The sequence below is a fragment of the Oncorhynchus masou genome, chromosome 8 (genome assembly GCF_036934945.1).
Source record: "Oncorhynchus masou masou isolate Uvic2021 chromosome 8, UVic_Omas_1.1, whole genome shotgun sequence".
NCBI lineage: Eukaryota > Metazoa > Chordata > Actinopteri > Salmoniformes > Salmonidae > Oncorhynchus > Oncorhynchus masou.
The window spans coordinates 17,974,218-18,031,053 of NC_088219.1; the positions used below are offsets into that span (position 1 = coordinate 17,974,218).

General features: G+C 44.3%; 1 protein-coding gene across 10 annotated transcripts; it reads right to left on the reverse strand.

Annotated features, from left to right (window-relative positions):
- Positions 1-2,366: 2,366 nt before the first annotated feature.
- On the reverse strand, positions 2,367-42,398 carry LOC135544272 (signal-induced proliferation-associated 1-like protein 2). 10 transcript variants are annotated; one of them, XR_010456320.1, is made up of 17 exons: positions 42,122-42,398; positions 18,820-20,608; positions 18,570-18,694; positions 18,198-18,386; positions 16,567-16,741; positions 15,738-15,841; positions 14,544-14,701; positions 13,662-14,271; positions 13,276-13,550; positions 12,195-12,584; positions 11,761-11,905; positions 11,537-11,669; positions 10,347-10,445; positions 10,049-10,112; positions 7,242-7,320; positions 3,377-4,358; positions 2,367-2,688 (listed from the first exon to the last, which is right to left on the reverse strand). XR_010456320.1 is itself a non-coding variant. In XM_064971759.1 (16 exons), the coding sequence occupies exons 2-16, from the start codon at positions 19,934-19,936 to the stop codon at positions 2,677-2,679; spliced, it is 3,675 nt and encodes a 1,224-aa protein (XP_064827831.1). In that variant the 5' UTR covers positions 19,937-20,608; positions 42,122-42,398; the 3' UTR covers positions 2,367-2,676. The 10 variants fall into 10 exon arrangements, 7 of the variants coding, with proteins under 7 accessions (XP_064827831.1, XP_064827829.1, XP_064827825.1 ...); XR_010456319.1 differs by having other exon boundaries at positions 2,367-3,265; XR_010456321.1 differs by lacking the exon at positions 2,367-2,688 and adding an exon at positions 6,466-6,942 and having other exon boundaries at positions 4,231-4,313.
- Positions 42,399-56,836: the final 14,438 nt, after the last annotated feature.

Consider the following 56,836-nt stretch of genomic DNA (forward strand, 5'->3'; position numbering starts at 1 on the left):
TCTCAACCTGGGGCTGGAAGCAGTGCAACCAAGAGGAAAGCTATGAAATGAAGAGTATAACTCTTACTCTGGGGAATCATTTAATACATATTTGTGGGAAATGTTTAGGCCAGCAGAGAAGGCCTTGCTGGCCCTGACGGCCCACCACTGAGTAAAACTAATGATGCCCACAAATCAGGACTTGTAATCTTGTTGTTACATTGTTATCAATATGTAGCTTTTTATTACACTGAATAGCATCAAAAGAACAATCCCCAATGATATATTGAACAAAGTGATATCAGCTTCCCAACACTGCCCTTTGTCATGTCTCAGAAAGAAAGAAACATTGAGAATCACAACATGGACACACCAACCACTTCTAAAGGATTCTTTATTGCCATGTCCCCCAGTTCACAGTACATGAACAACATTTAGTCAGCTGACTTCCTGTGAGGGAATGAACAGGTTTAGAGGTGGCATCATACTGAAAACATGTTTTTGTGTTTTCCAATACATTCCCTCAGTGTGCCACTGCCTGGTTATGGTAACGTCGGCTCTTTAACTGGCTGAGCTGAGTGCATAATGTGTGCTACCGTTCTGACCTGATGTGTGGCCCAGGCCTGCCGTAAACCTACACCAGGATATGACTTCATGTGTAGTTCTACTGGTAATCATGTCCTGTATTCTATCTTGACATTCCAGCTCTGTGTGGTAAGTAGGGCATATGCTGATGCCATGGTTTCCTGTAAGGATGGTGCCATGACATAAAAGGCAAACCAATAAGGGGATAACAGGAAAACACTGTTCATTTATCTGTGCTCTTACAGCATGGAGGGGAGGAGGGAACAGCCACATGTCTCTACCAGGGATCTTTCTCACAGGTTTCCTATTGGCTGGTTGGAGATCATTTGCCAGCTGAAGTAGCCTACAGCAGGTGAGAGCCTATTGAATTGTTACTATCTGTAATGTGTTGTTAGGTGTCAGGCATATGTTCTGTGTTGGGTGTCAGACATACGTTCTGTGTTGGGTGTCAGACATACGTTCTGTGTTGGGTGTCAGACATACGTTCTGTGTTAGGTGTCAGACATATGTTCTGTGATGCATAAATGGGTCTTCAAAGTGCACTCAAGAGTGTGATTTGGAGGATGGTTTATACTTGTCCAAATTATTGTGGAAAGTTGTGTTTTTCTGCATCAAATGATTATATTTTGATAGGGTTGGAGATACTGGTCTTTAACCAGTGCTATACAGAATAATTCCCATTAACCTAACAAAACACAAACTTCATATCGTCTTCATATAACCCATTTGACAATTTCCTGGGGTCCCTAAACCCATCTTATTGTAGGTCTTCTTTTAGATTTAATTAGGGCTGCAGAGCGGACCCTGGAGAGACCCCATACCAACCAACCGTACATCTGCGTCTGTCATGTGGCAGACACACCTGTCTATTCTCGAGAGGACAGGACAACCTGTCACTGTCTGCTACCATAAAGAACTGAAATGAAGACACCAAGCTGAGTTACCGTTCATTACACTTTCAGGTAGGCAGAATGTCTGAGAGAGAAGCCTTCACATGAACCAGTCTGATCATGTTGTCTGTCCGGTCCTCTGTGGACAGTCTGAGTCACTCTTTAACATGTACCTAGTGGCTTTAGAGACCTTATTGAATGTGAACGTAGGAGCTCTGAATTAATAGCTCAATAGTAATATGACAATGATAACCAATATTATTTCCCCAAGAAATACTAGAACATTGCAGAAATATATTTCCTGCTGTCTTCTTATGTTTTAATTTCTACCAAAAAAAGATTATTCCTTAAAACCAACCCCCACCATACCAGTTTAACTTTTTAGCACATGTAATTGCTTCCTCCCTCCCCACCCGTGTATTAAAACATCCAACAAGGAATTCCACATTTGCAAGATTAATAAGTTATTACATTTTTATACATACATACACACACACACACACACACACACACACACACACACACACACACACACACACACACACACACACACACACACACACACACACACACACACACACACACACACACACACACACACACACACACACACACAGAGAGAGAGGGGAGCTAGGAAGTTGCCTGGTGCAGTATCATGCTTCAACAACCTCCTGGAATCTAAAGAACTATACAGAAGAACACAGTAAAACATCAGATATTCTTCCACCTCTCAACTCTACTAATCATTTCCAACAAGGCATCACCATTTCAAACAGCATGGATCAAACAGCCTGTTCGGCCACATTTACACTGGTCTGCATATTAAACCATCCTGCAATGGACAGCATACACAACCGAATGCGCTAAGTAACATTGACCACTTCAGCTGTACATGTCATCTTCACATATAGATCAAGTTTAGATGTTTTATTTAATTAGAATATATGGTAATCTGCTGGTACCGGGCAATCACAGTGACTCTAAAATAAAATCACAAGAGGAAGTAAAAGGGTAGGTCTTTAAAAAGTAGCATTGAGACAGTGTGATTGACGATTGTTTGGCATCCCTTCCAAATTTTAAGTCTAGTTATTTTGGGCGTGTCACAGCTGGGTCCAGTGGTCTGAGTGGGGTGTAGGAGATCTGCCCTGGCGTCTTTTGGCAGAACAGTCTTGGAGGAGGAATAATCCCGTCCTCCTCTGATCTCATATTGTTATTGGCGTCATCAGCAGTGGACCTGAAGATGAGGTGGGGTGAGATCAAATCCACTTTCATTTTTCAAGCAAGGCATAAACCTGGGCAGGAGGTTAAATAGTGCCCTGGCCCATGCCCATATAGGTTATGCTAAAAGTGCAAAAACAACGCAGAAACACATACAGTAGTTACACACACAGAAAGATGAAATGAGGGAATCCCTCACCCACAGTCAACCACTCTAGAACCTTTCCGAATAAATTTCAAATACACTGAAGTATCATTGTAGCCAGCAAACAAACAAACACAAAATATAATTGAACACAGATGGCTGTGTTCACTAAAGGAATCCTGTTCAGTTTACATTAAATCTCTACAATGTTTTTTTCTTTGAAAGGAGAGCTGCCGTGTGGCAATGCATGGCTCAGTCCAGCAGGAGGCGTACTTTCTACAGTGTAGCTTCTACAGCCATTCTTTAAGGGATAAAGTTCCATTGTTTCATCCTCATCCAAGGTATTATCCACTTCCATATCCATCTCAAGTACTTGCACGGAACACCACCAACTCTCTGAGTGCATTCGGTGAGTCAATTCCCTTATAACTAAATTGCATCTCATTCCCTGAAAGCAGATGTGAAATACTGTTACTTGCCGACTCAAGTCCATAACCCTTCAAATGAAGCTGAGGCGGTAGGGAGGGGAGAGAATAGTGTCTCTACACAATGAACTAACCATTCTGTGAGCAGGTTGGCAGAGAGAGGCAGGGTCAGTATGCATCAGACCGTCTTTTCAAGCAGGCTGCCTGCATGCATGTCATTTCCCCTATGTAGCTCCAAGGCCATCCCCTCTAATGGTGCACAGCTGAGCTGTTTGTTCTCAGTCCGAGACGTTGCATATCATGGAGAGGGTTGAGCAGAGAGGAGAGAGACTACTGTTTACATACTGTACACACACTTTGGGTCAATTGAAATAAACAGCCATCAAACATGCTGCACATGTGTCTCTTCATCTAAATCAATTGGGTAGCTTTACGCAATTGCTATTCTGCCCAACTTGTCAAGTATGTGAAGCAAGATAAAATAACCATGGTGATGCACGCGCACACTCACGGTACAAAGAAACACACTATTGGGTAAAGAGCAACCCTGGATGTGCCGCTCAACTGGTTAAGCTATTGAGAAGACCATCAGATGGTGAGAAATGACTCAGGGTTGTTTTTCAGTTGGTTTGACACTCATGGGCTGGTCCAGAGTTCAAATATCATTCTACAGAATGCAGAGTATTATGTGTGTGTGTGTGCGTGTGTGTGTGTGTCATTAATATACAGTGAGCAACAGTAATAGAGTATGTTGATGTATTGTGCATGGGTGTTTGTATACAATATTGAATGTGGTGTGTCCGGAATGTGTTTATGATCTTGATTGTCTGCGTTTGTTTGTGTGTGTGTTTGTTTGTGTGCGTTTGTTTGTGTGTGATCTTGTGTGTTTGTGTGTCTTGTGTACACATAGTGTGTACTGTGACAGAGCTAGCAGGGCTTGTTGACATTGCACAGCAGCTCGGTGACTTTGATGAGGCGGGACACGGTGCTCTGGGATTCCTCCTGCAGCCGCTGGTTATTCTGCCTGAGGCTCTGCACCTCGGCCTGCAGCACCGCCTTGTCCTCCTTCTCCTGCCAGGGAGCGGCACACAACAACCGCCTGTCAGACCACCATGGCTGGGATGGATGGAGGGGTGAGAGGGATCTGGGTGTGGGTGGAGGTGGGTGAGGGCTGGCTTGGACTGGGCTGGACAGCAGGCACGCGCAGACAGACAGGTTCACAAACATACACATACATGCCTTGTGGTAGCAGTGCAAGCAAGACAGGGTACTAGAGAAGTATACACACACACACACCAGATACACGCACGCACTCACACACGCAAATACAAACCGATTTCCTTCTATAAAAGCACTCCCATAGGGAGAAGTGGAGTATGGAGGAAATGTTTAGACAGATTTACTATGGCAACCACTTGTTCCAGACCAAACAACCAATTAATAAATCAATCTCTCATTAAACGAGAGCAGAGGAATTGGCATAACATTTTATTTCCAATGTAGCTGATTGTTATACAAGTGAGATTTCCATAAAGACCCAAGCTCCAAAATGTCTTGCATTCCTCATCAACCAAACAGCAGGGGTCACCCTAATCTCTCACTACTTGGAATTCAGTTTGAAATCAGCTATTGCAATTTTTAGAGCGGTGATTTGCCATAGTAAATGCTTCCTGTTTGCTATTTCACAAACTGTATCAAGAGTTGTGACAGAGACAGGAAATCGGAGGCTTAGGGGAGACAAACAGACAGGGGCCACTACCAGCACAACCAGTGTTACTTTAATGACGTTGGTAAAGTTTATAATAGCAACAAGGCACCTCAGGGATTTGTGGTTTATGGCCAATATACCACTGCCAAGGGGTGTAGCCAGGCACTGCGTCATGCATAAGAACAGCCTTATGCAGTGGTATATTGGCTATTTACCACACCCCCACGTACCTTATTGCTTAATTATATTGCCTCCCCACACCTCTGCCTTATGTAATGGTGTTGATATGTTTTACTATCTACACAGAGAGGGGGTTCTATCCAGACTGACCCCTGTCAATCTGTCTCGTCTGTCTGTCTGTCTCGTCTGTCTGTCCGTCTCTGTCCATCTGTCTGTCTGGTGTGATGTGATGTCAGTGAGTCGTGGGATGAGGAGGAGACAGGTTACAGATAGTTGACAATAACAATTCATGATAGATGAGACCAGTTATCATCAATCTGGGTCAATAGGAATTATCTTTGGTAGCAGCAGTACTGTATGGCTTTGCTGGTTCAACTCCCTAGTGGACCATAATGCAACTGTGCCCTGGAGCAAGTCAATACACCTGAAATAACAAGTACTCAGCTTCAGAATTGGAAAATGAATAAATGTAAAGATGAGAGTCCACCAGAAAGCAAAGTAACCAATGATCATCACCACATCAGGTGGGTGTTCATTGGGCCATACTACACTAGCTCCAGTACCGTCAACCCTCCCGCCTTGGCAGTCAGACAGAAACCAAAGACTAACCAAAAGTAGTCCATGTTTCACATCACACTTCTGAATGGAACCTAACCAGCTACTCTGAGGTAACACAATTCCCACAGTCTCAGCTAATTCCTACTTGTTTCTGCTGGACATACTATGGGACTGGGACAGCCCATAACCAACCATGCTCACTCACTCTACCAGGGCAGAAGGTAAACAGCAGAGAAAATGGATCATCTGATGTGGCATGTCCCTGTTAGGTCATCTTCCTTCCTTGTTCATTGTCCCTGACTGTTAATGTCTGTGTGTTGTCTAGATTGATGATAACACTGTGTTAATGGTGAGTGTTCAGAGGAAGAGTAGGGAGTCAGGAAAACAGAGGGTAAGACTTTGTTTATGTTGGTGTTATAGCCACAGGATTGTGACCATAATATCTGCAGAGTTTGATTCGTGTGTGTGCTTCATGTCTCACATGTTTCAAGAAGTTGAGCGAATAGCATTTGCACTAAAATCCTTAGAATGTCATTCACTTAGTTGGATGGCAGTTTTAAACACTGGCAGTGTGGCGTCTCTTTGATATTTGAGTGGTGAAAAGGACTACGTTGGAGATATAGCACACTGCATACCATAGGGTTTCAGTTGACCTCAGAGATTAAACACCTCCGTTACTGTAACAAAGGAATCATGTCTCACCCAAATGTGTTTAAGGATACTTGGGAGGCTTCCAAACCCTCTTCATTTCTCTCTCCTTCTTTCACTCTTTCTCACCCTTTCTCCTATTTGCTTCAGTCTTCCTTTCCTCTCCAGATGCTCTACATTGTGTAACCAACACTACGAGAGCAGCTAGTCATTCAGTAGTTCTGAAGGCTTCAAAGGTCATCCATCCCCAAGTCCCCATGTTTCCCAGAGAAGAGCCTGTGAATGGAGAAATGGTGCTGAGGTCCTGAGGCTGCACACAGGGATGACTGACAGCCTGTCAGACCTTCAGGGTTGCGAGGAGGAACTTTGCTTACATCGTTCACATCCATGAAGGACCCCACAGGTCGTTTTGGGTTATTGGGTTAATTAACTCAGGTCTGTTTTTTAGTAGTTCCATTTCCAATTGTTATTTTGTTCTCAACGCAACAACAGAGGAAAAATCTCATGCTGTACTTGCCTCTACTGCCATTGGCCACTTAGTGTTGAGAGAGTGAGCATGGTTGCCCAAAGTCCCTCCAGCCAATCTTCTCACCTCCTCTGTTCACCCTGCCCAATGACAAGACAGGTTTCTTTTGCTTGGCCCACCCTACTTCTACATTCCGTCTGTCTGTCTGTCTGTCTGTCTGTCTGTCTGTCTGTCTGTCTCTGTCTGTCTGTCTGTCTGTCTGTCTGTCTTTCTGCAGTAGGAATCAGGGGGTTGGGTGAGGAGAAGGGAGGGTGGGGTACAAGGTAGGGTGGGGGGTAAGTGGACGGGATGGGGGAGTCGTGGGGTCACTGTGTGGGCAGGATGCTGTGGGGGGGGGGTCTGGGGAGGGGCTGTGGTAGGCCATCTGCATGGGGAGTACCTTTTGCAAGTCGTCCTGCAGCCTCTTCAGCATGTCCTCCAGCTGGGACACCTTCTCCTCCAGGTGGCCTGGTGAGTCACTGGCGAAACGGGACAGAGACACACACTAAGTATAATGCACATAGTTTGGTGCTGTCTGTATGTTTCCTGTATCCAGGTTCGGCCCTAGCCTTTTGGGGACCTTGAGCAAAATTTTGTTGGGGGGCCACACCACCTCGCAGGCAAAACATTTTAGTGGCCCTGTCGATAATTCAACCATGATTCCTACAAGTTTAGATAGCTGGCTATTTTTTATTTTGTACTTTTTCTATTTTTTTTAACCCTTTTTCATGGTATCCAATTGGTAGTTACAGTCTTGTCACATCGCTGCAATTCCCGTACGGACTCGAGAGGCAAAGGTCAAGAGCCACGCGTCCTCTAAAACACGACCCCGCTTCTTGACACACTGCTCGCTTAACCCGGAAGCCAGCCACCCCAATGTGTCAGAGGAAACACCGTACACCTGTCGACCAAAGTCAGTGTGTATGCGCCCGGCCTGGACATCCCCGGACAAGGACATCCCAGCTGGCCAAACCCTCCCCTAACCCAGACATTGCTGGTCCAATTGTGCGCTGCCTCACTGGTCTCCTGGTCGCGGACGGCTGCGACACAGCCTGGGATTGAACCCAGGTCCGTAGTGATGCCTCTAGCACTGCGATGCGCGATGCAATGCCTTAGACCACTGCGCCACTCGGGAGGCCCCGGCTAGACTAAATGACCAATCAAAAAAATTGTTAGCTGATTGAGTAACTGTTAGTAACTGACATGACAAGAAAAAAACTTCTGAGGGTCAACCAAATTTCGAAAATGCACTTGATGTATTCAACTAACTCTCAACAGATTGAGTTCCAAAAAAATACACTACCATTAAAAAATTTGGGGTCACTTAGAAATGTCCTTGTTTTTGAAAGAAAAGCATTTTTTTGTCCATTAAAATAACATCGAATTGATCAGCAATATATTGATCTACACTGTTAATGTTGTAAATGACTATTGTAGCTGGAAATGACAGTTTTTTAATGGAATATCTACATAGGCGTACAGAGGCCCATTATCAGCAACCATCACTCCTGTGTTCCAATGACACGTTGTGTTAGCTAATACAAGTTTATCATTTTAAAAGGCTAATTGATCATTAAAAAAAACTTCTGCAATTATGTTTTTTATTTTTTCACCCCAATTGGTAGTTAGTCTTGTCTCCTCGCTGCAACTCCCGTACGGACTCGGGAGAGGCAAAGGTCGAGAGCTACGCGTTCTCCGAAACACAACCCAACCAAGCCGCACTGCTACTTGACACAATGCCCATCCAACCAGGAAGCCAGCCGCACCAATGTGACGAAGGAAACACCGTACACCTGGCGACCTGGTCAGCATGCACTGCGCCCGGACCGCCACAGGAGTCACTAGTGCGCGATGAGACAAGGACATCCCTGCCGGCCAAACCCTCCCTAACCCAGACGACGCTGGGCCAATTGTGCGCCGCCCCATGGGCCTCCCGGTCGGCTGCGACAGAGCCTGGACTCAAACCCAGAATCTCTGGTGGCACAGCTAGCGACGCAGTGCCTTCGACCACTGTGCCACCCGGGAGGCCGTCTTTTGCAATTATGTTAGCACAGCTGAAAACTGTTGTGCTAATTAAAGAAGCAATAAAACTGGCCTTCTTTAGACTAGTTGAGTATCTGGTGCATCAGCATTTGTGGGTTCGATTACAGGCTCAAAATGTTCAGAAACAAAGAACTTTCTCCCACTCCTCTTTCTATTCTGGTTAGAGCCAGTTTGCGCTGTTCTGTGAAGGAAGTAGTACACAGCGTTGTATGAGATCTTCAGTTTCTTGGCAATTTCTCGCATGGAATAGCCTTCATTTCTCAGAACAAGAATAGACTGACGAGTTTCAGTAGAAAGTTACTTTTGAACGGTAGGAGACAGCTTATGTCGCTTATGCCTGGGGCCGGCGCTGCCTGTATCCTCTCTGTTTTGTGTTTGTGTGAAAAGACAGTGAGTAAAATAGATGTATGTTTGTGAGCTAGAGAGACTTTGAGTCAGAATGGGAGACACAATAAAGGGGGGAATGGGGTAAAAGAGGAGCATGCCATCACACTGAGTCAAACAGAGAGGAGGCTGAGGTACTGGCTGTGACCCCATTCTCTCTGGGGGGTCTTAGGGGGAGTTGGGATATGCACAAAAATACATGTCCAGTTAACACGTATGAAATAGGACAAATATAAGCAACCACCAAATGATTATTAATCAGAGAGAAAGAAGGAGAGTACATAACAGCAGGAGAGAGAGAGTTGGAGAGTTAAAGAAAGAGAGTGTGAGAGATGATGAGGGGAGATCTAAGGACAGGCAATATGCCAAAGAGCAAGTATCATGATGAGCAACAGAGAGGCTGAAATATGCACACTGTTCAAAAGTCCATGTCTGATTTACAACCTCCCACAGGAAGATCCACACAAAGGACAATGAGTCCGACACCATTTGGAGTTCACATACACAGAGAGACATGCATAGAGGTCTACAGTGATCCAATCTCAGTGTGTGCATGTATTTTTTTTTCATTTGATATTTAACTAGGCAATTCAGTTAAGAACAAATTCTTATTTTCATTGACAGCCCACCGGTGAACCGGTTAACTGCCTTGTTCATGGGTAGAAAGTCAAGAGTTTTACCTTGTCAGCTCGGGGATTCAATCCAGCAACCTTTCGGTTACTGGCCCAACGCTTTAACCACTAGGCTACCAGCCGTGTATAGCTAGAGACCCAAACCCACCTGTCCTTCATGTCCTTTAGCTTGCCATCTGTCAGGGAGTCTGCTCCTTGGGTCCCATCTCCTGCTTTACGTTGTGAAATATGACACATCACTTACCCATGTTAGTCACTGAGCCCAACCACACAGAGCCAGTCATACACAGCCAGCCATATACACTCCATAGAAAATACAGTATTTTGTTTTCAACAGTGCTAATTTGACAATTTCCTGTGGTAATGTATCAAATATGACAGCTGTAGATGCATTTAGTAAAATAACATAATCTGTTGTCATCCCATGCAGATAGATGTCTTCTTACCTTCACGTGACAAGGCTTCTAGGATGCTGCGGCATGCTGTGGCTAGATCAGCTATAGACTGCCACTCCTCCTCTGAGGAATCTGTGGTCTCCGACAGGACTGGAAGAGAGAAACAGAGTTTCAATGGGCTTTCATAACAAAGGCATATCAACAAGGTGAGCAGCTGACCATGTCAATACAGCATGACAACACAACAGAATTGTGGGATTTATGAGCAGGCAAATTCCTTCCGTGGTTCAACAAGGACAAAGAGCTACCACCAGGGGGTGCTACCACTATGCTTTGCTGCCTCGGTGGCGCTGCAATCTCTGTGTGTGACGGCCTTCTGGAGTGTGGGAAGGGAAACAGAGACCATCTCCTCCAAGAAAGCTGAAGTATCTGCTGAGAAGATGAGTGTGTGAGCTCTTACAGAAACACTGTGATGAGTCCCATAGCCTCACGGCAGAGAAAGAGAGAGAGCAGATGGTTCAAAAGGGATCCTTGATTTGAGGCAGCCTAAAGCCCACCCCCCATCTGGCCCTCCTTTGGTGTGTAGCTGGTAGGGGATGGTAGAGGGGCGGGGGCATATTGGGTTATGGGGATAGGGGGCAGCCTAGATGAAAGAAGAGGGACAAAGGGGATGGAAGGAAGGGCTAAAGGAGGATAATGAGGAGAGGGGTTTAGGGGAGAAAGGGGCTGGGGGCTAAAAAGGGATTTGAGTCTCAATTACAGCAGAGAGCATTTTTGAACAGTTGTAATTGTTCCATTTCATCACCATTCGGCATGGCCTCATCAGCTGGGACAGGGTCTGCAGAGGCCTTCAGACGGCCTGGCCTTCATAGACCTTCTCTTATCATAGCTACTCCTCTCTCTCTTTACAGTTAGCCTTCTTTTGTTTTACCGCTCTCACTCTCAAGCTGTTGTGGCAGTGGAACTGTCTGTTTGCCATCACTAGGAGGGCGATCAACATCGCTGAGCAGTCTCTAATAAACGCTATTGTGTTAAAGTGCTGTTTAATAAACAGGAGAAATACATGGGAAATGGGATTCATAACACACATCACCATCCTCACCTAAAACGAGGACGTCTACCTAGGGGTAGTTGATATGTGGTGATGGTAATGAGGTGTGTAAGGACATTGGAGAGGAATTGATTGGAGAGGAATTGGGATGTTATGCAGGACAGAGTGAGTGGTGTGGTGGAACACCCACTCTTGGTGATGGAGTTGTGTAGGCTCAGGGCTCGGGAGTTTCTCTCAGCTCTGTTCAGACATGACAACCGGGTGGAGGACAAGGAGGGGTCACTCGCTGATGGCCTCTCCTCACCCAACTCAGCCCCCACAAACTAGAGGGAAAGAGAGCGAGATAGAAACAGTCAGACTAGGGGGTGGGGACCTTCATCAGATTATTATCCAGATTGTCATTTGTCTCCATGCCTGTGTGTGTCTCTGTGCCTGCTCCTCGTCCAGGGGCATCTTGGGTTTGACAGCCAGGATGAGGTCAGGCGTGGCGTCTCTCAGCTCCCCTGGGTTCTCATAGATGTGATGTTTCAACTTCACACCCACGTTGTCATACACATGCCTGTCACAGAGAGACACAAAGATTGAGACATATACAGATTATAAAATCCGCTGCTTACACTAATGACTTTCCAATCCAATCTGGAGGGCCAACTAGTTAATCTAGTCATCTTCAGGATAGCTGAGATTTGGGCCAAAATTTGAGTTAATTCGATGAAACCATAAACATACACAATAATACCTAGTGAAAAGCATGATGTTTGAACTCGTGATGACAAGGATGTCAGAGAATCCTCTGAGGAATAAATAACCTGAGGTTTCTGATGGGGCTGAGGGTGGACGTCACAAACCTGTCACATACGTCTCGGCAGGACGGGTGCCTCTCTAGGGAGTAGCTGCGTGTTAGCTGGGAGGGGGTGATCTCCACGGTCTGGTTGAGTGGGTGGTCCTGCAGGGAGGTGGCCCGTAACAGAGGCAGGCTGGGTGGGGAGAGGAGGGAGCCCTGGTCCCCCTGGTCCTCCTCACCCTGTCCAGTCTCTGACAGCCTGTCCTCAGCTTCTCCTCCCTCTGCTGGTCCCTCCATTGTCTCCGCCTCCTTCCCCTCTCCCTGTTCCCGCTCCTCTTCCTCCATCTCTTCCTCCTCCTCCCTCTCGTCCAGCACCCAGGCCTCTCCAGACTGGCCCTCCCCAGGCTTACGCTCTGCATCCTGGATGGCTTTCTGGTATAACTCTGAGAAACTCCTGGAGCCATTAGAGACAGCAGGAGAGCAAGAAAAGTTTCACTAACAAGATGGTATTACTGAATAAATATTACATAAATGTATACATCCCTTTCAATACACTCCGTTTATTCATGAATGGTACAGTATTCTAGAGCAGTACCTCTGAGGATTTTGCACAACAATAAAAACATATATTTACCTATGAAAAAACATGGCATCTCTTTGAAATCCAAGAGGTGTCCTTCCCTATTATAAGATGTAACAACATTCTGACAGTGGCCACACTTTTGGGGTTGTTCTTAAACACGACTCTCAAAACCATATCTACTAATGAGGGGTTCTCTCTCTGTAGATAGCTCCACCAGCCAGTTTGACATGTACATGGCGAAACCTGTTAATAGTGTTGCCTTTCCTCTGTCTGAGAAGTTCCTCCTTTACCAGGCTGCAGTAACACTGTCCATCTGGCTGACATTAGAAGAATGTAGAAGTCTTTGCTAACTGCCACTACCTGGGTCACTATCATTAGAGGCCATTAGAGACATTTATTGGTGGTTAACCAGCTGGTGGGACACTGACTACAACACGCCATAAACAACAGAGTGAGCTGTGACCCTGGAATGGTGTGTCTCTGACCACCTGAATTCATCTGTTCATCTGTATCCCCATCCATCTTTCACTACCCCTGACCCCCCTTCACCCCCCTCTCTGACCTGCGGGGCTTGCCGTTCTCATCTGGAGGGATGACGGTGATGTGGATCTTGTGGGCGGTGCGGAGCAGTCTGGTTCTTTCCTCTGGTCCTAGGTGCACCAGGGCGTGGCCACACAGACGCACCACCCGTGCCCCCAGCTGCAGACCCCCGCTCTCCGCATAGCCGAACCGCTGCAGATCCGTCACAAAGCCCTCCTCGCTCATCAGGAAGCCTGGCTGGCCGACCCCGTCACGCAGGGGGGTCACCTCCCGTGCCTCGCACCCCCGCGTCACCAACTGGACACAGAAACAGGACACAGTGAGTATCCAGTAATGTATCATCAGAACAGAAACAATGATTCACTAACTTAATAGTATATGAGCAGCGGTGTTTGAAAGACTTCCCACCTCCAGTCTCTGCACCATCTCCCGTATCTCCTCCGCCTGGCTGTCCATCACACTGATTGACACAGCCTCCCCCCTCTCATAGAAGATATCCAGGCAAGGCCCGCCTATGGCCCTGCTGTCTATCACCGCCTTCCAGCCAATCACGTCGCGGCAGCAGCAGTTGAACACCACCCTCCGTGTGTATCTCTCGATCAGCACCACTGATTCAGCTGAGACCCCCAGTAGACAGGGCAGCTTGTGTCCTCCTGTCTCCCCCTCATTCCCACTGGTGGCCATCACAGCCCAGACCAATGCCCCAGCACTGTGCAGCTCTGCCCCCTTGGCCCCCTTCAGTTTGTCTTTGCGTTTGCTCCCCAGGGACAGCAGGGGGAACTTGGTGGAGGAGTCGATTGGCGTGGTGGTCACGTAGTTCTCTGCCAGGTCCTTCAGGTACTCCTGTCGTGTCCGGGTGGCCATGGAGCGGAACTTCTCCGCCTTCTCGGCAGCGTTCTCAGCATTCACCGCCTTGGCCAGCAGGAAGTCTCTGAAGGCAGGGGAACGGGGGAATCGAGCACCCTTAGGGAACAGAGGCCCAAATAACGGGATGTCTTTGGAGCGTGTCACCGCCACCCTGAGATGGAGGGAGGGAGAGAGAGAGAGAGAGGAGGTGGAAAAGGATAGTCAACAACAACAGCAGAGGGGGAAGGAGAGAGAGAGTGTGTTTCGGGTATAAACCTCATAGAAAAATGAATCCAGCCTCATAATCATAGTCTTGCTAAACAGTCATCGTTTTGATACCCAACATGTTGTTGATTGATAATGCTGAAAGAAAATAAACCAACTGAGGCAGTTGTGGAGCAGCCAGGTACAGTGGTAGAGCAGGAGAGAAGGTTATTTTCTCACTTGTAGTAGGTATGGTCAGAGCAGGACTGTTCCACCTGGACGATGATGAAGACATGTTGGAAATGGGAGCGGATGGCCTTAGGAGTGAAGGGCAGAGCCCCTGGCTCCTGGAACACTATGGTCACTATGTCATTCCCAATGTGCCTCTTTCTCAGCAACTACCAAACAGAGAGATGGGGTAGCAGGAAAGGGAGAGAGAGATAGAGAGGGACAGAGGTAGAGAGAGAGGAAGAGAGCAAGAGAGAGGAAGAGAGCAAGAGAGAGAGAGGAAGAGAGAGAGAGGAAGAGAGCAAGAGGAAGAGAGAGAGAGAGAGAGAGAGAGAAGAGAGACAGAGAGAGAGAGACAGAGAGAGAGACAGAAAGAGAGGGAGAGAGAGAGAGAAAGAGAGAGGGAGGGAGAGAGGGAGAGAGAGAGGGAGAGAGAGATAGGGTTAGCGAGGTAGTCAAGAGAGTGGGGAAGCTGTTTTGTTTTGGTTATTTGATCCACTAATGATCATGTGCAGTTAGTTATTTGGTGTTAGTTATTTGCATGGTGTCATGTTTCCAAATGACTCCACCAGAAGAGCTGACATGTGAGAGGCTCCCCAGCCTGACTGCCAGCCAAATAGACAGAGAGGCAGTATATCAGTAGCTATAGGCAGACACAGCATGCTTTTAGAGTGGGTGTTGGACATAGAAACGCAGAAGAACAAAGAATTTGTCTGTCATGCTTGCTGTGCGACATTACTCAAGCGTGAAAGCCGTCATTTCAATATATTACTATGGGGAAATGTGTAGCTTTTACCACCAAAGAATAACCATGACATAAACACAGAATCAAGAAGATTATTTTTTAAATTGTGATTTAGTACAGGAATGCTGCTTGTGAAAGTTGATTATTCTCTTCAACATAAAAAGACTGTGCTTGAATAAAAGATCAGGACCTCTGCTTCCGATCGCATTAAGGCTCAAACACACCGATCGCATTAAGGCTCAAACACACCAATTGCGTTTGCTGGCTAAGAGTACTTAGTATCTCTGAAAGTCATTTGTAGAATCTCGTGAAAAACATCGTCAGTCAGACGTCTACAGTGGGTGGTCCCTAAAACACACCATCATTGCTATAGCTGATCATTTATTTATTTAACTAGGCAAGTCAGTTAAGAACACATTTTTCTTTAGATGGTCTACCTGTAAAGCAGTGTGTATTGTTACCTGTTGTGTGTTGTTGGCCGTATAGGGCAGCATGGTGGACACATGGAACATCACCTCATAGTCCTGGTAGTGTGTGTAGAGGGACTGGGTCCCTGTGGAGTCCGCTGTACACACACACACACACACACGCAGAGAGAAAGGTTTACACGTCGCTCTCAGCCTAGTAGTTAACAGAGTGAGAGACAGTCTCCAGATAGTTAATCACAGACTAAACTGTCAGTACACTGTGGTCTGACTCTAGGGTGCTGAGATTACACAGTGATGGACAGTATTAAGATGGAGGACAAACACAGACCTCCCCCAATACTGCTACGATTACACAGTGTTAGATAGTGTTCATCTTATGCGTTCCCTGGCAAATAATGGCCCCTAGATAGTGTGTGTCTCCAGACAGGGTGAGCTATATCCAGCCTATAGATAATGTCTTGATAGTACACTTGTACAGTCATTATCACACTATCTTAATTTGTCCAGTTTCTCACAGCAGGAAAATTAATCCTGCAGAAACAGGAAATGTGAATTATTATGTGGATTATAATTAATGGAAAAATATTTTGGGGGTTGGTAAATTTTACATTTACATTTACATTTAAGTCATTTAGCAGACGCTCTTATCCAGAGCGACTTACAAATTGGAATTATATTAAATTTTGTTGCTAGGGCTAATCAAGTCCAACATTTATAAGTTCAAAATAAGTTCAAAATTACAAACGTTAGAAGCCTTGTTAAACCTTGAATACACTACAAGTGTGCATCCTGCTGTGCAGGAGAATTCCCTGCAACACCAGTGATCAAATTAAGAGAGCAGATCTGTATGTGCAGTGCTCACTCTTGGTGTCCAACTGAGCTCGGTACTTCTCCCAGCCTTTCAGATTCACCCGCTCCCCCAGCAGATCCAGGAACTGCTCGAAGGCCGGCCCCGAGCTCTCGTTGTTATACATGTCCTCCTCAGAGCTCTGGCCTGCACGGCAGTACATCACCCCCACCTTCCTCTGGAAGTTCAGCTGGGGGGGGGGAGAGGGAGAGGGAGAGGGAGAGAGGGGGAGAGAGAGAGAGAGAATTTGTCATTAAATCTTACCTGTTCATCAAACCGTAGGAGGTTTACATCTAACAGAGTATCCTGAGCAATGGAGGCTGCTGAGGGGAGGACAGCTCATAATAATGTCTGGAATGGAGTAAATGGAATGGTATCAAACACATGGAAACCATGTGGTTGACTCCATTCTAGCCATTATTATGAGCTGTCCTCCCCTCAGCAGTCTCCACTGATCCTGATGGATCTGACCTTTTTTGGGCCAGGCCATGCAGAGTGACAGAACACTGAGTGGTCAACCCAGCACAGTTAGCGTTACTAACCATTAACATTTCATCCAGTATGTTTAGGATGAATCTCTGAATGACAAATAATAGACCATTAATTGAAATTGCAATGTCCTTATCCATTTCTATTAAATATATATATATACAACTTATTATTATTTTTACCCAATAGCCTAGTGGTTGGAGCGTTGGGCCAGTAACCGAAAGGTTGCTGGATCGACTCCCCGAGCTGACAAGGTAAGGATCTGTCGTTCTGCCCCTGAGCAAGGCAGTTAACCCAGTGTTCCCCGGGCGCCAAAGACATGGGTTCGATTATGGAAAGGAAAGAAGGGAATACCTAGTAGGTTGTACAACTGAATGCATTCAACCCAACCCCTCTGAATCAGAGAGGTGAGGGGGGCTGCCTTAATCCACATCCACCTCTCCGGCGCCCCGGGAACAGCAGGTTAACTGCCTTGCTCAGGGGCAGAACAACAGATTTGATCCAGCAACCTTTTGGTTACTGGCCCAACACGCTAACCACTAGGCTACCTGCAGTCAACCCCCTGCACTGCTCTGTTTCAGAGGGGTTGGGTTAAATGCAGAGGACAAATTTCAGTTGAATGCATTCAGTTGTACAACTGACTAGGTATCCACCTTTCCCAATTTAAAAAAAATCTTATCTCATTGATGCAACTCCCCATCTGGCTCGGGAGAGGCGAAGGTGGAGTCACGTCCTCACGAAACATGCCAGCATAACCACGCTCCTTAACACCCTCCAGCCTAACCCGGAAGCCAGCCGCACCAATGTGTCGGAGGAAACACCGATCAATTGGCAACCGGAGTCAGCCTGCAGGGACCCAACCCACCATAAGAGTCGCTAGAGTGCGATGAGCCAAGTAAAGCCTCACCGGCCAAACCCTCTCCTAACCTGGACGATACTGGGCCATCCCATCCTATGGGACTCCCGGCCATGGACGGTTGTGGCACAGCCCGGGTCTGTTGTAACGCCTCGAGCGATGCAGTGCCTTAGACCGCTGAGCCACTCGGGAGGCCCATTTCTATTAATTCTAATAATCTATCTATATATTCAATTTCTATGCCACTGGCAGTATGGCTGTGGCAGTGTAAGCAGCAGCACCATGGGTGGGACCTACTCACCCCTTGTTCGTCCAGCTTGAGCAGGGTGTCTCGGACCTTGGGTGAGGTGGAGGCCAGACGCAAGCAGTGGAGGTTGAGCTCTGGGATGATGAACTCCAGGAGCCTCTTGGGAGACAGGCCTCGGGGGGTGGTGTGGCGGGCCGCTGAGGGCACGGACTCCTCCAGGATGGAGCCTCGCAGAGTCTTCAGCTGGGAGGAAGAGAAAGGCAAGAGGGGTGTGAGTGACTGAAATGGATGAGTGACTTCGTAATGCCATAATGTGTCAGTCTGGGTTTGTGTATGAGTGAATGCCAGTATGTTTTCATAAAAGGACCTGTAAGTCTGTCAATACTGTCTACTCTTTTTGACCACGAGTCTGCGGTGTAGACTGACCTCAGTGGTTCTGAAGATGATCCTGTAGTTATACTGAGCTCCACTAGACCCCTCCTTCTCCTCTCTACGGAAGCTGATGGCCACTGGACCAAGGCGGTCATCCATGCCAAAGAAGTTCTGATGATCTGAGGAGTGAAAAGAGTGTTTTTACACTTCTATAACAGGTTTCCTTATAACACTGTTGTTGACTAACACTATTAATTCAAGAAAAGCAAACAACCTCTCTCACACACACCTACACAGCACTCACCTTTCATGTAGAAGTATTTGCGGTAGTAGTGGGCTCCCAGGTCTGCGTGTTCTATGAAGTAGTTGCTCTTGCCCTGCTGTTGGACGTGGCTCTCTCTGGGTTCCTCCAGTACTGAGACAGCATCGTTGGGGTTCCTCAGGCTTAGCCACAGACCCCCTCTGCCCTGCGTATGCCCCAGGCCCGCCCGCTCCTCACCCCCCATCTCATTACGGAAGTGGGGGCAGCTGAGCAGCAGCTCGTTGTCGATGCCATCTCCCTCGTCCAGGGAGGGGTCCTCCACAGCCCCCCCAACACCGCCCCCGCTCTGCGAGGGCGTGGCCTGGGTGAGGGGACGCATCGTCGAGGCAGCCGATGCCCCTGAGGTGATGTTCTTTTTGCGGCCGATGCTATCTCGGTTGCTGGCCGCCTCTGTGAGGTCAAACAAAATGCTCTGGACATCATAGTGGGCAACATTCCTGACCCAGGCTCCTCCACCCAGGTTGTCATAAGGACCTGGTTGGGGGATCTGTGGAGGAGAGGGCTTGGCCTTCTTGCTCAGCCCCTCAGGCTTTGGGGGCTTGGCTGGTTTTGGGGTGTCTCCTGCGGGGGTGGACAGAGCCCTGAAGAAGCCGTCAGGCTCTGGGGGGGTTCCCTGCAGGCCCAGCAGCAGAAAGGGGTCTTTGAAGCGGAGGGCATTGGGGCTCAGAACGCCTTGGTCCTCTGCACTCGGCTCCTGGGTTCCTGACAGACCTATCTGTCTCTCCAGTGAGGAGAGGCTGCCATACTCCCTGTGCAGCACCACCCCTGAGTCCTCCTGGGCCCCGGCACCTGCCTTCTCCCCCACCGCCCGTGTTGCCTTCCCTCCCGCCTTACCAGAGGAGTCCAGGTCTCCCAGCGTCACGTCACTGTTGCTTCTCTGCATGATGTGTCCTCGGCCCACTGACCTCAGGTTCAGACCCACACAGCTCGGAGTAGTAAGACTCTCCCCATCTGTTCCATCTCTCCTCGGGGGCCACTCCCCTGCCACCACCCGCGCCCTTACCCCACCCTCCCGCTTAGAGTCAAAGTTGACCGTTGTTAGAGGGGGTCGTGGCCTCTGCCGGCAAAACTTGCGTAGGAAGAGGTCGTCAGACTGCATGGTGCCTCAGACTCTGACTCCAACTATCTCTCCTCACTGTGTCAAGCCTGATGAGTAAGAGGACTACACGTGGTCTTCATCCACATTCAATAACAAAATGCAAAGGACTATTAGATGACTGTATCAGATACAATAATATGTTTTAGGTCTGGAAAACGTACACCCATTCCAAGTTCCTTGAGGACGTCCTCCAGCTTTGGCTTTGCTGATGACTACTATTCTGGTGTGGTCCAGTTGTAGTGAGGTCCAGTTGTGGTGTGGTCCAGTTGTGGTGTGGTCCAGTTGTGGTGGGGTCCAGTTGTGGTGGGGTCCAGTTGTGGTGTGGTCCAGTTGTGGTGGGGTCCAGTTGTGGTGGGGTCCAGTCGTGGTGTGGTCCAGTTGTGGTGGGGTCCAGTTGTGGTGGGGTCCAGTCGTGGTGTGGTCCAGTTGTGGTGTGGTCCAGTTGTGGTGGGGTCCAGTCGTGGTGGGGTCCAGTTGTGGTGGGGTCCAGTCGTGGTGTGGTCCAGTTGTGGTGTGATCCACTTGTGGTGTGGTCCAGTTGTGGTGTGGTCCAGCTCTCTGTCCTCTGGGTTGGGGAGGATTTGCGTGTGTGTTGGCCTCTCTGATCTGTCATCCATCAGCTCCCACCCCTCAGCACCTGCTTGCTTCTCTTTGGTCTCTTCCACTGGACACCTGTACACAGCGACAAAGCAACGGTCATTTTTAAGTTTGGTTGACCGCAGACACCCATCTTGGCTTGACACTGCTATTATGCTTCCTGATACTAAAAGATTTCATTCAACGGTTGCAAAGCTAACCGTAGACCAGTGTTTTAGCCCCTGTGGCCAAAATATTACCATGCATTTATTTTCAACAATGAAGTGTAGAAACGTGAATAGGAAAACCAGAAGCTCTGACATGTGTTGTATGTTTCAGTAGCGTTTCACCTCTGAATACTTGCATTATCATTTTTTTCCTTTCCAAAAATAGCTGCCAAGCAAGTCATATGGCCCACCTCATCCACCCTACAGACAATCAATAGAACCCTGTGGGCTGGAGGAGGGGGCTTTCCTGTCCAAAGACAATTTAAGAATACAATCAGAACATGTAGAGAAGCATGTTTAGTTAAAAAAATATATAATAATAAACACGCGTCAGGTCTCAAGAGGTATTCTTCAATATGCAGAAAAATAAACATGTTGTTGTTGTTCTTTTTTTTACATAGAATTATGCATAATGACTATGGCTCTAGGTTGCAGGAAAAAGCTGTTTCAGAATTTACTCTGGACCACCCCCCAGCCATCCTCGTACTTTGTGCCCCCTCAAATTCTTGCGGTGCATGACGCCCTGAATACAATAGTCATAAACCTAACCATGCTGGCCAGCCTGCCAACAGAATAAGATCTCTTACTCTCTCTCTCTCTGTCTGTCTGTCTGTCTGTCTGTCTGTCTGTCTATCCCCCTTTCATGCTCTCAGTCTGTCCTCTATGCCTCTCTGTCTCTCACCTTCTCTCTCTGTCTGTCAAATGTACCGGCTCGTAAATAAAGCATCCTCCATTCAAGGCTGCAAAGGCAAGATCTTCGAATAGCGAGCCGCCGCAAAAGAAACGGGGAAAATATGTGCACTATGTGTCTCTCAATATGTGTCTCTTCATAAAACACAATTTTCACCACCATTTTCGGATTTTCGGACAATTTAGGATGTTGCACACCGCGTTCAGCCAAGGGAGGGGGATAGCCTAGCCGTTGGGCCAGTAACTGAAAGCTTGCTCCCAGAACCAATTCGAATTGGTGAAACATCTGTCGATGTGCCCTTGAGCAAGGCGCACAAGAGCGTCTGCTAAATGACTAAAATGTAATGTAAATGTAATTATAGCGAGTTAAGGCGGGAAATTATGCATTTTCAGCCTGAATAGTGGATGGGGGGACACCAGTGTATTACTGGGAATGCACATCGTTCCTAGACGATTGTGCAAATCCAGCCAATACTATCGGCTGCCTAGGCTACATTGATACCAGATCTTGGCAACTCATTCATTATTTCTGTCAACATTTGGGTTGGGCCAGACTTTTCCAGACCCCGCGACAAACACATTGATTGATATTTGTACAGTACAAGTGAGAGTTCCCTAGGTGTCAAGGCCAGCCTATTGCTAAAATATGCGTAATTTCATCATCTAGTTAGGCCTAATCTAAACATCCTTATTCGTTTTCATTACAGACCATTGATGTTATTTTATGTTTAGATTTACTCACCGGCGAAAATAGGTTGTTTGCAAATGAATTGCTTCGGTTCCTGACATCCCCCTTCTCTTTTCCCTTGTCTATGACAAAATTGACGTCAATCACACGATATCGGAAACCCGTTTGGCGTTAATACGAAGATGAGATAGGGCATTCTTCTACGGTCTTTGCTATCTGGAATCCTTGGTACATCCCTTCCCATTGAAGTTAACATTTAAAATGGTTAAGGTAAGGGTTACGTTTAGGGTTCTCAAAGTTGCTTACTGTCTCGCTATTTATCATGCAACTCCTGTCTCCAGATGATATGCAGTCTTGAGAGCAGGTGCAGTGATGCAGCTCAGCTCAGCTTCCCGGCGCGCCACCACACAGCACAGAATGCTGCAGAGACGTGTAGCTGATTGGTGAGAGAGGAAGTAATATCTGTCTCGGTCTCTCTCGTTCTTTATTTTTATCTCGACTCTTTCTCTCTCTCTGTGCCTCTGTAAAAGTGAATGTAAATAGCCATTCCGTTTATTGACTGAATATTGGAGATGGCAATTCCCTGTATGTCCACATAAGGAATAATACACCTGTAACCGGTGGAATAAATACAGTATTGTAGGCCTAGACCTAGACCATGATGACATGAGAAACATGATAACATTTTGGACAAGCATACTGAAATTAAGCCTCCATCTATGAATTGCACTATCTACTAGATACCTTTAACCACAGTAATTCACTCTGATATATTGTCTGGATAATATCAATTTCTTCTGCAGCAAATCAGGTTTGACTTGTTCAAGGACAGAGCAGCAGCATCCATCTCCCTGCTGGTACCAAGCCCAGCCACTTAGTTTCCATCCAAGGATTATGAATCCCCCAGCCTATAGTCTCCTGACATGCTGTGTCAGTCAAATGTTTGGTACAGTCTGAGAACAGGAATAGAATTTTCTGAAATGTGAGCATTACTGTAATTCCAAACAGGACCAAGGGATCTGTATGTGTTCATCAAGAACACTCAGAGTATTTTTTTGTGGTCTATAGTTCAAGCAGGTATATCCACTGTATAGCCACTCCTGCGCCCCTCATAGAGATAGTTCCCTGGTGTTTTTAGTGAACCAATGGCAGATTGTAAGCAAGCAATCAACAATCTCAAAATCTGCACGCACCCACAACAATTACCCATAAATGTAGGTCGTCTCTTTTAACAACACGATAACACATGCTAAATATTTGATTAATCCAGTCTAATTTTTTCAGTCTCATGCATTATAAATTGATTGCCAGTTTAAAACTGGAAATCCAGTGGGTTTGTTGCCTTGTTCATTACAACCACATAAAGGGCTGCAGAGGAGGCTGCCCTGCAGGCAAGTCATTATACTCCCATGTTCTGTGGATTGACTTAGAGGCATACTGTACATATTTAAGTTATGAGTCAGATTGATGAAGGGAAACTCGAACCAGTCTAGTGCTGTACAGATGTAGGATCTTACTTTGAGCCAGTGAGCTACAGCAAGACAATAATCCTGCAGCAACAGGACATTTGAATTATTATGTGGATTATAATTAATGGACATTTTTGTAGGGGTTGATCCATTTTTCTTAAGGGAAAATCAAATCAGAATTTTCAAAGTGGAAATCACGAACTTCAAGAAGACTTTTTCAAGCTGAGATATATCACACAAGTTTAACATTTCCTACATTGCAGGGATGTTCTCCTGCAACAGGATGATCCGATTAAGATCTTATATTTGTATGTGATGTTCTGTTTCTAACTGCTCACCCCAAAAGAGGGGCTTGAGATCGCTAGTTTAAACTATGCAACAGGGGACCATGGTGACCACAGGTTCCTGCTCATTTCACTTCTGTGCGGAGCTGCAAGGTTAATTTCTACATCCCTCACAGACTACTAACCAGCACGTCTGGTGGTTTCTGTGTCAAACACGGAAGTGACTTTGTTGAATGTATCAACGTTATAGCGTGAAAGGTTTCCTCACCCAAAAGGTCATGTGAACCTATTTCTGTCACATCTGTCCCTTCCTTTAACCAAATTCAATATCTATTTAGATCTGCATGCTGGCCTTTCATTCAAACAAAAGGTAGAGGGCGGGATTTTAGTGTTGAAACTTTGTAGAAAATGGGTTAATGTTTTCACGTGAAATCATTATATGACGGAGAGTTTAATAGATCAATATGCATTCTCCACTTCATTGTATGCAGTTCATATTACAGTAAATCACAATAACCTACAAACTGCAGTGTATTTCCTCCTCTAGCAAAGGATTAAGCAAAGAGGGATTACCAAAGACATGCAGCCAAGGGATTAGAGTGTTCTCCAGGACTTTCTGAAGATTGGGTGCGTTTATCGTGACCGTTCAGTGGTCCCACTCCACAGTCAACAGATCCTCTCATGAAACCAGAAAGCAGAGCAGTCTCACTGCCTCAGAAGCCCAAACAGGAACGCACTGCCTCGCTACATCATTAAGACTCAACATTGGTGTTTGATGCACTGTCTAACTACGCTGATAAAACATTGCTAGCAGTGAGTGGCTGCTAATGATCTCAGATCTCAGTCACTATACTGAGTATCTTTGCTCTCTGTGTGACCTGTGTTGATCCAGTCTTTATAGCAGGACTTTGCCTTGGTACTCCAGCAGACTTCCCCTCTACAGGTACTACAGTATGTCTGTGTTGGGCTCATGTTTTCTAGTGTTGTCTATCTTTCACCAGCTCTGCTGGGACCTTAGTGGTTTGGAGGCCATGAGTGCTCAGCGCAGTGGGGTCTCCATCCTGTTTGGTGTACATGTAAAGCCCAGGACAAGACTACAGGGCTGCTGGTGTGTGCTGTCCGGATGTGGCCATGGTGACTGTACACCCACTTTAGGGAAGCCATGTTTCCTGGACACTTTTCTTTTTGTGCCATCTCTGACCCCTACTCCCTTCTAGGCTTCGCCCTGTGCAGCAGGAAGTGATGTCACATGCATCCTGACCTTTTAACCGTCAGAGGATGGGTGTCGTCATCATATCCCTACTCTGCTCTCCCCCTCCCATCACGGCTAACTGGACTACCACAGAGAGACCTGGCAGCCTTCAGCCTGCCAACCACAAATCTCTGTTTAACTCCTGACCTCCATCTCACATGCCTTCATCAAGATTAAATCTGATGCATTTTTAAGCCCCTTCTTATCAGCAAATCATTTTGAGGGGGAAAACAGCAACAACAAAAGTATTTGTCGATAATTATAAATTGTATTTGCTGTAGCCTACAGTAGGGTACATTCATTAAATGTAGTGTATAAATGTATTTACTTCAGGCCCAGCTCTGTGAAAATCAGCTTAAAAGCTCACCACAGGCAGCCGTTAAATGTGATCAATGACCAGGGTAGGTATCCACCCCACGGCCATATCCACTCTCTCACGTGATAAACTGGTTCTCTATGTCAGGTTTCAGTGGCTGTCTAGGCTTACAGATCCCTTATGGACTCATTGATTTATTCTACTGTATGTTACGGTGTCTGTTGAATATTCAAGCTGGTTCCTGTGTTATAAAACAGCTATGCCGTCAATGACGATGTAACCTGCCGTTGAAAATATCCGACTCCCCTGACCTGTTTCTGTTTTTGGCTCATGGTTACCTACGCACATGTGGGATTGAAATGATCTGATGAAATGGGGAACAGGCCAGGTTACTGTGATAGATCAAACCAAAGGCCATTAAGAGTATATATTTCTGTACTTCTGGCATGATTTCTAAAACCCTCATTAGAACTGCAGAGAAGTGTGAAACTTTCACAAGGATTCCAAGCATACATGTTAGATGAAAAACAAAGTATTTGTGTTTAATAGGAGTATCTTTTATTAAGTATAGAAGTGTAATGAAATGATTCTCTCTCCCTCTTAAATACTATCACTAGACTTGAGAGCATCGGGTTTCCCACAATTTTCCTCATTGCATACTAGTATTTTTATGCTGAATCACAGTACTGCCACCAGCTACACAACCTCAGTCCTCCAAATCACAGTGATTGGTGCTTACGGTACAATGGGGCCTAAATTGACCATTAAGGATAATTGATTTAGGTTTAGCCAACTAACCTCGTATTCTCACTATGCCCGGCAGCCAATCCCAGGGCCCGTTATTGATCCCAGCTCTGTCTGTTACATTTGGACTGACACTGCACGACTACCGTGTCATTAGAAACACGAAACTGGTTGAAAAGACTAAAAACAGCCAGTGGGTGTATTATTGCGCACAAAATTGGTTTCAGGAAATAAAGTAATCCTAATGCTACTTCTCCCTCGCATCACTTCACCCCTCCTTTCTTCTGCTGCCCGCTGAGTAGAGCCTGTGCCAGGTCCAGAGAATGCTAAGTGATTGGTTCTGGCGCACTCTCTCATTTTGTCCTGCATTTTATCTCAGTTTTTTTTTTCATATAGTTAGCAGACGTCCGTCTGGTTTATTGGTCTCCAAAGTCACATAGCTCCTTTACTCAATAGATTGCCTCGGAAAAGAGGTTCGCTGTCAAAGTGGCAGAGGGGAGAGTGGAAAGCTTCAGGACTTTTTGTTCATTTATGAACTCATCACCCCTCCCAGAGCTTTGGTCAGCTCACTCAGTACCAGTGGAGGCTGCTGAGGGGAGGACGGCTCATAATAATGGCTGGAATGGAGCGAATGGAATGGCATCAAACACATGGAAACCATGTGTTTGGATGTATTTGATACCATTCAACCTATTCCGCTCCAGCCACTACCACGAACCTGTCCTTCCCAATTAAGGTGCCACCAACCTCTTGTGCTCAGTACAGTATCACATCATTAAGTCTCAGAGATCAGATGTTGATTTAAGGAGTGGTGATTGACATGTGATAGCATGATAGCAACAGGGAGAGCAGTTCGTCTCCCTGGCTTCTGGCAGGTCACCAGGCTGAGTCACTGCAGCATGTGGGAGTGTACAGATATGACCCTCCCTGCCATCCACACATGCTTTTTTTTTATCACTTCCCACCCTTCTACCTTCCTACCCTGGTGATTTTAAAATATGCATCACATTGGACGAACAAAGGAAGTTGGATCATTATTTGGGGCACCTTTCACATTTCCAATGTAATTTTGCTCAGTCTATTTAATGTCACCTTACAGAGTGTGTTGCCTGCTGTCTGCCTGTGTGTCCTCCAGTGGGGGACATAGTGAACTGGGTGTCTCTCACTACTGTCGATTGGTGTGTGCAGGTCTAGCCCACCTTTAGGCTTAGGCTAGACTGAAACAAGGCAACAGTAAACATGTCCCCCACCAAGAATGCACCACAAATGATCCATTATATTGACCAGATACTCAACTGGCTGCTTTAACAATGAAAGTTAGCCTGGGTACCAGTCTCTTTAGTTGATCCACTCCCTGTAGTCCATATCATGTGCCAAAGACTCTTTGGCAGCGACAATGAGTGGCAAGTGGAATATTAGCTAAAGAGACCTCTACTCAGACTAGAAGGCAGTCGGGAGGAGGCAAGATCAGGTGGGTCCATTCTAGCCAATGAGAGGGCAGATACAAGTGTGAACAATAGGCACAACTCCGAAATAAAGTTTTTTTTTCTCAAAGTTGTCAGGATGTCATGTGTCCTACTTATCAGTGCACTTGTAACAACCTAAGCTCTACAAAACTTCTATTCGATCAAATAAGACACACGTAGCAAACTAGAAATTCCATTTTTTGTTAGCCGAATCCGACAGATTCGGCAGTCTCGTCCAGATCATCATGGCATTTGTACAATACAGGCTACACGATTATCAGAACATTACGCTAGAGTAAGCCTACACAAAATACAGCGCTTATTTTAAGTCTTACTAACATCCCATATGGGAAAAATTTATGGTGGAAAAATGATTGGAACCAAGTGTCTGTTTGACCGCTAGGTTTTCTGAGTATTATACTGTGGTACTCTATAGCCTATAGATCAGATCTAGGAACCAAGCAACAACACTGCCCTCTAGGCTGCGGATGGAATGATACCGTGAGACTCAATTATCAGGTAGTAAAAAAGTATGTTGAATGCCAGAAGGTATTACAAAGAGCAGTGATGAAAAACAACATTGCAACACTCCGGATCTAGCGTCTGCAAAGACCTTGTAGGAAGCTTTAATTGTGCATCCATCATCCCACCACAACACTCTAGCAAGTCCCCAGACTACTAGAATGTAATAGGCACTAACATTGCCCCTAGTGGATGGTATAGCTTCCACATTTCGCCAGATCCAAGCGTAATATGGTACCTGCAGAATTCGGCACCTCTTGTCGTGTTCCATAAGAGGCCCTCATACCATCGTGGTCACCTAATCCTCTCCAGCTTCCAATTGGCTCATTCAACCCCCCTCCTCTCCCCTGTAACTATTCCCCAGGTTGTTTCTGTAAATGAGAACATGTTCTCAGTCAATTTACTTGATAAAATAAGGGTTAATAATTCATAAATAAGAGAATGGGCTGGTGTGTTTGTGTACATAAGTGCATGTTTGTGTGTTCACTCGTGTATGAAAAAGAAACCAAAGTATTTTTCTATTTTTCAGTTATTCTGATCATTGATAAAACGGACTGTGTGTTTTAACATGCTTATTGAAACATATACAGTACCAGTCAAGGGTTTGGACACACCTACTCATTCCAGGGTTTTTCTTTATCATTACTATTTTCTACATTGTAGAATAATAGTGAAGACATCAAAACTATAAAATAACACATATGGAATCATGTAGTAACCAAAAAAGTGAGATTATTTTTGATTATTCAAGGTAGCTACCCTTTGCCTTGATGACAGCTTTGCACACTCTTGGCATTCTCTCAACCAGCTTCATGAGGAAGTCACCTGGAATGCTTTTAAATTAACAGGTGTGCCTTGTTAAAAGTTATTTTGTGGAATGTATTTCCTTAATGCGTTTGAGCCAATAAATTGTGTTGTGACAAGGTAGTGGTGGTATACAGAAAATAGCTCTATTTGGTAAAAGACCAAGTCCATATTATGGCAAGAACAGCTCAAATAAGCAAAGAGAAATGACAGTCCATCATTACCTTAAGACATGGTCAGTCAATCTGGAAAATTTCAAGAACTTTGAAAGTTTCTTCAAGTGCAGTCACGAAAACCATCAAGCACTATGATGAAATTGGCTCTCCTGAGGACCACCACAGGAAAGGAAGACCCAGAGTTACCTCTGCTGCAGAGGATAAGATCATTAGAGTTAGCTGCACCTTAAATTGCAGCCCAAATAAATGCTTCACAGAGTTTAAGTAACAGACACATCTCAACATCAACTGTTCAGAGGAGACTGTGTGAATCAGGCACTTCATGGTCGAATTGTTGCAAGTAAGCCACTGCTAAAGGACACCAATAAGAAGAAGAGACTTGCTTGGGCCAAGAAACACAAGAAATGAACATTAGACCGGTGGAAATCTGTCCTTTGGTCTGATGAGTCCACATTTTAGTTTTTTTTCCAACCACTGTTCTTTTGTGAAATGTAAAGTAGGTGAACGGATGATCTTGGCATGTGTGGTTCCCACTGTGAAGCATGGAGGAGGAGGTGTGATGATATGGGGGTGCTTTGCTGGTGGCACTGTCTGTGATTCATTTCGAATTCAAGGCACACTTAACTAGTATGGCTACCACAGCATTCTGCAGCTATACGCCATCCCATCTGGTTTGCACTTAATGGGACTATCATTTGTTTTTCAACAGGACAATGACCCAAAACACACCTCCAAGCTGTGTAAGGGCTATTTGACCAAGGCTAGTGATCATGTGCTGTATAAGATGACCTGGCCTCCACAATCACCCAACCTCAACCCATTGAGATGGTTTGGGATGAGTTGGACCGCAGAGTGAAGGAAAAGCAGCCAACAAGTGCTCAACATATGTGGTAACTCCTTCAAGACTGTTCGAGAAGCATTCCTCATGAAGCTGGTTGAGAGAATGCCAAGAGTGTGCAAAGGGTGGCTACTTTGAATAATCTCAAATAAAAACTATATTTGTTTAACACTTTTTTTGGTTACTACATGATTCCATATGTGTTATTTCATAGTTTTGATGTCTTGACTATTATTCTAGAATGTTGAAAATAGTAAAAATAAAGAAAAACCCTGGAATTAGTAGGTGTGTCCAAAATTTTGACTGGTACTGTAAATGTATAATATGTCATGAACTGAGCATGTTTAAATCTGGTGTTACCTCCTATTTCAGTAAATACAGCCAGAAAGAGGAAGTTGGCTTAGAAAAGGCTCTTTCTATGGCATCGTCTGCGTTTTCTGCATCTAACTCTGACTTCCTATTTTACTGAAAACTACCAGCTTAAAGAGGGATGATACATCTCTTTCTCTCCATCTTACATTACTATGTCCATCCATCACCACTGTGAGAAAGCCTATGAACATTTTGACTAAGGTATTGGTAATGTGCATGCTCAAAGAACTATATTGTGAGGTTATATGGGAGTACATGGCATGCGTGCAAGAGTTAGTCAGAGTGAATGTGTCTGTCTGTCTGAATCTGGCACACTGCCCACAGTGGCAGGAAGAACAGCTGTCCCTCTGCAACGGCACTGTGTGGGATTCAGCCCATGACTGTGTGTGTGTGTGTGTGTGTGTGTGTGTGTGTGTGTGTGTGTGTGTGTGTGTGTGTGTGTGTGTGTGTGTGTGTGTGTGTGTGTGTGTGTGTGTGTGTGTGTGTGTGTGTGTGTGTGTGTGTGTGTGTGTGTGTGTGTGTGTGTGTGTGACCGGAACGAGAGAGGAACTGACCCTCACTCCATCACTGCTGCTATTATGTGGAGCTGAACTGCACACTGTGGTTCCTCTTCCATACGTGCAGCTGGCTCTGAGGCCAAGGCAGAAACACTGCCCACACTAGCATTTATAGTAGTCTGAAATGGTACCCCTACCCTGTCTGCTCAGAGAGGAAGAGACACTGGCCTCCCTCACTTCCTCACTATCCCCGCTATTGTGCTTCGAAATGGATCTTGGTGCCCCTGAAACGGCTGCACCGCCCACACACACTCTCTCTCTCTCTCTCTCTCACACACACACTCACCCAGATAGGCTCTATGTATTACCACACATTCTTTCATCATGAATCTCAGATCTGGCCACCCCTTGCACAGTGACTATTAAAGACATTGGTTTAATTTAACTTATGCTTTGCTGTAAAAGTCTGAAACAACACCAACTGCAACAGCATATGTCCTCTTGCATACCATTTTCTGCATGACATTGATGACTGAGAGGGCAGTGGTTACAGTTGCTGTCTTCCACATTCTAGGCAGTCAGACACCTTGCTCCAGTCAGGCCCTCCTGTTGCTCTGTCTCTAGTCTCTTGCAGCGCTGGCCTCTACACCGCCTGTTGCTCTGTCTCTAGTCTCTTGCAGCGCTGGCCTCTACACCGCCTGTTGCTCTGTCTCTCGCCTCTAACAGCGCTGGCCTCTACACCGCCTGTTGCTCTGTCTCTAGTCTCTTGCAGCGCTGGCCTCTACACCGCCTGTTGCTCTGTCTCTAGTCTCTTGCAGCGCTGGCCTCTACACCGCCTGTTGCTCTGTCTCTAGTCTTTAGCAGCGCTGGCCTCTACACCACCTGTTGCTCTGTCTCTAGTCTTTAGCAGCGCTGGCCTCTACACCGCCTGTTGCTCTGTCTCTAGTCTTTAGCAGCGCTGGCCTCTACACCACCTGTTGCTCTGTCTCTAGTCTCTTGCAGCGCTGGCCTCTACACCGCCTGTTGCTCTGTCTCTCGCCTCTAACAGCGCTGGCCTCTACACCGCCTGTTGCTCTGTCTCTCGCCTCTAACAGCGCTGGCCTCTACACCGCCTGTTGCTCTGTCTCTAGTCTCTAGCAGCGCTGGCCTCTACACCGCCTGTTGCTCTGTCTCTAGTCTCTAGCAGCGCTGGCCTCTACACCGCCTGTTGCTCTGTCTCTAGTCTCTAGAAGTGCTAGCTTCTACACCACATGCTGCTCTGTCTCTTGCCTCTAACAGCGCTGGCCTCTACACCGCCTGTTGCTCTGTCTCTAGTCTCTAGCAGCGCTGGCCTCTACACCGCCTGTTGCTCTGTCTCTTGCCTCTAACAGCGCTGGCCTCTACACCGCCTGTTGCTCTGTCTCTAGTCTCTAGCAGCGCTGGCCTCTACACCGCCTGTTGCTCTGTCTCTAGTCTCTAGCAGCGCTGGCCTCTACACCGCCTGTTGCTCTGTCTCTAGTCTCTAGAAGTGCTAGCTTCTACACCACATGCTGCTCTGTCTCTAGTCTCTACCAGCGCTAGCCTCTACAAGCCAATATGCTAACTGTGCCTGGTGATATAAGCCAATATGCTAACTGTGCCTGGTGATACAAGCCAATATGCTAACTGTGCCTGGTGATACAGGCCAATATGCTAACTGTGCCTGGTGATACAGGCCAATATGCTAACTGTGCTTGGTGATACAAGCCAATATGCTAACTGTGCCTGGTGATACAAGCCGATATGCTAACTGTGCCTGGTGATACAAGCTGATATGCTAACTGTGCCTGATGATACAAGCCAATATGCTAACTGTGCCTGGTGATACAAGCCAATATGCTAACTGTGCCTGATGATACAAGCCAATATGCTAACTGTGCCTGGTGATACAAGCCGATATGCTAACTGTGCCTGGTGATACAAGCTGATATGCTAACTGTGCCTGATGATACAAGCCAATATGCTAACTGTGCCTGGTGATACAAGCTGATATGCTAACTGTGCCTGATGATACAAGCCAATATGCTAACTGTGCCTGGTGATACAAGCCGATATGCTAACTGTGCCTGGTGATACAAGCTGATATGCTAACTGTGCCTGGTGATACAAGCCAATATGCTAACTGTGCCTGGTGATACAAGCTGATTTTGCTCCTTTCTGTGTGTAGGCTGTGTTTGCGTGAGTCTTGCATCATGCTTTAAACACTGAACAAAAATATAAACGCAACATGCAACAATTTCTAAGATTTTACTGAGTTACAGTTCATATAAGGAAATCAGTCAATTGAAATGAATTCATTAGGCTCTAATCTATGGATTTCACATGACTGGGAATACAGATATGGATAAGTTGGTCACAGATACCTTAAAAAAAAGGTAGGGGTGTGGATCAGAAAACCAGTCAGTATCTGGTGTGACCACCATTTGCCTCATGCAGCGTGACACAACTCCTTCGCATAGAGTTGATCAGGCTGTTGATTGTAGGCTGTGGAATGTTGTCCCACTCCTCTTTAATGGCTGATGCGAAGTTGCTGGATATTGGCGGGAATTGGAACATGTCGATCCAGTGCATCCCACACATGCTCAATGGGTGACATGTCTGGTGAGTATGCAGGCCATGGAAGAACTGGGACATTTTCAGCTTTAAAGGAATTGTGTACAGATCCTTGCAACACTGGCCGTGCATCATCATGCTGAAACATTTGGTGATGGTGGTGGATGAATGGCACCACAATGGGCCTCAGGATCTTGTCATGGTATCTCTGTGCATTGTCATTGATAAAATGCAATTGTGTTTGTTGTCCGTTGCTAGCCCATAGCATAACCCCACCACCACCATGGGGCACTCTGTTCACAACTTTGACATCAGCAAACCGCCCGCCCACAAGACACCATACACACTGTCTGCCGTCTGTGGGACGACAAGCATCCTGGTCTCAGATGATCCCGCAGGTGAAGAAGCCGGAAGTGGAGGTCCTGGGCTGGGGTGTTTACACGTGTGGGCGGTTGTGAGGCCGGTTGGACGTACTGCTAAATTTTCTAAAACAATGTTAGAGGCGGCTTATGTTAGAGAAATTAACATTACATTTTCTGCCAACATCTCTGGTGGACATTCCTGCAGTCAGAATGCCAACTGCATGCTCCACAACTGCACATTTTAGAGTGGCCTTTTATTGTCCCCAGCAGAAGGTGCACCTGTGTAATGATCATGATGTTTAACCAGCTTCTTGATACGCTACACCTGTCAGGTGGATGGATTATCTTGGCAAAGGAGAAATGCTCACTAACCGGGATATAAACAAATGTGTGCACAACATTTTAGAGAAATAAGCTTTTTGTGCGTATGGAACATTTCTGGGATCTTTTATTTCAAGTTATGAAACATGGGGCCAATGCTTCACATGTTGCATTTATATTTTTGTTCAGTATAGTTCAACCATCAGAGTATCACCTCGCCACTAGTGTCACTTTAATGGAGTGTGAGAAGGAGACTGTAACACAAGCACATTGATTTAGTTGAAATCAATGGCAAGTGGCTTTGTAAGGTATGATAATGTAGTGAACAGACGCATATGCTAGTACCCTGGGATCTCAAATCAAATTTAAAAAATGGTCACATGCTTCGTAAACAACATGTGTAGACTAACAGTGAAATGCTTACTTACAGGCCCTTCCCAACAATGCAGAGAGAAAGAAAGAGAAATAATAGAAAGTAAAACATGTAATAGAAGTAATAACACATACACAATGAGTAATGGGCTCCTGAGTGGTGCAGCAATCTAAGGCACTATATCTCAGTGCTAGAGGCTTCACCACAGACCCTGGTTTGATTCCAGGCTGTATCACAACTGGCCGTGATTGGGTGTCCCATAGGGCGGTGAACAATTTGCCCAGCGTCGTCTGGTTTTGGCTGGGGTAGGCCATCATTGTAAATAAGAATTTGTTCTTAACTGACTTGCCTAGTTTCTGCCTAGTTAAATAAAGGTTCAATTTTTAAAAAGTAAAAATAAATGATAACTTGGCTATATACAAAGCTATATCTGGTTCTCTGAGCTCTGTTAGTAATGTTAGTAGTGTTTCTGATCCTGACCCAGCTGTGCGGCCCTCCACCTTGGTCTGTGAGGTACATCCTGTCTGTGTGTTTCCTATGTGCGGCAGCTGTCTGAGAGGAGCCTCTCAGGCACACACAGGCAGGACCGATCAACCAGTGCTACAGCTAAGCGCTTCTAATGAGTAACTCTGTTTTTTTGTTATGCTCTTTTTACCGCCAACGCCTTTAATATGAAAATGCAGCCAGTTGCACAGTGACTCTTTCCACCCTTATTGACTGTAATAGAATGGACATGAAGTGCTTTTCCGACATGGCTAGAGCAGTAATGATTTTCACTGTGTTGTATGTATCTGCCGATTAATGTGATATTGTGTGTGGAGGTCTTTTTTTCTTGTTTTCTGCCTTTTTGATCAGACTGCTCAGGATGGGGAAGTAGTGATGTCGTGGGAGTGTGTTGAGTTAGATCTTCTTTCTGCACCACTGAATGTCACTGAGGGCACTTCTCCTATAATGGGAATTGGAATAACGAGAATAGGTGTGTGTTTGTGTGTGTTGTTCAGTCAGTGTATGTATGATATAACTTTATTTAAACTTTATTTAACCAGGAAAGGCTCTTTGAGATTAAAATCTATTTTTCAAGAGCGCCCTGGCCAAGATAGGCTGCACCAAGTCATTACAAAAAAATTACAGACAGACAACATGAAAAAATACATGTAATCTAGTAAAAACCATTGAATTCACAAGAGTATAAAACAGCAAAAACATTGACAGGTCAGGGAATCAGCCTCAAAATCCTTCATCAGTTATTTAAAAACACCAATCGGGACAAGTTCTTCCAGTTTAAAAGTAGTTTGTAAGGTGTTCCAAGAAGATGGTGCAGAGTACATAAAAGCCCTTTTACCAAATTCACATTTGGAACAGTTAGCAGGATAAAGTCCAGCGAACGAAGAGAGTACCCACCACATTTCTGAACAATACAAATGCCCAAATAAAAAGGTAGTAAACCCAAAATGGCTTTGTAAATAAAAGTATACCAGTGACTGAGCCTACGAGTGACTAGAGAAGGCCAGCCAACCCTGGTATACAAAGTGCAGTGGTGCGTAAGGGTTTTGCAGTTTAAATAAATCTCAAAGTGCCATGGTAAAGAGTGTCAATTGATCTCAAACACTGAGTGGAAGCATTCATATATAAAATATTTCCATAGCCTAGTAAATGCATAAATGTAGCTGATACGAGCCTCCTTCTGGCTTCAAAAGAAAAACAGGCCTTATTCCTAAAATATTTCAGCTTCAATTTTTTGTAAGTTGTTGAATATGCAATTTAAAAGAGAGGCCATCATCAATTAAAATTCCAAGATATTTATATGAGGTTACAAATCTCCTTGCCCTGACAGGTAGTAATAGGTGAAAGGTTCAGAGGTCTATTTCTTGCATTAGAAAACACCATAAGTTTTAGTTTTGTCAGTATTGAGGATAAGCTTCAATTGACACAAGGTATGTCGAACAGTATAAAAAGCAATTTGCATGTTCTGGAAAGCATTTGTAAGAGACGAGGCACAACAGTAAATAACAGTATAATCAGCATAAAAATGAAGTTGTGCAATTTGGACATTTTTGTCGATATCATTTATATGAATAGTGAATAAGAGAAGACCAAGTACAGAGCCTTGGGGCACACCATTCAAGACAGACAATTTAACAGACATAAGCCCATCAAATTGAGTGCACTGAGTTCTATCAGACAGATAGTTAGCAAACCATGCAACTACATGCTGCGAAAGACCTACACTCGACAATCTCTGCCTTAGTATAGCATGATCAACTGTATCAAAAGCCTTAGATAGATCAATAAACAGTGAGACACAGTGCTGTTTTTTGTCAATGGCTTCAGTGATATCATTTAAAACCTTCATAACTGGTTGATTAACAACATTGACGACAGCAAACTCCACACACCCACTGCCTACAGTATTTCTGACTAGTGGGTTATTTACAGAGTGCAAATCTGTGATGAGCAAGCGAACCTCCCTAGTGTGAATTTATTCAAATATTCAGCAGATGTTTTATTATCATAATCCTAATGCACTTTAAGATTTAATTTATCTGAAATGACAAACACATGAACCTATACAGGTCAAAACGTGTTCTTTCCAGTTACACAAATGTAGTAGTACAGTAGTATAGTAGTATGTAGTATAGTGGTATAATAATGTAGTAGTATAGTAGTATGTCGTACCTTTATTTGGCTCATTTTCTACTTCTCACTATCTTTTTAATACTCCTCCTTGCCTCTCTTTCTATTTCCCCATGAACACTCTCGCTCTCCTATGTCTCTCCTCTCTAGTCCTGCTCATTGTGCAGTCAGGCCCTGTGTGGCAGAGCAGAGCTGGGCCGGCCAGAGCCCAGGGACAGAAATCTGAGGGTGACTCCACTCCAGAGAGGGCTGAGCTCCCATTAAGAGCATGGCCACAGAGGACAGGTGACAAAGGAGCGCACAATCCGATTAGTGGATCCACCCAGTGGCTTCCACTGCTATCTACCATCCTACCATCCTCTGCTCTGTCCACCAGGCTCCCTCAGTCACACAGACACAGTCTAGAGACACAGTCTGGCCTAGTAACGCAAAATGGCTCCAACGGAGGGAGACGTGTAGTTCTGCTGACTCATGTTTCAGTGGAGAGGATAATCTGCCTCGTAACCTTAGAAATATTTGATCCATGTTGATGAGGTATCATTAACTGGACTAATTGATTATTTCTCTTGAGACGCCACTGAAATCATTTAACTAGTCTTTATGCCTCAGGTTGTTGTCAGATAGGCTCCTGTCCACGTTGTGTTATGTAAAGACAGTTGGTTGACTGTTGAGAGGCAATTTTCTGCAGCGGCCCTATGGAGAGGAGTGGCTTTTGGCATGGAAATATAATTTGGTATGCAAAGAGGGCAGCAGTGTAAGCTGGAGTTGAAATCCTGGGTGACACACAACTTTAGTACATCTGAGGCAGGCAGGATCTGTTAGCCCTGTGGCTCTGCTAGCATTCTGCGCCACAGATGTGTAACACTGCTGCTCTCACTATCATTTCCATCATATACAGTTGAAGTCGGAAGTTTACATACACCTTAGCCAAATACATTTAAACTCAGTTTTTCACAATTCCTGACATTTAATACTAGAAGAATTCCCTGTCTTAAGTCAGTTAGGATGACAACTTTATTTTAAGAATGTGAAATGTCAGAATAATAGGAGATAATAATTTATTTCAGATTTTGTTTCTTTCATCACATTCCCAGTGGGTCAGAAGTTTACATACGCTCAATTAGTATTTGGTAGCATTGCCTTTAAATTGTTTAACTTGGGTCAAACGTTTAGGGTAGCCTTCCACAAGCTTCCCACAATAAGTTGGGTGAATTTTGGCCCATTCCTCCTGACAAAGCTGGTGTAACTGAGTCAGGTTTGTAGGCCTCTTTGCTCGCACACACTTTTTCAGTTCTGCCCACACACTTTCTATAGGATTGAGGTCAGTGCTTTTTGATGGCCACTCCAATACCTTGACTTTGTTGTCCTTAAGCCATTTTGCCACAACTTTGGAAGTATGCTTGGGGTCATTGTCCATTTGGAAGACCCATTTGCGACCAAGCTTTGACTTCCTGACTGATGTCTTGAGATATTGCTTCAATATATCCACATAATTGTCCTCCCTCATGATGCCATCTATTTTGTGAAGTGCACCAGTCCCTCCTGCAGCAAAGCACCCCCACAACATGATGCTGCCACCCCCGTGCTTCATGGTTGGGATGGTGTTCTTCGGCTTGCAAGTCTCCCCCTTTTACCTCCAAACATAACAATGGTCATTCTGGACAAACAGTTCTATACTTGTTTTATCAGACCAGAGGACATTTCTCCAAAAAGTACTATCCTTGTTCCCATGTGCAGTTCCAAACCGTAGTCTGACTCTTTTTTGCCGCTTTTGGAGCAGTGGCTTCTTCCTTGCTGAGCTGCCTTTCAGGTTATGTCGATATAGGACTCGTTTTACTGTGGATATAGATACTTTTGTACCTGTTTCCTCCAGCATCTTCACAAGGTCCTTTGCTGTTGTTCTGGGATTGATTTGCACTTTTCGTTCATATCTCCTTCCTGAGCGGTATGACAGCTGCGTTGTCCCATGGTGTTTATACTTGTGTACTATTGTTTGTACAGATGAACGTGGTACCTTCAGGCATTTGGAAATTGCCCCCAAGGATGAACCAGACTAAATCATCTGAAATAATCTGTCTGTAAACAACTGTTGGAAAAATTACTTGTGTCATGCACAAAGTAGATGTCCTAACCGACTTGCCAAAACTATAGTTTGTTAACAAGAAATTTGTTGAGTGATTGAAAACGAGTTTTAATGACTCCAACCTAAGTGTATGTAAACTTCCGACTTCAACTGTAAGTCATTTAGGGCTTCAATGTTTTGGGATCTCCACTTATTAAACTGGCAAAGGACAAACATGTAACAGCTCCTTTACATTTAAGATATCTATTAAAGACATCAAGTGGTTCTGTACTTACAGCCTTGATTCGTCTAATCAGATGCCTCATACTATAGTAACTAATTTTAGTTGGATAGATCTGTTCTCTGTGGCCAGGGGCTGGTGTAGGAATGGACAGTGAATGTGGAGCAGTTTGATTCTGCAGGAAATACAAGTGGGCCTGATCGATCACAGAGATTAGCTGCTCTGCCTCACCTCTTCTCCCTTCTCCTCTGATCCCCTCTCCTTCTCTCCTCCCACTCAGCTGAAGAATGTGTGCCACACATGTCCCTGCTGACTGACAGAGAGACTCTCATATTTAAAAAGAGTCCCAGACACCCACAGGTTTTTTTTAGCTCCATACTGTGACGATACTATGAGTCCTCAATAGATGAACAAATATAGACGCCTACATGCTCTGACGCCAATTGCTAGTTCCCATCATTTGGGTCAAAACAGCATATTTAAAGAGCAACATTTTTAACATGTTCTATGAAAAGGTTTTCTTTTTTAGAGCGCCTGAGTGCTTCAACACACTTCAACACCAACTAGATATTTCTGTCACTGACACACACACATCTGATAATTATATTATTGTAGGTATAGAAACATCTACCTACTGTCCACAAACTATTGAAGGCTGAGGGGAAGCTTTTTTCTGTTATGTTGTCAAATAATAGAGAAATGTTGGAGTCTACTTTATCCTAAAATACAGGCGGGTACATCTATTAACCTTAATTTGACTGACAAATAAATGACTGTTGGGTTGAGATTGCTGCATTGAATAATTGTATGTCTGTTTAGAGTTGACACATTCATTTGGCCTAATTAACCTAATCAAAGTATACTCAAGTTAACAATACATTTGATCCTAAATTGAATGCCCCTTTGCAACTCTATTTTCTAATTACTACATTAGTATTCTGATATTATTACATCATCAATGATTTTGTAGTATTTGAGTAGCATTTCATGACAATTTAAGCACCATGGTAAGGTCCATTTTCCACCCCATCATTGGCACTGTGACCTCAAAGCATCACTAGACTCTTGTACCCATACGCCTTGTGTGCAATGCCACAGTGGTTGTGTGTCATAGTCGCCCAACAAATCTGCTCTTTGCATCTGGGCTCAGTTACCCCCTGTCACATATATATATTCATTCTCAGATAGCTTGTTTTCAGAAGATTAACATTGACTATGTTCTGTATTTTAGATACATTTGTCAGATGTGTCGCTGTCAAAGTGAGTCTATGATTGGGGAGCAGAGGGGCTTTCACACACACACACACACACACACACACACACACATCCATGGGCACATCTGGCCAACCATGCAGATTAGCAGTCTCGGATGGATAACGTCACACCCTCTGCCAATCTGGCCACGAACGCACAAAGACCGCGACCAAGTCAATAGCCCTGTTTATACCTGCCGTTAACATGCGTCCTTCATCCTGATCTTGACCTGATTTGTCTGTTTACACTTATAACATCTGTTCACAGTCATATCACAATGAGTCTTTTAATTGTCTACACTTGTCTAAAATCAGAGTGTGGACAAGATAAGGACAAAGGCCGCATGTTAGATCCAGATATAAACAGGGCTTCTGTCATCAAATTTAGACAAGCACACGACCTGCCGCACTCCTCAGGAAAGAGAGCGAGGACTTCACCATGTCAAGTCTCAATGCATTCATCATCATATGGAATGAGATTGTCCGCTACTGACAACCACAGTGAAAACCACATATGATGAGGACTCATGTGGTGCAAAATAAATTAAATGGTCCGTCCTTTTAGTGCACTGGCTTATGTAAGCTGTCCCTCAACCCTCTCCTCTTCATCTCCCTCAATAATTTTCTCTTTCTCTTTCTCTACCAGACCTCACCATCCCTTGCATCCCCGACTCCAAAAAACACAACCCCCCTCACAGACAAATTGAGAAGAAAAAAAATCTCCTGCATCCCTCCTTTTCTTTGCCACCTTGAAAACAACACCCTGATCCTGGCTCTGGTTCTCCATTCCATCATTGTCTGTGCACGTTACATGCAGTACCCTCTCAGTCCTCTTTATCATCCATATCCCCCACACAAAACAGGCAGGGTCTGCAGACCTTTGTTTGTAAAATAAATAAATAAATAATAAACAATATATATTTTTAAATACTATTTATCTTGTATTTTTGTTTCTGTATCACTATAGCTCCTCTCTATTCCTTTTTCCCCTTTTCCCTGCTTCTGGCTCTCTTTCTGTCTCTGCTCCCTCCCTTCCTCCACCTGGCCCACATCTCTGGGTCCTGCAGCCCAGAGCGCCCTACACAGCAAGGTCTGCAGGGGCTTCATGTCAATGTCAGAACACCGTTTTTAAACCAGCCCACAACACCAGAGAGAGGGGGGAGAACGAGCCTGAAGATAGCAGAATGTTGCTTAGACATCCTTTCCTACCCCTGACAAAGCGTTCGTTCATTGTGTTGACACATCCTCTGCTCTCTCACTTTTGTACTGCAGAATGCTCTGAATCTCTGGTGGAACCGACTGGAAATAAGAGCATATGTATGCCCACATCGAGCCGTCTAGGTTGTCCTGATCAAGCCAATCACATTCATTATCACCAGACCACAGGACATAGGGAATTAGGAATGTGGCATTCTAAAGGGTCTGAGTAGAGAAAGACAGGACTTACCTCCACATTTCAGCTCCGCTCCACCCTGCCTGGTCTCATTCTGTTCCTTTCTGTCTGCTCCCTCCCCCTCTCCCCATGACAGCATTTTTCTGCTATCTATCCCCACTCTGATGCCTTTTCTCCTTCTTCTCCCTCTTCGGTTCCCCTTGTCTGCTCCCCTCTTCCCTTCTCCAAAAATAAAACTCCTCTCTGATCAGTGTGGCGAGGAGCTCAGCTCTTCCATCCCGTTGTTCAGTCAAAAGAGGCAGGTTGATTTGCTCAGTCCCTCACGCTCTCTCTCACGCCCATTCAAATCACACTAAAGCCAACCCCCTCCTTCTCCTCCCCTCACACACACCACATCACCAATCTCTCTCCTCCCCCTCTCTCTCTCTCTCTTTCGCTCTGTCAAAGAGAGGCTGAGGCAGCAATAGACCGCAATAGGCAGGATGTGCTCTTCTCTCTCTCTCTGAGTCTAATCTGTTTTCTATATTAATGGTTGGATGATTAGGGCGACTAGATTAAGCGACCAATGACTAAGTGCATCTAGCCTGTCAGCCTCAATGTGCTATTCTAAGAAAATGTGTGTGTTTTGGGTGGAGGAAGGGTTGGGGGGCAAATTGTATTTATTTATTTTTTATTTAACCTTCACTTAACGAGGCAAGTCAGTTAAGAACAAATTCTTAAGGAGCATGTGTTTGCATGTTTATGTTTGTTTGTGTTTAGGGGAGACCTAGTGTGTCCACACTAAACAATGAAATGGTTGCCCAACAATAAAAGTACATGGTTTACTAGACTGACCATTAAGAGGACTGCCATCACTGGTCACCTCCCCCTCCCCTCCCATCCTATCCCCTCCCCATGCCTTTCCTCCCAGCAGGTGCTCTGTCACCTGACCTTGTCCTGCATGCGTTTCCATAGACATTACCTTGTCTTCCTAAGCCCAGCCATGGCGTGCTCTGATTATGTCATCCTACCAAAGCACAGGCGTCAGTCCCAGACTGAACACGGGAGATGTTTATGAGAGGGGAGAATTATGCTGCGCTTTGTGAGCCTTTTACTGTGTCAAATGAAGGTGTTACCACTGAGGATGATGGTGTTTTCCATTTGTCTTCGATGTGTTGTGTCAGCACGGTCATTTTTCTCCCTTTTTTCAGATGGATTTTGTCACTATGGGGTAAGGAAAATCACAGCCTACAGTACTGTGTACCTCACTTTAGAATACAAGACTGAACCCCTAATCCCAGATGCTCCTCCTCTCATCACGCTCAAATGCATCCTCATGTTGGAAACACAGGGCATAAAACAACATGTCATGTATGCTGCATGACTCATAACATTACAGGAATATCCAATATGTGCGTAATATAGTCACAAATATGTGTATATTGTATGCATTAGTACATGGTTTCTATACTCAGTTAGGTGCTTCTTTACCCTTACTAACTAATAGCCTTAAAAGTCCAGCTTTAAACAACCCTTTAGCTTATGTGGCAGTGTAGCTGGGGTCCAACTCCATCCCCTAATTACTGTATATAATCCCCCCCTCGCCTGACCATGTGGCCCTGTTAGGAGGTCACCAGCTCTGGCCAAGCCCACAACAGAGCCGAGTGTGGGGGTAGGGTGGGGATAGGAGGACGGTGTTGGGGATAGTGAGTCTTCAACGGATTACAACAAAGGAATAATGATCATAGTTTAGCATACATAAGACAAGCATTTTAGTGATGGCACTACAATGACATTGGTGTATATCATTGAATGACACTTTATGTAAAAAAAATAATGTACATTCACTATTATTATATTGCATTTGAAATGTATTCAAGATACCATTCACACATGGCAATGCAAAACCCAATGAATAAAATATATACTTTTCATCAACAACTTGTTTATTTAACATCATGTAGAGGAAATATCTCTTTCAAATAAGTGTTACATTATATTGGTCCAACCATTTAAGCAGAAAATAGTTTGTAAGTACTGATTGTGGATCAGATAAATATTATTTTCTATTATTCATTTGTATTTAACTAGGCAAATCAGTTAAGAACAAATTCTTATTTTCAATGGCAAACTAGGAGTAGTGGATTAACTGCCTTGTTCAGTGGCAGAATGACAGATTTTTACCTTGTCAGCTCAAGGATTTGATCTTACAACCTGTCGGTTACTAGTCAAACACTCTAACCACTAGGCTACCTGAGTGGTGTTATTGTTGTCAAAGACCAGACGACCCCCAGCTCATTTACTCTGGGCACTATTTCCCCTTCCTATTTTGTTGGAAAATCAGGAAATGTGGCCCAATGAAACGAGAAGCTGACTGCGTCACTTTATATCTCTATCAGAAACAATGGCTGAAAGGAATTCTACTGCTGTCACATTCTCCAACCAAGACCATCATGCTAAAACATACTGCATCTATAATATTTAGCAAGTCTAGCTGCCTGGCTAGTGTGTTTTATTAACAGGAAAATGTAGAGTGGTTGTGTTGGCATTGATATAGGCCTAACATTATTACAATCCAACCTATACAGAGAAATCAAGTTCCTGAATAAACATTCTCTTATAGGCCCAAACAAAGTGAGATCTGGAAATTAACTAAATTTCATGGTTGTTGTTACCCATTTCATGTGAATACATGTTGACAGTGACACAAGGTTTCCACATCCTTTGTCATCTCGCACATCCTGTGTACGGTTAAGTTGTCAGTACTATCTCACAGCAATAGTCAGTACTACAGCGACATCTATTGGCAAAGTGATGTGACGACAACCTTGTGCCATTGTGACCAGGGCCCAGACTTTGCACCAGTTATTCTCAGAAGAGACAAAAAGGGAAAAGAAGGTGTGTTTGATATATCTTACATCTTACACCTTCTCTGATCCTTAATTTACATTGTTCATTTCCTTCTCATAATAACAAGTACATAAATACATCAGGCTATTTATTATGAGTATGGAGATAGATGGTCACTATGACTTCTTTCAAGATCATATTTACCAGCTGCTTAATAAAACTCAGAGTGCTAAGACCATGACCAGAGATGCATAGGCCTACAGAATGTGGTTTCAAGAAACAACACCAGGGCTCTTTTATCAAGATTAAACATGTTCATTAACTCTCTAGTCGAGGACAAATAAGATTTCTCATGCGGAGGTTAAGTTGGTATTATGACGAGTCACTGAAGGTTTGTGGGAGAAGAGTGGATGACTAGAAAAGGTACATTTCCTGAAGTAAATGTGTATGCTTGCTTCAGCTATCTTAAAGAAATGGTATGGTATTGTAAGTTTAAATTGTTATTTATAACATAAGAATATTGTAACAACGGCAACAACTGCTATAGAAATTATAACCCTAACCCTAGATTAATGTACCCACGCCAACTCCACCTTGTCCACATCCCGGTTCAAACCTAACCCTCAACCACAACCCCAACCCTAACCCTAGCCTAAACCACAACCCTAACCTCAACAACAACCCTAACTCTAGCCTCAACCACAACCCCAACCTCAACCACAACCCTAAACATAGCCTCAACCCTAACCCTAGCCTCATGTCCACATCCCAGTTCAACCCTAACCCTCATATCCACATCCCGGTTCAACCCTAACCCTAGCCTCAACTACAACCCTAAACCTAACCCTCATATCCACATCCCGGTTCAACCCTAACCCTAGCCTCAACTACAACCCTAAACCTTACCCTCATGTCCACATCCCAGTTCAACTCTAACCCTAGCCTCAACCACAACCCTAACCCTAGCTTCATGTCCACATCCCAGTTCAACTCTAACCCTAGCCTCAACCACAACCCTTACCCTAGCTTCATGTCCACATCCCAGTTCAACTCTAACCCTAGCCTCATGTCCACATCCTGGTTCAACCCTAACCCTAGCTTCATGTCCACATCCCGGTTCAACCCTAACCCTAGCTTCATGTCCACATCCCAGTTCAACCTAACCCTAGCTTCATGTCCACATCCCTAACCCTAGTTCAACCACAACCCTAGCTTCATGTCCACATCCTGGTTCAACCCTAACCCTAGCTTCATGTCCACATCCCGGTTCAACCCTAACCCTAGCTTCATGTCCACATCCTGGTTCAACCCTAACCCTAGCTTCATGTCCACATCCCGGTTCAACCCTAACCCTAGCTTCATGTCCACATCCTGGTTCAACCCTAACCCTAGCTTCATGTCCACATCCTGGTTCAACCCTAACCCTAGCCTCATGTCCACATCCTGGTTCAACCCTAACCCTAGCCTCATGTCCACATCCTGGTTCAACCCTAACCCTAGCCTCATGTCCACATCCTGGTTCAAATCTAACAGTGTTTCTTTGTAGTCTTAAACAAATCTACTTTGAAACAAACATATACACCTCACACACATGGTTATGGGCTTAACAAAAAGAGGACACCTGTACCATGTCAGATATAGAGTTGAAATGTATTCAAATTTGAGTTTGCATCCCGATATTACGCTTTATATACATCTCAGAACACTGAAATTTAACAAAACCGTTTGACATAGAAACACCGGATTTTCTGTATTTAAAAAAATATATTGTTTATTAATTATGAAACTATTAAAAAAATATGAATAACATTCCACGAATGAAGCCACTAGTCATTTGACTGCAGGAAAGGGCTTCTGATATATAGCCATTGATTCTAGAATAATAGAACTTATAAATGCTTGATGAGCTTAGTTCAACTGTCATACCCCATCAGAATCAAATCAAATGTACTCAAATCAAATCAAATCCCCAAAAATTATATAGCCCTTCGTACATCAGCTGATATCTCAAAATGCTGTACAGAAACCCAGCCTAAAACCCCAAACAGCAAGCAATGCAGGTGTAGATGCACGGTGGCTAGGAAAAACTCCCTAGAAAGGCCAAAACCTAGGAAGAAACCTATAGAGGAACCAGGCTATGTGGGGTGGCCAGTCCTCTTCTGGCTGTGCCAGGTGGAGATTATAACAGAACATGGCCAAGATGTTCAAATGTTCATAAATGACCAGCATGGTCAAATAATAATAATCACAGGCAGAACAGTTGAAACTGGAGCAGCAGCACAGCCAGGTGGACTGGGGACAGCAAGGAGTCATCATGTCAGGTAGTCCTGAGGCATGGTCCTAGGGCTCAGGTCCTCCGAGAGAGAGAAAGAAAGAGAGAAAGAGAGAAATAGAGAGAGTATACTTAAATTCACACAGGACACCGGATAGGACAGGATAAGGACTCCAGGATAAGGACTCCAAACTGACCCTAGCCCCCCGACACATAAACTACTGCAGCATAAATACTGGAGGCTGAGACAGGAGGCGTCAGGAGACACTGTCGCCCCATCCGATGACACCCCCGGACAGGGCCAAACAGGCAGGATATAACCCCACACACTTTGCCAAAGCACAGCCCCCACACCACTGGAGGGATATCTTCATCCACCAACTTACCATCCTGAGACAAATCTGAGTATAGCCCACAAAGATCTGCGCCACGGCACAACCCAGGGGGGGGGGCACCAACCCAAACAGGAAGATCACATCAGTGACTCAACCCACTCAAGTGACGCACCCCTCCTAGGGACGGTATGAAAGAGCCCTAGTAAGCCAGTGACTCAGCCCCTGTAATAGGGTTAGAGGCAGAAAATCCCAGTGGAGGGAGGGGAACTGGCCAGGCAGAGACAGCAAGGGCGGTTAGTTGCTCCAGAGCCTTTCCGTTCACCTTCACACTCCTGGGCGAGACTACACTCAATCATATGACCCACTGAAGAGATGAGTCTTCAGTAAAGACTTAAAGGTTGAGACCGAGTTTGCGTCTCTGACATGGGTAGGCAGACCGTTCCATAAAAATGGAGCTCTATAGGAGAAAGCCCTGCCTTCAGCTGTTTGCTTAGAAATTCTAGGGACAATTAGGAGGCCTGCGTCTTGTGACCATAGCGTACGTGTAGGTATGTACGGCAGGACCAAATCAGAGAGATAGGTAGGAGCAAGCCCATGTAATGCTTTGTAGGTTAGCAGTAAAACCTTGAAATCAGCCCTTGCCTTGACAGGAACCCATGATATAAGCTTGTTTTACTCCAGTGTGTGTAAACAATGTAGCCTAATTGTACACACACACTGTATAACTAGAAAAAAATGCGTGCATGATCAATCCTTGCCTCCATAGCCATGTCTATGAATTTGAGAGGGGTTACATTTCTCTGCTGTTTAACGAAACAAGTTGCAGAGGGCCGTTAGATTTTTCTTAGAATTGGAGGCTGCAGCTTTAAGTGTACTGCTGCCTAATTATTCCGTTTTTGATTGTTTATCCATTTTTTTCGATCATTCCAATCAGCACTTCCGATGAACAAAAACAACTCCCATCACAATGCCTCTCCCCTATTTGACCTAGATATTTTGTGTGTATGTTTTTAATTTTACCTTTATTTAACCATCAGTTAAGAACACATTCTTATTTTCAATGACGGCCTGGGAACAGTGGGTTAACTGCCTGTTCAGGGGCAGAACGACAGATTTGTACCTTGTCAGCTCGGGTGTTTGAACTCACAACCTTGCGGTTACTAGTCCAACGCTCTAACCACTAGGCTACCCTGCCTCCCCGACATAAATGTATGTAGTTCTGTCATTGAGCTGTTCTTGTCTATTAATGTTCTGTATTGTGTCATGTTCTGTGTGGACCCCAGGAAGCTAATAGGGATCCTAATAAATTACCAAAAATACAACAGCGCCACCTAGGCCAAAGCCCGCCTAACTGAAAGTTGAACATGGTTGGTTGAGGTGAGGTTTAGGCCTATATGATTTTAGGACATGAAAAAGATTTGAGCGTTTTCCGCTAGATGGGCCAGCTGCAAAGTCAAAATTAGCTATATTGTAAAAATGTATGAAAGGTTAGGGTTAGGCATTAGGTTTAGCAGTGTGGTTAAGGTTAGGGTTAAGGTTAGGTTTGACTTTGTGCCTGTGCCAGTTAGAGAACACTCTGAAGAGCAGCCTCCAGAACAAGATGCATGAAAGAAAATGCTAACCTGCAAAAATGACATGAAAGTCGAATAGGCCTATACCTAGCCTACATTATATTTGTCCCACTATTAAATTGGGAGGGGACTGTGGATTTTTCTCAGTCCATCAGTACGTCCCTTTGTACATTAGGCTTATGCAATATCCCAGACAGCACTGGGATGATTTTGATGTAACTTGATAGTGAATGATGCGTCTTGCCATAGAGATCAGGCATTTACAAAGTTACACTGATTGGCCCTAGGCGGGAGCTGTGGTCATTGACTGAAATGTGTTCGTCATATGCAATATCTCAATTGGCCCAAGAGGCGCTGCATCATTTGTGGGGGACGACATGATACTGCAACCTCTTGCCTTATTTTTTATAAATTGACACAAAAACATATTTAAAAAATAAGGGTTTCTATTTTGAAGGAATTCAGATAAAAAATTCCACAAGAGGGGTCCAGAACACATCTGTGTTATCACTGCTACCTCCTCCTAATGTATCACAATTTCTGTCTTTAGATTACCCCCCTGCCTTTACCATATTTCATCTGACTGAATGGTGGAAAAGGAATTGGAGAGTCATGGTGCTGTAGCTGCATTTAAGTTGATTCTATTGTTGTTAGAGGGCTGTGTATTCATGTCCTCGGGAAACTGTACAGCTGTATGTAAATAAGACAGCACGAACTGCACATGGCCCACTAGTGCCACGGGCCAATCGCTGGCGCTCCTACATCCTTTCTCGTAGCAACAAGATTACACATTCAGAATTCCTCCTGCCCAGGCTGTGTGCTGAACAAAGGCAGTGTAGGCCGAAGATGGTGATGCCTCTGTATAGCCCATAGGCTGCTCTAGAGCCAGGCATTGAGGATTCTTCTAAGTACATTTTCAAGCAATTGCTAAGACTATGACGAATCATCAATGATGTGCGTGATGATGATGATGATGATGATGAGGATGAGGATGATGATGATGATGATTTCATTGTAGGCATAGTGGGTCACTTAATAGGCTAAAGACCTAAAAAAAAAAATATATATAATAATAATAAACAAAACTTGTTTTTTAAACCTACCTTACCTACTGAGGCTGAATTGAAATGTCAAATGTAGGACAGGCTCATAAACACCCCGAGGGCCCATGCAGCAATGCTCTTTTTGAAACAACATTTTGTAGGCTAACATTGTAGTTGTATTCGGTGGATTTAACATATTGCTAGGTATTACTGCACCGTTGGAGGTAAAAACATAAGCATTTCTCTGCACCTGCGATAACATCTAAAATTAGATTTTGAGGTTAATGACATTAGTTTGAACGTGTTGACCAGTGTATATTGCGGGTGGCACATTTTTTTTAAAACTAGTTTTCCCTTATAGGCCTCAGTGGAGATAGGTATTCCGTTAGTTTAAAAGCGCCACATTTGTGATTCCGTTTAATTATCCCACCGCTGAACAACCAGGGACCGCCAGTAATTGACTAAGTCAGGCAGGTCACGTCAAAGAATAGGACCGAATTCAATTCTCCAGCTTTATGCAAATAGGGTGTCACTGAGGTCAGGGCAGGCGCGTGGCTTGTGCCTCCAAAGGCACACGCTTCAAACTTCCAATTCCAACAAAGGTGGAAAGTAAAATAATGGGGGAAGTCCCCCCTTCAACCCCCAACACATAGGCCTATTCAAATACATGCCCTACGCCTCTCCCTAGTGCTATCCTCCTCGCGCGCCAACTTTTTTTTGTCTACTATCCCCAAAGGATGAAAAAAAAATCCAATAACAATCAAAGCTCCCGAGATAACAGACCGGTTGGGAGACACCATACAAAGGCTGGGGTGTGTGTGTGTGTGTGTGTGTGTGTGTGTGTGTGTGTGTGTGTGTGTGTGTGTGTGTGTGTGTGTGTGTGTGTGTGTGTGTGTGTGTGTGTGTGTGTGTGTGTGTGTGTGTGTGTGTGTGTGTGTGTGTGTGTGTGTGTGTGTGTGTGCGTCCTGAGCATATTCCAAACTAGATTGCTGCTGAGGACAGTGTCGGTTTCTCCTATGTATTTTATTTCAAGGCACATTAACACATTATCCACGGGCCTATTTCATACAGGAACTTATAGAATTGCAACAATATGCCATAGGCCTACACGCCATTTTGATGTTAAGCACAAAAGAGGCTAAAAACATGAATCAATGCAACTGACTGCTTAGATTGATTAATATTATCAATTTATATATATATATATATATATATATATATATTTAACTAGGCAAGTCAGTTAAGAACAAATTATTATTTACAATGACGGCCTACCCCGGCCAAACCCTAACCCGGACGACACCGCCCTATGGGTCCTTACACTGTAAAACAAAGTGCTTAGGATCTGAACACATAACTAAAAACTTTTCTGTAACACTTTTTAAATGTGTCAAGGATTTAGAATTTCAATGAAAATGTGTAAACACCGGAACATGCTTATTCCCTGTAACACATTTTAAACACACATTTTTCTCAGAACAAGGGAAATAGATTTTAAACACTAAACAATGGGGGTGTTGTTTTAACACTGTAGGGTGTGAAGAGGGAATTGCGTATTTCCCAGCATGCCTTTCAGGTGAATGTGAGAGATACACACCCATGAATGTGTTTGTTAGTGATTGAGAAATGTTTGTTGCATTATTGATAGCACTTTCACCAAAGTGATTGCCTAAGTGAATGTGTTTCAATTAGAAGTAAATATTAGCATAACGCTGTTAGTTATTGTCTAGTCATTCTCAATATTGTGGTCTGAAAATCCTGGCTCATAGACCTGCAAGTTTCTAAAGTGATGAGTTAGTCCTATCAGAATACAGCCAGAGGGAGGATATCCAAGAATTTGAATATTATATCACTCACAACCTGCACACAGAATGACTACTATGGTGAAGGACTTAATAAACAAAACTACATATCAATTAATCAATGTGCAAGAAGAAACATAGATATTAAAACAAACTATTCTAAAACTCAACCTGCAACAAAACATGCTGGGAAATATTATAATGCAGCCCCTCCCATTCATTTTCAGTGGGCGGGTTCAATTATATTGAGACTGCGGGGCACTGGTCTGTGGCCCGCAGGGTTGGGGAGTAACGGATTGCATGTAATCCGTTACATGCAAGGGATTACAAAAAAACTGTAACTATAATCCGTTAAATTACTAGCAAAAATATTGTAATCAGATTACAGATACTTTTGAAAAACTAGATGATTACTTCAAGGATGACTTTTAAATTCAGAAAGGATGTTTGCGAAAATAAATCTGACACTTCTCTGTTTTCTCAGGGACATTCAAATCAGTATTGAAAAAAGGTGCAAGTTTACGTTTGTTCCACCTGAGTGAGTCTGACCACAAGTCAGAGACCACTATGAAGAAGAAGGTAGGCCTTGAAATACATCCACAGGTACACCTCCAATTGACTCAAATTATGTCAATTAGCCTATCAGAAGCTTCTAAAGCCATGACATCATTTTCTGGAATGTTCCAAGCTGTTTAAAGGCACAGTCAATTTAGTGTATGTAAACTTCTGACCCACTGGAATTGTGATACAGTGAATTATAAGTGAAATAATCTGTCTGTAAACAACTGTTGGAAAAATTATTTGTGTCATGCACAAAGTAGATGTCCTAACCGACTTGCCAAAACTATAGTTTGTTAACAAGAAATTTGTGGAGTGGTTGAAAAACTAGTTTTAATGACTCCAACCTAAGTGTATGTAAACTTCCGACTTCAACTGCATATATATATATCAACTCAGCAAAAAAAAGAAACATCCTCTCACTGTCAACTGCGTTTATTTTCAGCAAACTTAACATGTGTAAATATTTGTATGAACATAACAAGATTCAACAACTGAGACATAAACTGAACAAGTTCCACAGACATGGAATAATGTGTCCCTGAACAAAGGGGGGGGGGTCAAAATCAAAAGTAACAGTCAGTATCTGGTGTGGCCACCAGCTGCATTAGGTACTGTGGTGCATCACCTCCTCATGGACTGCACCAGATTTGCCAGTTCTTGTTGTGCGATGTTACCCCACTCTTCCACCAAGGCACCTGCAATTTCCCTGACATTTCTGGGGGGAATGGCCCTAGCCCTCATCCAACAGGTCCCAAATGTGCTCAATGGGATTGAGATCCAGGCTCTTCGCTGGCCATTGAGGAACACTGACATTCATGTCTTGCAGGAAATCACGCACAGAACGAGCAATATGGCTGGTGGCATTGTCATGCTGGAGGGTCATGTCAGGATGAGCCTGCAGGAAGGGTACCACATGAGGGAGGAGGATGTATTCCCTGTAACGCACAGCGTTGAGATTGCCTGCAATGACAACAAGCTCCGTCCGTTGACGCTGTGACACAATGCCCCAGACCATGATGGACCCTCCACCTCCAAATAGATCCCACTCCAGAGTACAGGCCTCGGTGTAATGCTCATTCCTTCGACGATAAACGCAAATCTGACCATCACCCCTGGTGAGACAAAACCGCGACTTATCAGTGAAGAGCACTTTTTGTCAGTCCTTGTCTGGTCCAGCGACGGTAGGTTTGTGCCCATAGGCGACGTTGTTGCCGGTGATGTCTGGTGAAGACCTGCCTTACAACAGGCCTAAAAGCCCTCAGTCCAGCCTCTCTCAAACTATTGCGGACAGTCTGAGCACTGATGGAGAGATTGTGCATTCAGGGCAGGGTGGCAGGGTAGCCAAGTGGTTAGAGTGTTGGACTAGCAGCCAAAAGGTTGCAAGTTCAAATCCCCGAGCTGAAAAGGTACAAATCTGCCACTGAACAGGCAGTTAACCCACTGTTCCTAGGCTGTCATTGAAAATAAGAATTTGTTCTTAACTGACTTGCCTAGTTAAATAAAGGGAAAAAAATAAAAATTAAACAGTTGATGTTACTTGAACTCTGTGAAACTTTTATTTGGGCTGCAATTTCTGAGGCTGGTAACTTATCCTCTGCAGCAGAGGTAACTCTGGGTCTTCCTTACCTGTGCCGGTCCTCATAAGAGTTAGTTTCATCATAGTTCTTGATAGTTTTTGCGACTGCTATTTCCCGGATTGACTGACCTTCATGTCTTAAAGTAATGATGGACTGTCGTTTCTCTTTGCTTATTTGAGCTGTTCTTGCCATAATACGGACTTGGTCTTTTACCAAATAGGGCTATTTTCTGTATACCACCTCTACCTTGTCACAACACAACTGATTGGCTCAAACACATTAAGAAGGAAAGAAATTCCCAAAATTAACTTTTAACAAGGCACACCTGTTAATTGAAAAGCATTCCAGGTGACTGCCTCATTAAGCTGGTTGAGAGAATGCCAAGCTTGTGCAAAGCTGTCATCAAGGCAAAGGTTGGCTACTTTGAAGAATTTAAAATATAAAATATATTTTGATTTATTTAACACTTTTTTGGTTACTACATGATACCATATGTGTTATTTTATAGTTTTGATGTCTTCCCTATTATTCTACAATATAGAAAATGGTAATAATGAGGAAAAACCCTTGAATGAGAAGGTGTGTCCAAACTTTTGACTGGTACTGTATATCCATTGATTCTTAAAGAATATGGTCATAGTCATAGTTCAACTGTCACACTCCATGAGAACCCAAAATGTAAGTTTATCTTTGTAAATGTAAACAAACACTGTATCGCCTCATAACATGGTTAAAACAATCATTTTGATACAATGGATGGTCAGTACTTGCATCCATAGCTCTGTCTATTAATCTGACAGTGGTTGCATTTCTCCAGTCCTATCCCTCAGATTTTTACCAAAACAGAGGTGGGATGACCGTTTTGTTATTGTTTCATCTCTGGATTTGCCCTTTAAACCGCTGCATATTATCAAGATAACAAAGTGTCACCAACATAAAGGTAAACAATTGGCCTATTGGAAATGCAGCATATTGCATTCATTTTTCACATGTAAAAAGCACATTTTAGTGGTGCTCAAAGCATGCCATTCCATGAGAGCAACATTTATTTTTCAACTCGAATCAATGAGCCCAGTCAGTCCTCCATGACATCAAAATCATAAACAACAGAGTACAGCTGGCTAATAAATCCTTAGTTTTGGGGTTATGCTTGGTAAAACAATTTGGCTAATCTATACTTTCATATTTCCAAGTCCTATTCTTGAAGATCAAGAGGTATAAAATTTATTGGAATGACTAGAATTCTGATTGACTTTGGTTTTTCATGTAAAGATATCATTTAATCATATTATTATATGTAGTAGAAAGCGATGGGTTTCAAGAAGCCTACATAACCAACCTATAAAGTAAAATGTAACATCCATATATGGCCAGCTATGTAAACTTTAACATTGCTTTATCCTGCAATAGATGTCATTCAATTGGTGATATACATTTTTGTCTTCTTCTCATGCCTCTTAAGGGGAAAGTAATCAAAGTAACTGAATGTAATCAGATTACGTTACTGAGTTTGGGTAATCCAAAAGTTACTTTACTGATTACAAATTTGGACAGGTAACTTGTAACTGTAATTACATTTAGAAAGTAACCTACCCAACCTTGATGGCCTGTGATGTGAATCTGCAAAAACGGTGAGGGATGAGTGCCCTTCTCAAATGGAACAGTTCTCTGCGCCACTCGGTTATGTTGTCAACAAGGAAGCATGGTGCACCATCCAGAAACATATGACAAATTTTCAAACTAGTTTTCATTGGGGAAGCAGATAAAGCGTTTTTATCAAAAGCAATCACTTTTGCATGTAAAAACAGAATCCTACTTTTTACTGCACATGCTAAATAACGTCACTTTTGTTTTGAGACGACTTCGGCATTTGACCACCATTTTTCCTCATGCAGCGCAACACATCCTTTGCATAGACTGGATCAGTCTGCTGATTGTGGCCTGTAGAATGTTTACCCACTCCTCTTCAATGGCTGTGCGAAGTTGCTGGATATTGACGGGAACTTGAACATGCTGTCATACACGTTGACCCAGAGCATCCCAAACATGCTCAATGGTGCTCATGGTTAAACATGAGGTGATAACGGCAGAGGAATTGCACGACAATGGGCCTTTTCACTGTATCTCTGTGCATGCAGATTTCCATAAATAAAATGCAATTGTGTTCATTGTCCATAAATTATGCCTGCCCATACCATAACCCCACCGCCACCATTGGGCACTCTGTTCATAACGTTGACATCAGCAAACCACTCATCCACACAACGCCATACACGTGGTCTGTGGTTGTGAGGCCAGTTGGACGTACTGCCAAATTCTCTTAAATGACATTGGAGGAGGCTTATGGTAGAGAAATGAACATTCAATTATCTGGCAACAGCTCTGGTGGACATTCCTCCAGTCAGCATGCCAATAGTACACTCCCTAAAAATTTGAGACATCTGTGGCATTATGTTGTGTGACAAACTGCACATTTTAGATTGGCCTTTTTTGTCCCCGGCACAAGGTGCACCTGTGTAATGATCATGTTATTTAATATTCTTCTTGGCATACCACACCTGTCAGGTGGATGGATTATCTTGACAAAGTAGAAATGCGCACTAGCTTGGAAGAAAACAAATTTGTGCACAACATTTTAGAGAAATAAGTCTTTTGGAAATATGGAAAATTTCTGGGATCTTTTATTTAATCTCATGAAACATGGAACCAAAACTTTAAATGCCGCATTTATATTTTTGTTCAGTGTAGGTAAGATGACAGATTCCTAACACTGATCTGA

Coding starts and splice junctions, on each gene's coding strand:
- LOC135544272 (XM_064971753.1), bottom strand. CDS start 19,936: ATGCAGTCTGACGACCTCTTCCTACGCAAGTTTTGCCGGCAGAGGCCA. Junction 18,695..18,819: donor CAAATACTTCTACATGAAAG/GTGAGTGCTGTG, acceptor TTCACTCCTCAG/ATCATCAGAACTTCTTTGGC. Junction 11,670..11,760: donor AGGCACAGAGACACACACAG/GCATGGAGACAA, acceptor CTTTCCCTCTAG/TTTGTGGGGGCTGAGTTGGG.